Source organism: Cyprinodon tularosa, unplaced genomic scaffold, assembly GCF_016077235.1.
Source record: "Cyprinodon tularosa strain WSP-4 unplaced genomic scaffold, ASM1607723v1 ctg520, whole genome shotgun sequence".
Lineage (NCBI taxonomy): Eukaryota > Metazoa > Chordata > Actinopteri > Cyprinodontiformes > Cyprinodontidae > Cyprinodon > Cyprinodon tularosa.
The window spans coordinates 437183-501571 of record NW_024039253.1 but is presented as its reverse complement, the minus strand read 5'-3'; the positions used below and the strand labels follow the sequence as shown (position 1 = coordinate 501571).

General features: G+C 37.8%; 1 protein-coding gene across 5 annotated transcripts; it reads left to right on the top strand.

Annotated features, from left to right (window-relative positions):
• Window positions 1-8615: 8615 nt before the first annotated feature.
• On the top strand, window positions 8616-33108 carry tfec (transcription factor EC). 5 transcript variants are annotated; one of them, XM_038303931.1, is made up of 8 exons: window positions 8616-8832; window positions 25674-25925; window positions 26519-26620; window positions 28890-29010; window positions 29919-29975; window positions 30998-31073; window positions 31944-32091; window positions 32568-33108. In XM_038303931.1, the coding sequence occupies exons 1-8, from the start codon at window positions 8806-8808 to the stop codon at window positions 33039-33041; spliced, it is 1257 nt and encodes a 418-aa protein (XP_038159859.1). In that variant the 5' UTR covers window positions 8616-8805; the 3' UTR covers window positions 33042-33108. The 5 variants fall into 5 exon arrangements, with proteins under 5 accessions (XP_038159859.1, XP_038159858.1, XP_038159861.1 ...); XM_038303930.1 differs by lacking the exon at window positions 8616-8832 and adding an exon at window positions 21247-21449; XM_038303933.1 differs by lacking the exon at window positions 8616-8832 and adding an exon at window positions 21897-22082.
• Window positions 33109-64389: the final 31281 nt, after the last annotated feature.

Below are 64389 nucleotides of genomic sequence, written 5' to 3'. Positions count from 1 at the left end.
GACATTCTTGTGGCTATAATGCTTAGAAAATCAGGTAATAAAAAGATTTGATCAAGTTATGTGAACTCTTTGCAAATACAACCCATTGTTTAAATTTAATGTTATCCTAAAACACAACATTTTTAGAAAAAAAAGGAAAGTGCTTACTTTTTGTTTATTTTCACTCAAGGTTCTTGCCTCAACACAATCTGATAATCTCATGTTATCCGAGTCATAATAGGATTAGACAGAATAAACCCCTAAATACCTCACATTCAGGTTTTAAGTGCTGGATGTTACTCCTGGATAACAAAGGCCTCATACTCACATACACATCACCACCTGTTGAGCATACCCCTGTCCTCTACCTAAACCATTGGTTCTGGTCCAAAAGAGATTCAGACCAGAATTTAGACTATTTCTGATCGAAATGCATCATAATCCCTAAAGGTGGTGCAGTTTAGGGGTTGGGGGGTCGGGGACGGGAAGTCAAGCCCACCAAGAAAGCTATTCACAGCAGTCAGAATGAAGAGACCTCCGGGTAAGACATTATGAGGTGTTGGTATGGGAGAGGGTGCGACACCCCTGGGAAGAACACTGATTAGACATGAAAAAGGACTTTACTACTCTTGGGCAGCAGACGGTAAAACATTTATTGATGTTTCTCATGCCAAATAAAGAGTAAGATATAGACTTATGGGCTATAAGTACCACAGTTTCAGGATATTTAAATAAAATTTCTGAGAAAAATGTGAAATCTCATTGCTTTGAAGCAGCAATTCCTTTGTGTACTGCTTACAACCGTTATAACCATGCCATATATGGCATTTCTGAGTTATTTTGATTCTAAGAAAAAAGAAAATAATTAGTATTGGCTTTCAAGTTCAATGGTGGCACGGTATTGTGGTGGTTAGCACCATCTCCTCACATTAATAGGTGGGTTCGATTCCCGGGGGAACTAGGACCTTTCTGTGTGGAGTTAGCATGTTGTCCCTGTCTCTCCAGCTTCCTCCCACAGTCCAAAAAGCTGCATTTTAGGTTGTCTGGACATTCCAAATTGGCTTTAGGAGTTAATGTGAGTGTGTGGTTGTTTGTCTTCGCTTGTCTCCGTATGGCCCTGCAGTGCACTCGACCAGGATGTACTTACCCCACCTCTTCATTGGCAACTGGGATAGACTCCAGTCCCCACCGCGACCCCATTAGGAATAGGCTGTTACAATAATGGATGGATAGATGTCAAGATCTAAAAGGAAAGAATATTTTACAATTTTTTTTCATTTAACACTTTATATATTAATAGAAGTATTATATCAAGCTAATATCGAGCAACAGTTGGTGGTTTAACAGACAGACTACGGGTGGCTTGCCAATTATCTTTACAATTTATAGTTATAATCAACCCAAAATCAGGCAGGAGGTAAACATAATCATCGAGTGACAGAATATCAATAATACAGGAGCACAGGAAAGACATAGAGAAGGATAAAAAGACAAGGAGACAGAATCCAAGGAAGTGTGGTGTAAATTGGAAGCAAAAATACTGGGAGGACTCATTAAAACAAAGACCAGGTAAATTCGATTTACTAGATGGCATTTTGAGGGTGGAGAGTCAAAATTTGAAGAAGACCATAAGTGATCATCAGTGATAGACTTGCAAGTATACCTTTCTTTTTGTCATTTACTCTCTGGAGTTCAAACAATGAATGGATCGATAGCTACCCACAAGTAGCACTAAGAGAATACCAGGAGCATAAATAGCTGACAAACTACAGAAGCAACTTAATCAAATCAAAAGTCCTATAAATCATGTCATTATTACCATTTTAATAATGTTTCCCAATACCTCTTTGGTTTATATAGAATGACTAAGCTGATTTAGGAGAAATAACATTTGAAAGTTTTGTATGCTAACTGTAGGTGGTCAATAGGTTTTACAAAAAACGTCTGACATAGCGAATATTTATCTTACATTATTGAGCAGCTGTTTTATCATTAGGCACAGGTATAGTACCATCACTAGTACTAGCTGACATCATAAAGTAAGTATAATTTGCCTGATTGCAACACATTCATTAAAAGTTTCGTCCATTACTGATCTGTGATCTACATTCCTTCACTACCTCTGCTTATTGTTTATCTCACGTAAGCTTAATGTAAGTATATGACAACATTCACATTGCACCACCTGGTTAACTCCAATAAATGTTAAATTCACATTTTTTTATATTTTATAAATTTGCTGACATTCTGATAGAAACACAGCAACTGTTCTACATCTGTTTTAACATAAAGAGTTTGTTTTGCATACATATATAAAAGTAATCTTTAAAATGTGGTTTGCACTTACTTGTAGAGCTACATACATTTATTATGTGCATTTAGGTTACAGATGCATGTATAGCCAGAAATATTTTGTGTAGACTTGACTGAAGCTAATACACTAAATCCAGCCCTTCCCACTCAACTTTGGGCCCGTACATACTCTGTAACCTTTATAAGATTAATGCAATGGATTGAACCAGTGTCTGCCAAAATTCCATTCCCTTTTAAACCTGCAGGCCCATACCAGCACCCTAATCCTATTAGACCCAATTGAGTGAAGTCGACAGTCTTTTTCAGTTAAACCAAGTTCATTCACTAATAGGATTCAAAAGGGGGCAAGAAGGTACAATGTGAATAAGTAGAATTACGAAGGGCAGTGTGTATAAGAGAGCTTGTAAAGATGAACTGAACTAAGTGTTTGTACCATGACAGGCATCCTGCTGTTTTAGGGACACATGTTTAATGAGGGCAGTGAGGACTGCTGGAGGTCAGAGGGAAGATGGAAAAAAATGCCCAGATGGGGGAAGTAAAGCATAATCGCAAACTTTCTGTTTATCATCAAAAATTGACACTGAAGTATTCTTGTGTTTCATGCTTATTTATCGCATTAACTTTGTTATGGCAAATGGAAACTTAGGAAAGATAGAAAAAAAACCTTTAAAGGGCATCGGGTAAAAAAAAATATCTGTATGTAGTTGGAAATCTGATAAGGTAACAGATCGTAATTGATGTGCATGTGCTGAATATTAACATCTGCCATTTAATTTGTGGAAATGTATGGAATTATCAAAAAAAAGCAATTATCAACTTATCTATGTTTAATATTTTCCGTTAAAAACTCAAAAATAGAAAAACAAAGACATTCTTTATTTCTTAATGAATCAGTTGCACACAAGCACTTTTTAACTTAAAATCTTTGCCTATATCGCAAATGATCAATGCACACCTATTGCTCTACAATAAGCAGTATAATCAGTAAATAACTGTTAATGTCAGAATGAGTACGCATTCCTTGGAGTTCTAGCTCTGTGTTTTTAATTGTAAATAATGAAAGGCATTTATTTTGGAATAACTAATTTATATAGTGTTATATTTTTAGTCATCGTGTTCTGGGACAAGCTAACATATGTTTTTTAATCAGTCTGGCCTTTAATGGAGATAGCTAGAACAAACCTAGCTGCCAAACAAGGTTGATTGGCTTGTCATCTGCCATTTTCCTTGTTTTTTTTTTTTAATTAAGCGCTTATTTGAATCAAATAACTTCAGCCACCGATTCCAGATTTTATTCTTTAGTCTTTTATTCGGCACTTTTCACTATGACAACCACTCCTGAACTTCCAAGAGCTCAGTGCTTATATAACCAATTGGCAACACACCTGCACTTGAGTGGATCCAAGCCAAAATTAAACAGGTAAAACAGAGAAACAAGAATAAAATTATGAATCTAATTTACAAAGTCATCTACATAATAAAAGAGTCTGCAAAATAAACAATGTGATACAAGATAACTCAAAAAGTTACTTTAAAGAAAAACAAAGGAAATCCTCTAAATGGTAGAACACAAGGTAATCAATGACATCATTTAGCCAATTTAGCAGGAAATACTTGGACAAATAATGGTGAGTAAAAAGGAAAACAAATCTCATGAATATACTTTGAAACAAAATACACAATTTCAACCAATAATGCAGAAGTAAGAGCTTTAACCTAAACATGTAAATAGATGGAAACTGCTACATAATGCGAAAACAAACAAACCCGGGAAAATAAGTGAAGCAAAGTTGCAAACTAATCTTTAAATGTAAGCATTACAAATCTGAAAAAAAAAGAACAAGGAACAAGTGGTGAACACAAACTGAACCACTTTGTCACAGTGTAAAATAAAAATTTGAAGATTTATTCTTTCTTATAAATCTTATCAAAATCCAAATAGCATCTGATGGTTTGTTCAGATAGAAACCAGCTACCACTGTTTGGGGTCAGGCTTGGTTCATGCAATTTCCCCTTTTTCACAGAGGAATTTTTTTTAAAGACGCTTTTCTAATTTTTTCTAAAGAGGTTATGATTCATTTTTCTTCACAATGCAGCAGCAAAAAAATAAAATAATTTAAAAAGATTTGTGTAGATGTTGTTGCGGGAAACTTCCTGCAACAGTGACATGTTACTTTCACTGCAGCTGTCAAAAACAGAAGAAAACAAGAGAAATCTTTAACTCAACATTGTTCTAAAATATAAAACTTGATTATTTAGAAACTTTAATCCCAACATTATTCTTCCATGGGTTATTTTAAAAACAGGAAATGGAAAGAAATTTAAAACAGTGGAATCAAAAGAAACTTTCTCCGACTTATTATGGGACAAACAAAAAGAACACTGACACTTCCAGCTTTATCTACGTCATATTGACTTTAAAATAACCAAAAACATCCTGATAAGGGAGCAGAGATATGAACACTGAAAAGACCTGGAGCCAAGTTACTTCTGAGGATGTATAAAGCTTATCAGTTCATTGAATCCCTGACGTTTCTTTGGCTTGTGGCTACTGTTTTGTTAATGCCCTCTGTCCCTTTGTCCCTGTTTAAAGCAAGATGAGCAACCATGATAGGCAAAACTTCACACAACAAATTAAGGAGGTCAAAAAAGGACACGTTGTTTAGGCCCCAGAAATGGCCCCAGGATCTTTTCTTTCAAGGCTGACCATAGCCAGGGGTGCTGCGTGGGACTCCCTTTGAAGAAAGCACATCCAAAGAGACTGAAGACACGCGTTACTAGCACAGGCTTTCAGTTGTCTTACATGTCTGCATTTCTTGAAAAAACAAAAGCAGGCGATAAAGAATCAGAGGAGATCCCTGACCTCTAACTTGGTTAATATACAGGATATGTTTTCTAGATTAAAAACACTGTATTAGAATGAATATTGTTTATGCAAAGTTGTGCAATTAGGTTTAACATTTTGGTTTAATAATAAATGAACAACATATGAGTAATTAAACTGTTTAACAAGAGGCAAAATTAATCATGTCATTACTGATATTCCACTTAACTGCATAGCAGATTCAATCAAAAAGTTTAATACATATATGTAAACTGGCTAAATATATAATTCTTTGAAATTCAAATTCATCATTACAATTATGTGTTAATATTTTAAGAAAAAGGAAAAATACGATATAATGCTTGTGAAAACAATGATTTAGTCTAGTAGTCACTAATATGTTTTGTAATTATATCACTTAAAAAATAGATTATGGGAATTCTATGTACAGAAATTAATATTAATGAGGTGATTTATACTATATTCTGCTGTGCCTCCTTTAAGTAGATTATAAATGAACTAAAATAGGTTTTCATTTTTCTTACTGAAACTATAGGAAATTTAAATTTCTTTTGTCTTCTAGTTAGTTTCTTTGTAAAAATGTGTGCCTGATAAGATAATGAGCTGTATTCCCCTGTCTTCCACTTTTTTTTTTAAGATTGGAACACGTGTACAATATTTAGCAAACTTACATAATTCTTATTATACAGTCTCTCTAGATAAGGGCTGCTTAGATCCAGTCCTCGACAGCTGCTATCCCATCACCATCACACAATAAATGAATAAATACCGGTAGTCCATCACCAGGTCTCTTAAGAACTGAATGACTGAATGCTAATAAGGGAATCCATCCAATTGAATAAGGTATGTTGGACAAGTGATGCATTTAAAGGGTGTAAGCTAGTAGGTACCAGGGATTGGACTTTACCATCCCCATTATAGATCCTTAGGAGTTGATGGTTCTTTCCTATGATCACTTCCTTTATTTATTTATTTTTTTTAACATACTTTATGTCTAAGACTGACTTAGTTATGGTAGGCTTTTCTTTTCTTATTTTGCAATCTATTTTTATAACATTCTCTTAAAAGACCCTTATCTGATGTTCTAGCAGAAGAGAGATATGTAATTAAAATTGGACTTAGATAAACTTTGTCATTTTGTATACAAAGAGTGTATGCAAAACGAAATTTCGATGCATATAGCTTTTCAACAGTGAATGAGCAGCTTACAGCAGTGAAATGAACATTTCCATTTTTAAAGTGCAGCAGTGATCAGAAGAATATTTTGCCAATGCAGTGGAGACATTGAGCTGAGTTTTATTTAAAGGGATTTAAAAAATTCACCATGTAGTGCAAATGTAATGTTTACAGTGTGATGCAGTTTCGATTTGTGACTTGATTAGAGTTTTCAACAGTGACATGAGCGGGGAAAAAGCTGTTGCAGAAGCTGCTGGTCCTGCATCAAATGCTGCAAAGACTCTTTACAGAGGGCCGCAGGGAGAACAGTTCATGGTGGTACACGCAGCGTTGGGATGAAATATCTTTAATGGAGAGAAGAGGAGCCTCGATGATCCTCTCTGCTGTTCTCACCACTCTTCTCACGTTCTTCCAGTCTGAGGCGCTGCAGACTCTACACCAAACAGTGAGACAGCTGGTCAGAACACTCCCTATGGTGCTTCTGTAGATAGTCGTGAGGATGAGCGGGGTGCCCTGGTATTACATTCTATAGGACCAACCTAGGGATTTATTTGCCTTAAGAATGAATCCATGTTGCATCAGACATAGAGTTAAAGCCCCAGTAGGCAAACTCCACATACTGTTAATACAAAATGATTTTATTTTTTTTTTGCTATATAGGCAATGCTCATGACTCTTACTGATGATGAACTTAATTTGGTGTTCTAAAGCCTTATCTTATCACAGTGTTTCACACATTTTAATTAGAAATGAGTATATGCATAGCAAAACTTTAATGAAGTTACTATTTTTTGTAAATTTTTTCCATCTTAGGAAAACTTATCCAGACCTCACTCACTCGGTGTCTTATTCTATTTTGTAATTTTTAGAGGTGACAAGAGGAATGGACCCTTTGAATAATTTTTAAGATGGTATTTCTTTAAAATTGAATTAATGTTTAATTAAAGGTGAGATTTTTCTAAGACTTTTCTTAGTTTGTGGGATTAGTCTACAGCAAAAAAGATTATCTTAATAATTTATGCGCATTCTTTTTGGTTTTTTGAGGTTGTTACTGTACTAGTCACTCATTTTGTTATACAGTGGGCTGACAGGAAACGGGGTACGAGAGAGGGCGAGAGACATGTAGCAAACTGGTCGGATTCAACTCGACCAGTTTGCTATCGGGTTGGCCATGTCAAAGACTACGGCCTTCGTATATGGGTCGTACGTGCTAACCACTACGCCAGCGAAGCACACCCAGATTTATACACATTCTTGCTTGGTAATATGGTTATAGGTATCCAAATAAAACTGGTTTAATCACAAAATTATGAACAGATTATGTAAAATTATGAAATATCACTCATTCACAGAAATATTATCCGTAAATAATTTTTTTTTTTTTTTAGAAAAACCACTGTATGTTACAAGAATCCTTTCGGAGTCCTCCATCTTAGCAAATTTTCACTCCTACTCCTACCAATTGGCATAAGAAACAGCTCTGAGTGAATCTAATCAACCTATTAAAGAGAGAAAATAAAAGTTTGTTTTTGTCAAAGGGGTGTTTTTGACTTTTTTGGGAAAATTTTTAAATTCCCTCTCTCTCTTAAAGCTTAAGAAAAAAAGTTGAGATTCCTTCAGCCAAACCTGAGTGGTAAAACGGCAGAAAAACCCAAAAAGTGGAGAGACTATCCAATAATAATGTAATGAACATCTAGAGTTCAACTTGGCAAGACCTTTGCTGCCCAGCCAAAAAACAAAAACATACAAATACATCATATTTGTGAGCGTGTGGTTGAAATTGAGATGCACACTGAGCTCATAAGACAGGACCGATGAGAAATGAACAATGTAATGATATAACAGAGAGATGAGGGAGGGCAAAGAAAAAAAAATCAAAGAATTGGAATAATTGGCGTAATTCAAGGTGGCTGGGCACAGTCAGGGGGAGTGTCAGCATTTGGGCGAATCTTTTGCCATCCTCAAAGAGAGACGGTCTGCACAATTATCTACACGAACTCTGACCCTGCTCAAAATAATTAATGAATAACAGAGGGGATAAAGACAAAAGGCGTAGAGCCTGAGTGGTGAGCGAGGGTAATACATCAAAGAATGCTGTTAATTGGCCCTGTGGCTTTCATTCCTTGCCCTATTTCTTTCAATTCATTGACTCAAAATAATGGGTTCAGGTTCATTATCAACAGGTCGTAAGCCCCTGGGAGTGCCAAAATTCAACAGGAGAGTCAGAGGTGTGTGTGAGCAGTGGGTGCCAGCTCATGTGTACAAAATGTGTGTGTAATAGCTCAGCTTTTGCCTGCTGGACCCCCACCAAAAGTCCTGACAACAGCGATTCCAGCCGGGGAAAACTAACAGTTGTATAACTGTGCTGAGAGGGGAGCAACAGGCCGTGATTTAGTTTTTCCTTCCAGTTTTATTTCTTTATTTGCTGCTAAGGAGCCAATAATTGCAGTGCTTTTTGTGCGCATTTTGCAAGGGCTGCGGCTGCCGCTACAATGCTGGAATACACCTGGTACCGACAGGTGAGTGGAAGCAGCACACCCCATAGTCGCACATGTCAGAGTGTAAGTAGCTGGACTTTGAGCCTTTCTAACTTCACCGCATAACCCTTGGAGATGTCTCAATCAAATTATGATGCTGTAGCAAACCATGACAAATGAATCCATTGGCGTTGATCATGAAACCATCATTAGTGTGCTGAAATCACGAGCCATCCAAAATGTGATCAAATCGATATTGCAGATTATCACTTGACATTTCTGTTGCTTCCAATCAAATTAGCAAACAATTGTCTTGCTTGTTTTATTGTGACTGTCCGAATGCTTATAGCAAAAGGGTTATCATGTTTCAGATACTTCTGAAGAGAACTCAATAACTTTATTATGTGTTTGAGGCCGAAAAATGTGAATTTAAATGACATCAGATTCTATCTAATCCGGTGTGGTATTTAAGATCTTTAGAAAAAAGCTATATTTAAGACATAAATCAAAATGAAACCAAATCCCATTGTTTATTGATGTTTCAGAAAACTGTGAACATTATATTTTCCACTTAACCCTCGATACCTTAGCCTTAATAAGATCATACAACAATTTCTAGTCAAAATCCATTAAAAAAAATATCTTAATCTGTTTGAGAACCTGAGAAAATACTCCCACTCACATGCATAATGAGATAAAACATGAAAGAGGGCAGGAAAAAGTGGAGGGAGTTAACTCAATCACTTTGGTCTACTCGCAACACGTGATGCTTCCAGGACAGACATTTCATCTAGTTTAAACTCTGAAGCATTTCAGCCACATCCTCTTTTCACACCACAGTCTTCTTTCTTTAAAAAAAATCCCTTAAATGTTGCACAAAAAAATATTTCTAATACCTTTGCAAACCACTTCAGCAAAAAAATAAAAAATAAAATCTTAAATACTCCCTTCAAGGGTACATTTGGGCTCAAGGAATGTGATAGAAATCATTACTGTCAACCTTTAACATGTTCCTTGGAAATGGATCTATCCCATAGGAGTCAGAAAATAGGAAGTGAAAAAGGGATGAAAAGAAGATGTTTGGAAGGAAGTGAGAAGTACAAGTTAAGGGAGTAGGACAGCTATGACTATTGGATTTTTGTAACTCTTATGCTAATCTTAAAATTTGGAAATAACTCTGGTTATCTATCTTAGTCCACTTGCAAGTAACATTAAAGTAACATTAGTACCATCCAGTGTTCATATAACATGAAGCAGATATAACCTGTTATGTTACTAATTTCATCAACTTCTGCCATTAGAAGAGGCCAGTCAGAAAAAGGTTCCTCTGGAGTAGATGCCAGTGATCACTATCACTGCATAGAATGATCTCAGTGGCAACACCAAGCTGTGGACATGTTTATATTTTGCATGGGTATAAAGATGACATGGAGTCTGTTTAAAGATGTTAAAGGTTCTGGACTGTGAGAGTGGCTCATCTTACAGCAGGGCAAACTTAAATAGGCTTGTAATAGATTATTTATGGCTTAAATTGCACACTTAAGGTCAATACCTGAATCTTTCCAAATATTCGGCCAGACATGAAAACTTTAACTTTTGGATATTTTGAAAAGAACTTACAAAAATATAATTCTCTAGATATAGAGAGCTGGAAACGACACATCCCTAGACAACTTGATGTGGCTAAAAAACACTGAGGAAGGTTGGAGAAAAATGCAGTGCCCAATTTTTAAAGATGTTTATTTGTTAATAAATTTATATTCCAGTTAAAAGTTTTTTAGATTTCTTTATTATGTGAAGCATTTTTATAGATTAGAGGCAAATAAAATTCTATTGAGTTTATGGCAGTGACATCAAAGTGTGCAAATGCTTTGTCAAGGCACTGCAAATCACTTCACCCAAAAAAAATTCCTTTAAAAATAGAACAAAATGTTGTGAGAAAACATATCCTAGAGAAACACTGTCTTTCATCCACATAAATTGATTTTTGCGACAAAGTAATTAGGAAATATAGCAATGGCACACATTTAAATCAAGACAACAATGTTTCGTAAATGTTATGTATTGATTACTGTTTTCAAGGCTGCACTTTAAAAAATGAAATTGTCTAGAGCTGTTTTAAAGAAATTTCTTTTTGTTTACACTCGTTAATACAAAATAAATCTAAGTCAAAGTCAATGGGTCTGCATCCAACATTGGCCAGTTGTCGCTTTATGTGATGAGGTATTAAAAACCTCTTGTTTTCCTCACAAGTAAAAAGCTGTTTTAGTGAGTAACACTACGTTTTATTTCTTCATTCACATGAAAGCAATTCTAAAATGCTACATTCTCCACAGCAGCCCTGTATTTGAAGCTGTAGCTTTGCACAGGAAATACACAAACAACGCAAAACAAGCTGAATAGCACTTGCATAATTCTTGTGCCGTTAAGTACGACATTATTGTTACATTTATTAAAAAAATCTCTTGACTTAATTTCCTGAAAAATAAACACCTTAAACAACACTTTTGTGTCAATGAAAAGCTTAAGTGATAAAAAGAACTATTGTGTATTGATGAAATAATTTTCTCTGAATAATCATCCCTATACATAGTTTTGCTTCTGCCATTTCCCTCTTTGAAGTCTGTTTTGCATAACCTACTGATCTATGATATACACAGGCCTAACCACCTTTCTGTGAAGTTTCCACATTGATAGATCTCACTGAAGTACCAAAAGTGACCATGAAATATGGTCGTTAATGAATAATTTATAAACACTTTCATGTCAGTGTACCTCAGATAGATGGTACACAGCAATACACCTAGAAAGTAAAACAGAACAAAAAGGCATTACAGATGAAAGAGTCCTGCTGGTGCGTGCTTTAGTATGATGAATATAATATAAAACATGTAAAGTTTGCATGTTAAGTTTTATTTGGATGTATTGGTATCAGATAATTTTAGCATTATTAAAGCCTTATTTAACACAATTTTATATAGAAATCTTTAGTATGTAAATTGTGTCATCTTTATTTTCCATCAGTTTAATTCATCTTATTTAAACGAGCGAATCTGTCATGACATTTATCTTTATGAAGTTTTGATTTATGAGTTTGTATGCTTTTCTTATCTACTGTGAACATACGTTTAATATTTGAAAAGAAGTTCATGCTAAAATACATGTTAATGGATTCTGTCTCTAAACATTTATATTATGTCGTTAAAGTCATATAGTTTATCTGTGATTTTAGAAAAAAGATCACAAAACCTGTTGACATTTGTTGCTAATCCAACTACCATACTCAAGCTAATTTATATCTATATATAGTACATAACTGAGATTCAAATATTAGCAGAGCATATGGGGACACAGTCTATAAAAAAAAAAATCACAGCATGATTTTTCACTGTATCCCTCTGTAGTAATTAAGATTTTCAACTTGGGTCTCTTTAGTGTTTATGCTTTCTGATAGGTAGATTGCAGCATATATAGCTGTTGTTAGTAAGACTTTGGTTCTGAGCCAAATATATCTTGTTTGGTCCTTAAAGGTATTGAGGAGGATTTTCACAAATCTTTGGAAAGACCCGCCGTCTCTAATTAAAGAAAAAAAAAAAGCACATGCAAAACCCTGTACCCGCTCCTGATAGGGAACGCCTATTAAACACGTTCGAGTGCTTGCACAAGGCCTTGAAAACATGAGATGGAAGTGATTGCTGATTGCATCGCTCCTGCAAGCTTACTTTCCAAAATAAGATTTGCAATTTTTCCACTATGTTAGACTTACCACTGGTAAGTGAAAATGGGGACAAGCATCACCAGAATGATGGACAATTAGGAGGAAGACTTATTTTGATGATCCACCCGGAAAAAGAACATCCTCCACTATACTTTTAATTTAGAAAATCTAGTTAGATACAAACCAGGTTTTAAAGTAAAGTTACAAAATAATAATTGATACACCTGTTAGGTGGCTGAGGAAAAAAGGAGTCCTACAGCTTTATAAAAAAATTACAAGCACAAACCATAACATTTATCACATCCAGATCTAAATGAATGATCATTCTGAGTCGGGTAAGGCAGCTTTGTTGATTATGTGGTTTGAAATTACCTAACCCTCTTGGACTCATGTCACTACCTGGCAGCATGTGCTTCAGGGAAAGCATTTCATGTCATGTCAACCAATTCTAGCGATACTTGGAGAGGCCAAAGATTGACATAAATATTTGAACACTGCAGAGAATAAAAACATGTTTTACTACTAACTTATAAGTTGCAAACACATAATCGTTCTATTCAATAAAATGACAAATACTTATCATGTTTCTATTATCTTCCTAATGTTAGGTAAAAATGAATATACTGTACACATAAAAAAACACATGGTTTATTGGTATACATCTAAGCAAATTTTTTGGCTTATCATGGTCATAAAAACATTCATATTTTGCATATTATAGGACATCACCCACATGAATAAAAAGTTTTGGCCAAAATGTCCTTGGTTCAAATTGTCCTTGATCAAGAACATTTTTAACTCGTATGGAGAAAGAAAGTTGAAGTACTTGATGAATCGAATGATACTGTTTTTTATGGAAACGGCTGCCAAGACAACAAAATGCTGCAGTGGAGCTGACCAGAAAGTGATAAGATAGCAAGAATACTTAAAGCAAAATATTATTTTATGAATAATATTTAAATGCAGAAATACTGAAGCTTATGCTAAAATATCACTTATTTAAAATACCGGTAATTTCAGAGCGTTCCATCCTATGACACAAAAGTTAAGTAGCACATGGTTACATAATTACTTATTTGGCAAGCACAAGTGGCTAGTTTGGAATTCATTTGCAAAAGAAATTAATAAGATTTTTGTAACTTTTTCATTCATCGATTTTGATAACATCAAGAAATGTGGAAAATAATTAGTAGCACAAAGCTATGGAAATACAGGGAAGGGAAAAAATGCACCCAGATAACTACCCTGGTTCCTGGCAAAAAAACAAAAAAGGTTTCTCTAGTGGAAAGTTTGTAGCGGATTTGTAGGCGATTATCTTTGCTTGACAGTATCTGATGGAGTTCAGTTTAGTTACATGTGGGACTTTGAATAATTTCAGTCTCGTGTCTCAACTTTGTGAACTCTTGTATTAGTAAACCTTGTTTAGTAAATAGGGAGGCCTGGCATGCATGCTGAAGGTTTTGAACAGAAAAAGACTCGGTCTTTGTCACACTTGGAAGAGGCAGTGGCTAAATTAAGGAAACAACAAATTGAACTCAGGCGCAGCTAATTACTCTACTTAACCAATACTTGCAACTGGCACAATAAGTAATATTAACTGAAAAAACCAACAATGATTAAATGATGGTGATCAAATAGGAAAAGGGAAATATACAGAGGCATTAAAAATGTCAGCTAATTAAGTAAAAGAAAAGTGTGATTATCAACATGCTGTTTTATTCGCATTTTTAAGATAAGGAACCATTGTTTAATTTCTTTAAAAATAACAACAGGATCAGTTTTAGTTACAACTGTTTGAGTTTGGCCAAACTCATGACTTTTCCAGCAACTCCAGTCTCAGTCGGAATGCACCATATAGTTTGATTTACTAGTTTAGCATCTGATCTGAGCTGGATGTCGCTTCAATTTCCCCTTTCTTCTTCCTCACATGCTGGGAAAAGAAGCTCCATTACTCCTCCCCTCCATGACAGCAGCTTGCTCGTTCAAACGGCAGGGGCAAAAGAGCCAGACAAGTCAAACAAACACATCTTTGTCTTCAGCACAAACCATATAATATTAGCTCGGGTAAGGTCAGGGTTGATTTAATTTTCTGCTTAGCTCTTATTAAACAGCTATTGCATTATTTAATTTCCCGCAATCTAGTTAAGGAAAATGAGAAGGATGGGGGTGGGAGCAGTGGGGGTTTACTAATCATTATATATCCACCAAAAGCTTTTGAACAGAGCTCTGCAAAAATGCCCTTCATACTGGTGAGAGACAGTCGTTTTTTCCCTCTGATTCCATATTTGATTACGGAGCTATAAGGAACATCTTAAAGGCCCTCTCTACCAGGCACCCATCCATTTTAATATATAAAACAAACCCTGGATGTCTGGTAAGGAGAGCAAACAAAACTTCTGATCTGCAGAGATTTTTTACATTTACAAAGAAAAAGAGAAATTGTCCTTTGAACAGAAATTGTGTGAATGATAGTCTACAGACTAGGGGTGTAGGAAAAATAATTGATATGGCGAAATATTGACTTGGACTTTGACAAACTCTATTGTCATTTTGTATACACAGAACAAAATTGTGATTCGCCTGATATAATATTGATCTCTCAGTTACTAGTATCGATTTAAAAAAACGAAACATTTTTACCAAAAACAATTAGGGAAAACGGGCAACCTCTGTGCTGCCATTCTCTTAGATGGCGCTGTGGAGCCCTTTTTGCCGTGTGGTGCAGAGCCATATCTGTAGTTGAGGCAATCAAAGTTGGAGAAGTGGGCTGTGTCCGAAAATCCGCCCTAACCCATAAATCCCTAATCATTATATAGAGTGTGGACTGTATAGTGGACTTTATATTGAACTTGGTTAACTAATTGTTTGGAAAGATGATTACTTTTTGCTTCCCGTTGGTTACATGACTCCGCCTCCTCTCACATTGCCTGCAACATCGTTGTTATTCGCCGCTGTGACAGAAAATCCCATAATGCTTTGCAAGGAGAGCTCTCCATGCAAGGAGAGCTCTCTGTGCAAGGAATTCTGGCATATATCTGCTCATCTAGTAACCATGGATGATCAGTACTTTTCAAAGTGCATTGTGGGAAATTCTGAGTCCACTACTTTTTCATCCACTAGATGTTGGGGCACTCATCTAAATTGGCGTAACCACTATATAGTGCCCTATATAGTGATTAGGTCGGACATTCGGACACAGGCTCAGACTGACTCAAACCCCAAACAACATTGATACCAAAATAACTAAATGATCAATGTTTTCTAATGAACATATACAGGACTTGCTTTTTATCTATAGATTGTATTTGATAGCCAGGAAAAATATCACAATATTGTGATGATATTCTATCCTCACTCAAGTATCGTGACACGTATCGTATTCCAACATCCATGCAATACTCACCCCTACTACAGGGCAGAGTGAGGCTTTGGGAAAAAAAAACTGTTGAGGCTAAATTATGCTTTGATTTCAGCTGCAACAGATTTGGCATTTGGCATAAACAACACGAAAGCAAAAATCCATTCTGCCATTTCAGTGGTTCAGGCCCATGGCAGTGGGGGTGGTTATCTGGGACAATTTATGCTCCTAAGTGCCAACTGCAAATTTTTCAAAAACCATAGCATAACTGTGCATTGTTGTTGATTATAGCCATGTCTCAATGATGACAGTGTTCCCATCTTTTAATGGCTATTTCAACCATAGGAAAGTACCATATCACAAAGCTCAACTCTTTGAAACAGTTTTTCCTGAGCACGATCCTGAGCATAAAGGTATGAAAAATGGCCTCTCCAGGTACCAAATCAGGAGTTTGTACCACCAGAATGCCAATGACAATTTATGCTTTGTGATGCTATTGGGTTAATATGACCAAAATCAATAGGAAATGTTTTTGTTTTTTTTAAATATTGATTCTAGACAAAAATTTGTGGCAGCTTCACTCTAGAAACGTGTAAAATAGCTGGTGAGTGTTGCTTGAGTCATCTGCGCTAGCATTTCATGTATGTACATGTAACTATGCACATGTTACTAATCTACAACCTTTTTTTGTCAACGATGTGTTGTGAATGCAAGGTGACAGGAGGTTTGCATATTTTTGTATAAATTTTTTTTATTGGGAAAAATTGTGATTTGGAAAAATAGATTTTAAATAATGATTATCAACTTTACTTTTTTTGGTAAATTGTGAAAGGTTTCTTTATCCTAGGCTTTATAAATGCTTTCACTTGTTGGGAAGTAACTGTCCTGGAATCAATCATGTGCATAGTTTTAATAAGATTCAATTGAAAAAGGTAATAATTGCAGCTCTCTGTGACTCCTTTTCACTGCCTGCCAAAGTGAGAGATTAAAGATAGTCCTTAGAGCAGCTTTTGGGCATCATTTGACAAAGCAGTACAAAACACTGGTCTATCCTGTCTCGACTTACTGGACAGTGGGTGTCAAGGCTGTTCTTCGTATTTCAGTAGTACAACAAGATGAAACTTCATGATTATGTAGTTTAACTTGTCTTTGAGACAATCTTAAATGTGCTAAATATAGTAAATGCACAAGAAATACAGTTTCCTTTACATCCTTGTTTACTTACTATGTGCATACTCAGTATCATCCTACTGATCATGTGGTCTTGTTATTGTAAATACAGAAAATTAGTATGTTTACAAACAAACAGAGCAAAAGCAAAGCGTAAAACAGAAATGAAATATAATAAAACAGAGAACCATCATTTCCTCTGAAAGCCTTTGTATACAATTACTATGCCCCTTTAAGGCTTGCAAAGCCTAAGCATATGTTAGTTGGTAATGGAGGCCAAAGAATTTAAACGTACATACTTCTTGGAGATTCATGGTCTCCAAAAAAGATTGCGTGCATCTGCATAGAAAATGCAGCGTCTCAGGTGTTCTTGTGAACAAGTTCCTTTTCAGAGCTTGGGGAAAGAATAATGGGCTCTAACCGATTTAGCAGCAAAAATCATATTATACCATTTTGACTAATTGCATCTCCTCTTTACTGACTGAGAGGGGTGGAGTGTATCACATCCCTCTCTTTCTCTTCTCTTAACTTTCTCATCTTATGTAGCAGAAGTCATGAGAAAAAATGCAAGTGAGCATGAAGGTAATATAAATTATTACAGTAAAATGTATTTAAAGATCGGTACAATTAAAGACTACTCTACTTCACCACCACGTGTTTTACTGTTCCAAAACTGTAAAATTCAACATTGGTACAAATTATTTTTACCAAAATACATTGATCCAAAATCCCTGATAAAACTCCCAGTAAAAACAAACAACAGACAGGGATCGGTAAATTCACGGAAGGAGCAAAACGGAAAGAATTATTTTGATCAGCTGTGAGGGAGATTGAATGAATCATTCAGAGACTACAGCAAAACAATTTCAAATGTTCAAATTGAGGAGGAGAAACCATTGAAATTCTTCTGTTTTCGGGGGCTGTTTATGGTATTTGTGTGTAAATTTACACATATGTAACAATATCCTGCTGTAAGACTCTTTTCTATTTTAAAAATACAGTTCCCTAGACTTTCATCAATGATGTGATTTTTATCTGGAGCTATTTACAATGCCATGTACTCCAACATCCATCAAGTGTCTGAATCACCCTTGAAAACCTATTTACACCACAAACATGGCAGATTTTATCATAATCCCTTTAAGATCCAATACAGCTCAATGTTCTAATGTATTTTGCACCATATTTATTTATTTTACACTGCATTAAACCTTTCCATATCAATCGCTTTTGCACCATGACTTTAAACTGTTTTTCCTTTTCTATTACACCGTTTACATTCTTGACCACTGCTGCACTTTATAAATGGTAATGTTCATTTCACTGTTTTAAGCTGTTCATTCACTGCTGAAAAGCTTCATGCATTAAAATTTTGTTTTCTAAACACTGTGCATACAAATTGACAATAGTCAAAGTCTAACATGGTCCTCATAGATACTGAAAAATACTTAACATGGGCAGGGTGTACTTTTCTAGCTTATCATTCCTTGAATAATGCCTGCCCAACATGGAATATTTGAAATTTTCGCCAACAAAGCTTAGATCCACTGACTTAAAGCACAGGTTGTGTCAAATACACATCCCAGTAAACTGGTTGTCATGAAGATGCTTTATATTGTTTCTATGGAGACTGGAGATGATGCAATTTCCACCATGGTTTGGGACAATTCTACTTGCTTAAACTTATTTATCTCTTTTAGTAGATTTAAAATATTAAATCAAGCTAGTTTGATACTTCCTTGTATGTCCTCCCCACAACCCCATATATATACAAAAGTATTATGGGGTTATATTTCTACAATTAATAATAATAATCATAGTAATCATCATCTATAATGGTAACAATATAATAATGTTTTGCCTGGATGCACAGGAAAAGGGTAGATATTTAAACACAAACACCTCCCTAACTTTCCTACTGATGTCTAATTAATAACAAAAACATTACATGAAATATCAGACTTATTGTCTTTTAGTAAGTATTTTTTTGGACAATAAAAGTGTACCTGCTAATAAAGGAGAGGACGGGATCACTACTGAATGAGAATAGCTTCAAGTCAAATTATTGCATGCACGCTGATTCCGAATCAAAATTTTCATTAATTCAATATTTCATCAAGGTAACAGGAACACACCGACTTACGCTCCAACACACTCAATCCATGCGTAATCCACTTAAAATAGCAGTTATATTTAATTTATATGAGGAATCATTAAAAGTGCAGTGGAGCTGTGTCCATTATGCATTCCTTTTCTAGCAGGATAAAACAGCCCTCAGATGTTGGAGCTGCACTTTGAAGTGTTGTCTCAGAAGCAGGCCAGCTCTTACAGGAAGTCCCTGATGTTTGAAACATGCTGAGCAGGGGGACTAACAAAGGTGAGCAACTTGTGCTTACCCCCTAAGATGGGCCCAAACTGGCCAGCCAGGAATTTGGATAGATCTACCAGACTGTACACAAAGAGGATATCAAATAAACAAAAAAGTGGACAAATACACACAGGGGCAATGGTGAGGGGAATAGAGAGTAACGCTATACAGCCTTCGTTTGTGGGCATCAACAGAGCTGATTTAACTAGAACATGAAAAATTGAAAAACAGGACAACAAAGTGTGTTTAGAATTATAGGGAAACAATTTAGACACAGGAGCATAAATAATGTTTTAGTATTTGACCCTCACAATATACAGTTGTATCAAGGCTGGCATTCTCTATGTAATCAAATCACCCGCTGTAAGACAAGGATAAACTGCAATTTAAGAGCAGAAAAAAAGACTTCCTCTTAAAACACCATCAGTCAAATCATTTTGATTCAGTTTGCTCTTACTGCCCATAATGTCCTCAATTTAACTCTTGTGTCTTTATAATAGCTGTTAAAAATGCCCACATTCTATTTTCTTTTTACTAATACCTGACCCTGCAATGCCCATCAAGGTGTGAGATCAATTTATTAATGCAAAAGCCTAAAAACTTGATATATATTAGAGCCAAATGATCAAATGTGCATCCACAGGGTTTTGAGATTTATTTTTGGACATTATTTTTCTTTGCATTGAGAAAGTATTCACATACTTTTTTTAACACAATTATAAATTCAGTGTAGTTTATTACAAATGTATATGACAGAATGATTAAGTAGCACATCACTGTACTGTTAGTGGCAAGAGATAAGACAGCCCACGGCTGCATATCCTCCTGAACACCCCATGGTGGTAGTAGCACCATGTTGTGGGAGTAAATTTCCTTAAGTGACTTGTAAAAGACAACATGGAAATGACCTTGAACACCTTAAGATATATGGATTAAAATGACTCAAATGATACATAGATTTTTATTGCTGCATAATACTGACTTGTGAATTGATGGGATTATATAAGAATATCTACATGGCTATGTGTAATTTGAAACAATTTTGGCTGAGGGAAGGCCACAAAAACTTGGGTGATGATGTGTTAACAGATTAAATGAAACATGCAAAACCTAGGCTCAAAACAGAAGGTAATAAAGTCCTGCATTGAATCATAAAAAAAGCAGTTTATGCAGATTTACATATTCTGTACTGTCCCCATTCAAATAGCTTATGTAACAAGAAATTGTTAGATTAAAAACTGAATAAGAGAATGCAGATGATCTAGTGTTATTCTTCAAATGTGACATAAAGTGATTCATGAAACATTTTATGTCTTTTTGGTGAATGGAGGCCTGAAATGCCAGGACTTATGTATCGCCACAATCAGACATGCATACAGTTTTCAGGCTTGCGAGACATAAGGCCATAAGATCTTATGGGTCTTTTAGGAAACATAGTTATTGGATAAGATCGTTTCACATGCAACAAAATTCACTTTACACCCTGCAGGATATTTGCACACACTGACATTTTGTAATGAGCTTTTGTAGTTTGAACTGTAGCTGTTGTGGTTAGATGGACTTCCAAAGGAAGTCAGTGTCATGAAGATAACCTGGGAAAAAGTGCTGAGCCGGACTTGATGTTCTGCAGGCCGGAAAGCAGAGCTATACACAAGCACAAACCCACATTCTGTCAACTCACTTTGCTTCCACACATGCACATTCTCCAAGCCACAAACTGCAATCAGTATTTTTCTGCCTCTGTCAGGGCTTTTTAAGACCAAAAACATACAGACATACTAACGCACACACAGGAAGAGCCTCCCAAATAAGCTGATGTGTCATGCCTTCCTTTCCGATATTTTTGCAAAAGCTCAGGAAGGAGGCCGCTGCACCTCTCTTTTTCTTCCTCTTCTGGTCCACATGTCTCTGTGTGAAACAGAGCTGTGGCATTGACAGTTGCTCCTCTGCAGACCCTGTAGTGGAAAGCGTCACCACGCTCGACAGCCATGAGCCGTTGTTGCGTGGTCCAAGTGATCACCTTGACAGAAATCCAACTTCTACAGGTAGGGGCATATGACTTTGATACCCTCGAAGTTATAAAAAAAAAAACAGATCACAAGTAAATTTTAGGTAGGCTTGTGAATTTGAGAGGGATTATCTGCCTTTTTTGATGGTTCATATTTATAAGAATACTTAAAAATCAATGTAAAAATGCAGGTTTTGTGATCAGTTCCCTTTCCCAGTCTTATCTCCCCTTGCATTTCACAATATGGTGAAGTGGTTACAGATTTTTACTGAGTAGCAAGGTCAGCAAAAACACAGAGCATGACTGACAAGTTTTTTTGTTCCACTTTCATCTGATCTTCATTCATGTTATTTGAGAAGCTGATAATTGCACAGCACCGATATGTATTGTGTGAAATACTGTAAATCTACCCTTTTTTGATGGAGAAACGAATCCAAACCTCCTACTCAGTTTGTCCACAATTTGTACAGAAAACTAATGTCCGCATCGCCCGGAGTTTCATAAGGCGTTCGAGTTTTCCGAAGTGAAAGGAGAACTTGGGCAAGACTGAAACTGAGTTTGGCAAGAGCATTTCGATTAGAAGGGAAGGTTTGAGCATGGCTGTTGGGAATGCTGTTTTAACTGCACGATTTCTGAGCGGACTTTGAAAAAAGCAACCATTAACTTTGAGGTAAATCATGAAACAATCAATTGTATATCTTCAGATATTGCATTATATTTATTTATTTTAAAGGTGCTGTTATGGATACTTTACTGCTGTTGTGATTTACCCCTAGTCTTGGACTTGATTAGTTAGATGAATTGATTCGGAACTTCTTATGGAATGATGGTTAAAGATTAAAATGGATCTTGGTGAGAAATAAATTATAAATTAGACATTTTTTAAATATCTTTAAAATAAAAACTATCTCCTATTGTTAAGGCAAACTGGCAAAAAGACTTTGATGGATCTCAACAAAATAAGTCAATACTTTACATTTTGTTTAGAAATTAAACTATTTCAGGTTGATATAGTGCAAATGCATAAAAATAGTGAACCTGCAACCTTTTCCCTCTGAATAGTCTGAAACACAACAACAGTCCCCCAACTTAAACCTTGATTGATTAGATTCTTATTTCTCTCCTTCTCCCATGTGTATGGCAGCCACTGATAACCTTTTCTAGCTTTTCCAGCTTCACACTTGCACAGGCCCGCCATTGTCATGGCTAGCCTTGGTGACTTAACGGCCATTGCATCTCGGATCTAATCAGATTCCCCTCCTTAAGTGGATAACAAGCGTGTCTCCGGAATGTACAGTAGTGCGAGGGCCGAAGTGAAACCAGGACAATCCGCTGTCAAACACAGCAGATGCGGTGTGTAGGGACTCTGGCATCTCTCCTGCAGTGGAAAAAAAACAAAAACGAAGTTGATTGGCCAACAACTAGCATCTTGTTTGACCAGGAGAAGACATATAAGGGCTCTCAGTTACTACTGACAAGTTCAGTATTGTGATGAGTTTGTTCTTAGTATGTGGATAAGGGGTGAATAAGGCCAGGGAGTCCAGCTGACAAGGGGAATTAAATGTGTTGGTGTGGATTTAATGTAGAGGCTCAAAACAGATATGTTGCTGGAAAATATTTTAACATGAAGGGATAGTACAGTGGTTTGAGTGAGCTTCTGTATAGAATGTTATGTCTTTTACTTTGATTTAGAATACTACGGTAGATTAGTTTATCCTATTGTAATTAGATACTGTGCATTAATAAAATGTGAAAACTGCAAAAATCTTTAGCTGTTGTGATTAGCTTTACTTTTATGTCCAAAGCCAGCACAAGGCATGAACAGACTATGCTTCTGCTTAAAATCCAAAATCCTAAAAGGCTGTTATGTTGAAAAGCTTATGTCAAAGTATTTTAAACTCAATGACATTTTTACTTTTTCAGGCTTTACAAAACTTGCAGAATGTTTAAGAGTAAGTGTAAGAGTTTTAAATTCTTAAAAGTGTAAAACTTTAGATTTGATAGTTTCAAGAATTAGATATTGTATCATTCAGAGGTACACATTCATAGCTGTTTTAAATTTTACTACATGTATTCCTTTGTTTAATCTTCCTATTAATTTACCAACAAACTGTAACTATAAAATAGTAAAAAAATGGAAACTTTATATTGAATTGGGACTGACTTGCTCAAAATAGAACACTGCAGACCAAATAAAAAGTCCTGAATTTACTTTGTCTGTGCAACATTTGCAATGTTAGTCATTTCCTAAAACATATAAATAGAAATTCTGCTTAAAGTCCCTGTATTGTGTGTGTTTGAGATAGAAATAATCATTCCTGAACTGTCTTTTCTATTCACTATTCCAAGTCCTAATATAAAAAGATAATTGGTACTTCTCCTACCTCCAAATCAATCAATTACCTTCTAAACAACAGTTTAAAGGTACAGTATGTGAACTAACATTAGCTTAAACTGCAATTTGAGAATAAAGTTTTAGTTTTCAACTTATTCAATCAGGGTCGCGGTGGGGCCGATGATATGTACAGTACCCTGAACATGTCGCCAGTCTATCGCACACAGAGACACAACAATGCACACACACCTAAGGACAATTTAGAGAAACCGATTAACCTAACAGTCATGTTTTGGACTGTGGGAGGAAGACGGAGTACCCGGAGAGAACCCCCACATGCACAGGGAGAGCATGCAAACTACATGCAGAAAGATCTTGGGCTGGGAATTTAACCCAGAGACGCCTTGTAGCAATGTAAGAACGCAACCCACTTATCCAGCCCTCAAAACATGACTATTTTAACTCAAACCTGAGCCAAAATAGCTGTTTTTTATGGTAACTAATTATTTTTTCAATGTAAAGAAACATAAAAAGTTGCGAGTGTATCACAATTTCATAACAGATTTTTAAAATCTTTTTTATTGCTGAACTATACCTTTATAAAAAAATAAGGAAAGTAAAAAAAAAGGCAAATTTACTAGTAATTGCAATTCACCAGGACAATATTAATTTCATCCAAACTTACTGAAATACATATTTTTAAAATAAAAAAAATAATAATCTGATGTTATGAAAGTAAAAATAGCACCTTTGTACAATGCAATGATATGACTCCATCCTAAGTGTTATATCCATGTGCCACAGTGTCACCGAAGCCATTTCAACCAAACTGAGGCTCCTTTCTTCTTTTATTCATGTTAGTTGGGCTTCCTCAACGTTTTTCAAAACTAATAACATCCTTTTTAACAGTCGGTTCTCTGTCAGAACAAGAGAAGTCAGAATATTAGCCATTTACAGTATGAAATTCAGAAGATAGGCCTTGCTTGGCAGTAACAAAGATTTAAAAACAGCCTTACTGACTTTATTTTATTAGAAGTTGATAAAGCATAGCTATCTACATTTAAAAGAGTGAATGAATGAAAAGACTTGGTTAAAATGGCATTAGAGAAGTTATTTAAAACCTCCACTGGGAAACAAGGGTCAATTGTCCTGCCACAACCCCTGAAGCAGACAGCAGAAGACTTTGGGAACTGCCGATTGGTCAGCCAAACAGAAAAAGGGTTGGTCTAGATGAAATAGTGATATATGCTTAAAGGCAGACATCCTGCAGTGATCAAACCCTTGGTGATGTAACAGTCTGCTGTTTGAAGTGATTATCATGCTTCGCAACATAAAGGCTTACACCCAGCTGTGGGGCTAATTAGTTCACTTAGGGCCCTTTATAAAAATCTGCTAGGGGACTGGAAGGACAGCAAGTCACTAAGAAGTCAGCAGCCTAACAGGATAGCAGCAGACCTGGATCCTCAAAGCTGACCTGCTGAATCATCTGCTTTTCTAAGAATGCCACATTTAAGTGACTGCAGCTACTACAAAATGCGGGATGCAACCAGAGCTTCAAAAGTAAGAATATGAATATTTAAAAAAAGTTACTCAGCAAAGTTTTGGTAAAGTTGTTGGGCTAGTTTCTTAAACTTGATTCTAAAGTTTCAAAACTATTTAACCTATTGCATAAGAGCACTGAATGTTTTGCAGATTTAGATCAGGTTATAGAAAAGTAGACCTCAAAGTTTTGATAAGAGTTGTTCTTTATTCAAACATGACATATTCTAAAAAATGTTTCAGCACCTGAGTGAGAAATGAGACGACAGCTTTGAAAAATTGCTGTGAACGTATTTCTTCATCCTTTGCAGTATATGAAAAAACTGTTTCTCTTTACCAAACATAGCTAATGCATTGCTTTTTTATTTTATTTGTGTGTTTAAACAGGTACAAAGCCACCTGGAGAATTCAAAGTTCCACCTCCAAAGCCAAAACCAGCCAGTGAAGCAATACCTGACCCTGGGCTCCAAGCTTGCCTCTTCGGCCGGACCCAATCACACACTGCCGCATCCACACGCACCCGGCCAGCCGCTGGCCACAGTGCCGATCATGAGGAATGGACACATGGCAACTGTCAGTGATGGGAGCAACCCCAACAGCCCTGTCACCCTGCTGACGATGGCGAACCACGACAGTGAGGTAAGTGGAAACAGAAACAGAAAAATAATAAGGAATACATGGAACTGAAATCGTGCTTGGATTAAAAGAGAAACCAGTACACAAGGAATGTTGGTTTGCATGCTGATCAACAGTAAGGTCATAATTTTCAAAGATTTCACAATATCCCTGAGACATTTCCTGTCATCGGCCCCCTTTCCTGACAAATTGCATGCCGGCTATGTTGATGTAAGACCTGTTAACTGTAAATCAGTTTGGATGAATATTTAGAAGGCATCAGGGACTGCAGTTATATTGTGATTGGTTTTGGACAAACCAAACTAATCTACTAAACAAAGTTTTGCCACTACTGATCCCCTTTCCCCCTATGATGAGCTCATCAATAACTTTAGACATGCGGGCTGTGATGAGAGTACCCCTATTGAGGGAGGAAAGTAGCTTACTTATAGATAACCAGAATTTCCCACCAACACTGCCTAACTACTGGTTATTAAATGACCCTCCCTGTTTTAACAGTGACGCATGTTTTAATGATCAGATCTCTAAAGAGGTGGACGGTACACCAACGTCCCCACATTGTCCCTTAATACACTGAAATGACTGTTTTCTTTTAGTTTCCAATGGATGAAGTTATTGATGACCTCATTAGTCTAGAATCCGGCTTCAATGAAGGAGGCTTGGATTGCATGGAGCCTAACATCATAATGCAAAGCAATGTAAGTATAAATCACCTTGCTCTTACAACCAGGAACAAAATATATTTTTTTAAAGCTTGAGTCAACTTGCATGCCTTTTCTGTCAATTCAAATCTCCCTCCGTTTTGTTTCTAGTGATGTAGTTGGGTCAACAAATAACTTTCCTCTTTTAAGGCTTGAACAGGACTTGAAAGCAAAATCTATGAACCCAAACACTGATTCATTCCGGCCAGACGAGCTTGGGAAATGGGGGACCTGACTTGCTTTCAGGTCAGATTAAGACATGAGATGAGTCAAAGTTCACAAAGGCTTAGGAACATTTACCATTTTACAAAAAAAAGAAACTGAGCAAAGCAGATTAGGTTCTTATTAAACCAAAGTAAAATCTTGGGAAGACATGAAAAAAGAAATGTCACCAAATGAGGGTAAATAGATAGTGACAGGGAGACTCAGATTCTGATTGAGATTAAAGAGGAGATGCATACAAAGAGAGATAAAGTATTTCAATAGGAGGAATTAGAGTGGAGGTAAAGATAAGGGGACAGAGGAGGAGATGGAGTGAAGAAAAGGAAGACTTGGTTTGTTTGAGCGAGGGAATTTGTCGGAAGGAGTTACTGAGCCATCGGATTGGGCTAATGCATACACTCCCAGAGGGCTTGCTCAGAAATGATACCATGCTTAAATGGATCAATTCATCCTAATTAGTCATACAGCATGATGCATCACTTCGCTTCGCCTTGTCAACACATTGTGGGACACAGACAGGAGAGGGATTGAAGTGATTACAATAGAGGCAGGAGGGGGGATTGTTGCAATCTTTCATTTTCCTAAGCATATTTGTCCCATCCTCCCTTTCTTCCTCCCTTTACTTCTAAATCTCCAATATTTACAAGAAGATACAATGGAAGAACTATTCCTAAACCTTGAGCAGATTTGTCAAATTACTACCACAAAGCTTATAGTATTTTGCTGATATTCGTTTGTAACAGACCAACATAAAGTAGTCCCTAATTCTAAAGTTCTAAAGTAGAAGGATTTTGCAAAAAAAAAAAAAAAAAACACGTGGCATTGCATTTGTATTCAGCTCCTTGTTTTAACTATTTCATAGCCTCTAACAGACTTCCTTTCAGGACCTTCCTGTATTTACACTTTAACTCTATGCCATCAACCATGGATGGGTCGTCTATTTTCACTGGTCCACAAAGCAAAACTTACAAACCAGATCGGATTGGTTAGTTTAATGCCCTCTCCCCCCTTCCTTCAATAATTTGTAGCCCATCATAGACTTAACAGCCTACGGCATTCACCTCACTGGTAGTTACATTTGACACACGTGCCATTGCTAAAATTGGTTGTGCACTTTTTTTTTTTTTTTTTTAGAATCAGTGGTGACCCTATGTAAGTTTTTTTTTTAGGATGCGGTATATTGTGGCGTGCCTGGACACAGTGAAAAGGCGTTATTATTTTAGAGGTTAAGAGGTCCCTATGGGAAAACAGTTTTGCCTCTGTTCATGTGGTTGACCTAGAGAGTCCTTTCATCTCATGGCATGCAGCTTTTGAATATAGAGCATTTAATTATTCAGAGGCCGTTTAAAGAATTGAAATATATAGTGCTTTTAGTGAATTGCATTGAGCAGGTTAAGAAAAAAATCGTTTGGAAAAATATTTGTGTTACTTTATTTCCTAATCCATTGCCTTAGAGTTGGACTCTGTCTTATGTGCGTTGTTCCTCCCTCCTTTTCTCCTTCCTTCCTTCCTTCCTTCTTTCCTTCCAACCACATCTACTCCTATGTATTTTCTTTCAGTTTTGTCTTTCAGGTCTCTTCTTTATATTTCTCCTGTCTTGCTTGTGTCATTCTTTCCTTCCTCTTGGAAACAAGATGAGAATATATGAAAAGTCAGGATGTTTTAAACTTAAGTTTGGGTCAAAAGTTGGGTTTATGTGAGCAGGTTCCTTTTGAAGGATGTTACTCTTTGTCATGCAAGACAAACAGTGTGTCTGAACACTACCTCAACTGGAGGGGGGATATGTAGTTTGTCCTGCCATGCTGTGACAGACAAGGGACAGCAATCCCCTGCTGGCAGTAAAAATCAAATGCTCTGGGGGTGTGACAGTCTTCTCTGATCATTCCTCTCCCCTCTTGTTGTTACTGCCATTGCAAGACAAAGCCATGCAGCAGCTAAAACAACTATTTGTCTTGTAGCTTTTGATGAGGTGTGAAAGCAGAGTGCATAAATGTGAAATGCGTTTCCCCTTAACTGACCCTTTGCATCTTCCTTCTTCCTCTAGGTTTCCCTTAGCAGAAGCATGCTGGATGTCTATGGGGGTGAACAAGGTATGAACCCCCCTAATGGTGGAATGAGTCCCACATCTAATCCCCCAAAGCTCACTGTTAAAAGGGAATTCACAGGTATGGACTCATACCATGGGAATGAGCAAGCGACTAATTGAGATAAGGGAAAAGCTACAAATTCCTGATGAAGCTTTTCAGAGAGGGACAGATTGTACCAGTGTTTGCTAAACAGACTTTCTGGCAAATGTTTTTAAAAGTCAGCCCAGTATGTCAGGCTTATTTCCGTCCGTTACTTGAGTAGACTTTCCACATTATCTGAATAAGAACTCGTTCTTATTACAACCATTCAAAACGAGGACAAAATTATACAGAGGACCCTTTAGAAATGTCATATTAATCTCAAGAAAAAGCCAAAAAAATCCTAATTGATTTAGGAAATAGAAAAGATGCCTGGGGAGTGCTTCACTCAGAACGAGAAAATAAGTAAATTAGAGTCTGCTTCATTTGAAGGGAGGACAATGGAATGTTACACAGTCGCTAAATTGTCCTGATTGAATCAACAGAGACAAATTGGGAAATCCAATCTCAGGTTCCTAATTATGTCATTTGGGTAGAACGTGAATACAAATATGGCCCCTGTCGCATTTTTTTCTCGTCCTTCTCCAGGACAGATTATGGAATTGGCTAAAGTATCCTAATTGTGGAATGGTTACTCTAAAAGCGCTCCCAGTTATAGTTTCTTTTTTCTTTTACAATGAGCTTCATGGTATCTCAGAGGGGATAAATGGGTCTCTCTGTGTATGTTTGTGAGTGTAAGAAGGTCAAATGTATGTCTGCAGAAGAGGCTTTAGATCCCCACTCTGACCCCAGCACTAAAGTTCTTCAGAACAATCCAGTTGATTGTCTTCATGACTGGACCTTTTGTGGACTTCTTTTGATTGTTGTCTCGGTTTCTAAATCAGTGTGCATTGCTAATCTAATTTCTCTCCTTTGTGATTTATATTTGTATTTTTATTTTTTGACAGAGCATGACACCAGGGTTATGGCCAAAGAGAGGCAGAAAAAGGACAACCATAATCTGAGTAAGTATCTGACCTTGTCTAATCCCAAGGTCTTCAGCTGATAACTTTGTAATCCATAGGTTCTCAACTTTAATTGTTCCAACTGCCACAGCTCTTTAAACAACTGATCCAAATTTTGCTCTATAAATATTAACATTACCTGGTAATTTTACTCTAATTTAAACAATCCAAGTTAGAATATGGAAAAATTTAAAGTAAGCTCCCTAGATGTTGACATTTTAATTGGTACAGATGAGAGTTTTGCACCCTTTCATATAAAAAAAACTCCTCTCTGAAGCAATCAAAACATATCTACTTACACCTTAAATTAAAAATTAGATGTAATAAACCGACATAGCAAATCAATCTAAAGTGGTAGAAATATGATTCAGAAATTTATAAATGAATGAAATTATCTGTGCTCAGATATAAACTCAATTAAAGTGTAATGCAATCTGTGGTTGTAATGAACAAGAAGGAAATGGACTGGATTTTTTATGACTTTTTGCTGTCATGACAGTCGCAATGAGAAACAAAGGAAAAAAACATATGGAATGCATTATTGTTTACTTAAGGAAATTGAGAAAATTCTTAGAGGTTTGAATTATTATAATAGTTTGAATTATTATGTCAATGTTAATTAAATTGATATGGACTGATTGCATAGACTTACACATTATTAATGGTATGTATCCCAAAAGTCCCTTGCTGCATCGATTATACCTCTAGTGGGAGTGGCGGCTGAGTGCTTAGGGCATTGCACTTGGAATCCTGAAGTTCTCAGTTCAAGTCCCACTCCCACAGACTGCCACTTTGGCCCTCTGAGCAAAGACCCTTAACCCCACACTGCTCCCTGGGTGCCACACATTGGCAGCCCAGTGCTCCCCATGGGGCATGGGTTCAATGCAGGCTGTTAATTTCATTTCTTTGAACTTGTGACAGTGCAATGACAAACTTATATTCTTCTATTCTTCTTCTATTTATTAAATTCTACTATTGAATAACAACATTTCTAATCAACTCTTCTCTTCTTGCTTTGCCAGTTGAAAGAAGGCGAAGATACAACATAAACTATAGAATTAAGGAGCTGGGAACGCTCATTCCAAAGTCGAATGACCCGTAAGTACACAATGCCCTTTCAAAATCTATATGTGGCAGTGTTTAACTTATAGCAAAGACAATTGAAATGTTGTCAAATTCAAATGAGTCCCTAAGTATATTTCAGTCGTCTTTCAAGGATTCACGTGAACTTCCATCTGCAGTCTCTGCACTTTGAGATGTACAACCCCTCCTCTCTATGAGAATCTCTGCTGTTTCGGCTTAAAGCCTGAGCGATGAGGGAGAAGGTCAAATGTAAAGACCTTTTCACGTCATTCGAATCAAAGTCTGAGGCTCAATTTGCGCATGCAGATGGAGCATAGCATGCTGGCCATCTATTCGCAGTTGAACTTTTGCCTCAAATATAAATGGGAGGTTAGCATTGTTACCAGGCCATTAACAAAGGGATAAAGGAGATTATTAACGCTGATCAGAACAGCGACTCAGTCGTGTGCAGAAGGACAATTTTACTGAGGTCCCTTGTCCTTTTAAAAAAAGTAATAATACCTGCAAAAGAATGACTTGCACTCTTAGCACCTTAAGTCCAATGCTCCATTTTCCTCATTGCCTTCACACTTTAGCTCATTTTCCCTCAACTATTTTTACTCGAGGATTAATTTTTACTGAACAAGGAGGTACAAGAATGGACTTTCCAAAGAGCTTCTTAACTATTCTATTAAAAATCCCCATTCCAAGTCCTTGTGTAATGTCCAAGTATGAATAATCACCCCTTCTAAGTCTCCGTTTCTAATTCATATCATAAAAATGAGGGGAAAAAAATCTAGTTAAAAACTTTTCCTTTTTTGCGGAAAAAAAAGGTAGTCTAACGACAGAGATTTCTGTTTAAAAACGTGTCGTTCATGTTGTTTTTTTTGTTTTTTTTCACTGTAGTGATATGCGGTGGAACAAAGGCACCATTCTGAAGGCCTCAGTGGAGTACATAAAGTGGCTGCAAAAGGAGCAGCAACATTCTCGGGAGCTCGAGAGCCGCCAGAAGAAGCTGGAGCAAGCCAATAGAAGACTGCTACTGAGGATCCAGGTAATCAAAATCAAGAAACCATGGTTTATATATTTCAGTGGTATGGCTGCCTTTTATGTTTTAGATATTTTTCTGTGCAACATACATATATTAAATGACCAGTGCATGTAGAGCTAGGTGACATTTTTAGAACAATACTATATCAATAAAATGGGCTGGAACAGCACATCCAATGGTTTTGGATGTTTTTCTAGGGTTCATTTCAATAGCAGAAGGTACATAATCTGTAATCTTCCTAAAATATTTATATAGATATTTTCTCTTGTCTATATCAAGAAAACTGTATCAAAAGCCAAACAGGACAAGGAGATAACACAAGAAGTTGATAAGTGCTGATAACCTCCTTGTTCAGTATGAGAAAGGAGAGGCAAGGAAGGTGTGGCTGGGTTGTTTCACTGCTACTCCCTCCTGTCTGTTGAAGAATGTGGTCAAAATAGATTACATTTAAAACCCTGTTTGATGTCTTTGTTTCCCAGGAGCTTGAAATCCAGGCCCGAGCACATGGACTCCCGAACATGGCCACTTCCTTGGGGACAGTCGAATTATCCTCCCACCTCCTTAAACAGCAACAGCAGCAGCAATCCCCACCTCAGGCACAACAGCAGCAGCAGCCACCACAGCCACCCCTTTACCAAGAAGACCCCAACAGCGATTACCTCCAGAGGCTAGCCGTGGTAACAGGCGTGCCGTCCATCACCACCGCCAGCGGCCCGCAGGACCACATCCAGAGGACCGACGCCTGCACCACATTCTCCGACCCGCTGTCCCATTTCACAGACTTCTTCACTGCCACACTCAAGGAGGAGAACCAGTTGGATGAAATCCTGATGGATGACCCACTCTCGCCTTTCAGCACCGATCCACTTCTGTCAGCCGGATCCCCAGGGGCTGCTTCCAAAGACAGCAGCAGAAGGAGCAGCTTCAGCTCCGCTGAGGGAGACGACCTATAAGGGTCCTAGATCTTTGCTATAACCCAATAACTGCACAGGTCAAACTCCTGCTGGTAAAGGGCTAAAACAGGCCCTTGAAGATTGACTGAAGGATCCCAATCTGGTTCTGACAACTCCAGGGGGGCAAGTAATTTTAATATCAGCTGACAAAATAAGCAAAACCCCTGAAAATGTAATTTCTTTAGGAAATTGTTGACAATTTTAGAAGCTGACATTGTATGATTCTTACAAAGAACAGTCACATTTAATGATCCAAACGGATTTAACTTTATTACCAGCAACCACTGTGTTTCTCTGCATCCTGTGGGAGGCAGAAACAGACTTGTATTAAAAAGGGAGACATTTATAAGTAAAAATGTTCATTACTACTGGTTGTTTTTAAAGTCAGACACTGTGGTGGTTACACACTGTAACATATGCAAAATAATAACTGAAGATTTGCCTAAAGTGTACTTTTTTTCTACCACTTTGTTATAGAATCATAGAAACGTAAGCATTTTGTGATGGCGGCCTTAAATGACGTCCTAAAACCTGTAACTAATGTACTCACTCTATTGCTTAACATGTCTTCGGCTTTGTTTGTCTCTTTTATGTGTTTGTTACAATTCTTTTGTATTTATGTATTTTTTTTAAATCCATGTATTCATATAAAATCTATATCTATACACATAGCTTGTTTCATTCTTAGAGGTAGTGCAAGAGTCCAATAATAATTCATGTCATGTGTTGGAAGGTGAAGAGCAGGCTTGCAAGGTGGTTGATTGGAAATGAGTGGTGGAGGAGCAGGAGAGAGAGGAGGGAAATTAGATAATAAAGACAAGGAGATAAGGAGTGATAAGTTTGATGAGCCTACTGTGAGTTGATGAGCCCTTAAGGGTGAATAACAGTACCAGAAAAGGAGTTGCCATGAGTGCTTTTAGCAGGAAACGACAAAAGTTTCCTTAGAGGTAAGAAAGATGACGAGATGAGTCAAGTTTTTCCAAGTATAGAATGATATAACAAGGGTTTCTGTTATTTTTTCTTAATTATAATCCATGCCTTTCCAGGTACACATATTCAGATTACTTAATACATCTTTCAAATTCTAAAATATAGGTACTAATATGGAGGGATTAATCCATATGGAACAATCACATTTTTTACTTTTCCAGCCTGCAGAGGAGTCTGGAATCCTATGCCTTTAGGCATAGGATTTCCTTTTTCCACCTCAGCCAGAATATGAAGTCTGAAAACAACATGCCAATAACCTCCTTAATGGATTTCTCATCAAAGCCTTTCTGAATTAATGCTGCAGAGTGTTGTTAGAGCGTACTTCTCTGAGAAATCGAAACACCCACCCACTCGCATCCCCTCTTGAGCGGCAAATAAGACTAAACCGATCAATCATTATGGAGCACAGCCAGTCCAACTAGAAAGTAGGGAGCAATGTTTATGGGTAATTGACTAAAGCAGTTATGGAAGGTTAACATTGATTTTCATTAGTGCATGAGATAGACTACTGTATGTAGGATCTAAAGAGCAATTCACAGAGTTTATTTTATATTTTAATTTTCTGTTGTCTTTTTTTAGTTTGTTTAACCACCTCAAATCAATCCATTCATTATTAAAGAAATATTTTGATTGGTATAAATTATGACTTTACTTGATAGATTAAAACTAATTTAACCTGTAGCCATGATTTGAATAGAGAAAAAGAAGAACTTTACTTGAGATATTAGGGACTTCATTTGCATGCATTAGGTAAAAGTATATCTTCATTTTGTTTATACAAAACATCCAAAGTTAATACAAGGAGTTATTTTCTGAGTTATCCCACAAAATACACTCCGCATGTTTAGTAAAACAATTTATGCTAAATTCCGACTTTCTAACAAGCAGTCGTTGCCAAATATTTAGATTTTAATCAAAATGTAAAGCTCACTTAAGCTTAAATTCTCACAAATTAAGGGGAGTGTTCACCTAGTGGTTAGAGCAGTGTGTTTGTGCTCTGAGAAGTTTGGATATACCCGGTTCGGTCCCTACAGCCTGCACCAGAGACCCTGAGCAAGACCCTTAACCATAGACTGCTTCCCAGGCGCCGCACAATGGCAGCCCATTGCTCCCCAAGGGGATGAGTTAAATGTAGAGATAGATATCTTCAGAGTGAGATCAATAAAGTTTCATTATATTTAAAGCTAATGTAGAAACAAATTCCATGTACCGTAAACATGTTGTTTATGGTCTAGATAAAGATGTTGATTATAAAAATGACTCATCGTTGTCTCTGTCCAGCAGAGAAAACAAGGGTTGATCTGATTTTACAGATTATATCATCAATAAATGTCAACTTTATAAGCAGTGCTTCTCTGGTATACAGTTTATAAACCATTTAGCTACATTAGAAATAAAATGTTTAAGATCCCAGTAACACTTCAGCCTGCATAAGAAAGCAGCTGCCTATTTTATTTTTATTTAAATGGTTGACAACCAAGTGATTTAACAACATAATAATTAACTTTATTTTGATTAAGGGTAATAATTGGACTCATTTGTCCTGTTGTGTGTCATGGGTCAGCAAGAGATTTTTGTGAGTAAATCATATGAATACAGCATTTAGGAAAGAACAAGTTAAAAGTTTTTGTATTTATTCAAAGCAGATAATACTGAGGCACATGTAACATTGTCTAATAATCCTAATTATAGAAATAAATAAGAATAATTCAAAAGCCAGAGAAAATCTCTCTTTGTCTGCATTTTAATAGAAACACTGTCAACCAAATAAATGCTATAACATAAAATTTTAGAGGTTTACCAGCTGTAGCTATTTTTTTTTTTAAGTCGGTCTGATTTGATTTTAAGAAGATCATCCCATGCCTATTTATTTATTAAATATAAATCAGTACAAAATAAAAAGTTCTAACCTTTCTGATTTATTTGAGTAACCTGCTTCTGTCAGTGAGCCCCAGGGCAGCTGCTGCTACAGCATACTTTGCCCCCATCAGTGTGTGAATAAAAGTGTGAATGGGTGAAAAACTGAAAGTAGTGTAAAACTTGAAAAGCACCTTATAAGTATGGGCTTTTTACAATTTAACTCAATCAGAGTAAAAATGAAAGATCATATTTATAATCAACTCAAAGATCTCTTTATAAGTTTGTGTAGAAATAACATGTTGAGAAATCTTTACCCAAATTTTAACCGTTACATTCTCAGAATTTTATCAGCATGAGAAGAATATCAACATTTGTATTTTATTTTTTTTAGATTAGATCACTCTCAAACAGTGATGTTTCTGAACTGGATGGAGACAACATGGAGTGAACCTATACAGTATGTCAACAGAAGGTGTCAAACACATTTGTGAAAAAAAAAACCTCCCTCATACTTCCTTTACTTGCTTACCTAACCTCATTCATAAGAAACAGACTGGCTTATTACAGTCTGCCTAAGACTGTTAAGTTGTAAAATAATTTTTCCATGTCCCTTTGTATCCGCGTTGAGTAGAGGATTGTGGTTTCCCTAATAAAAGATGACCTCACTCACAGTATAAAGAAAAAATATGTTGCTGTGTCAGACTTTCAGCAGCAGATGGCAGTAATAGGCTGTGTTTTATGTCTAAAGTCTACTAAATTTAAATTAAGCTGAAGCAAGGCTTTGTAAAGAATTCCCTTTAAGATAGCCCTTAAAATTGAAGCTCTTTGAGTGAAGCTCAGTGCTGTGTTGGTAAACAGAACCTCCATATGACAATGCACCCTGGCAGTAGTTTATGAGCTAAAGTTCATGACTATACCTCCCAGTAAGAACTGACAAATCTGAAGAAGCCAAGTGATGTCGTGAACCTCACAGCAGAGTCGTTCTGTCACCAAAACAACATTGTCAGACCTCCTGCCACCCACCAACACTGACACCGCCACTGAGCAGGGAGAAGCTGTCACCTGTGCAGATGCCACGGCTGCCGGCGTGCTACAATACACTCACCTGTCGAGCCTGCCATTGGCAACTCTTAATCACCTCCCGCTGAGGTGAAATACACAAGCACACACGCCCACACACATGGTGGGTGATGCACATGCCCACACACACATTCCCGAACACAAACAATTCTAATCAAATGTGCTTGTGTGCAAACACAAAAGTGCACATGCAAGCAGAAACTGCAAATGCTGCAAACACATGCACGCACCTCAAATGCATGCACTTGTGTGTGTGTGTGTGTGTGTGGGGGTCTCATTGCACTTCATTGCCACATATACCTGGGTGAGCAGAGGGGGAGTATAAAAAAATAATACCCACCTAAAAGCCCTTATCAGGATCTGGACTGTGACAAGACTTGTGCACAAATTAGGTGAAATTTGAGTGGGAATAACAATATGACAGCCAGCAGAAAGGCACCAAACATCAAGTGTCATATCTATTTTCAGCAGTGACTCAGAGCTGTGTGACAAACAACACCATGCTGCTTCTCAATCAGTCAGTCCGTCTGCTGGCAATGTGGCAAACTAAGCCCAGGATGAGCTTTCCCTTTACAAAATAAAGGATATGAAGCTGTGGTCAAAGTTAAAGGTGAAGTTATGAAACTTGGCCAAAGTCAGAGGATTCCATTTTAATGCTGGGGGAACTTATCAATATTTTCTCTCTCGGTGAGCTGTGGTAATCTGTTCCATGATTCTTTGGGGGGGCCCTGTTTCAGCTTTTATGAGGGACCACACCCTGACCAGCTCTAAAAAGTACTCCCCCGTCACTCAGCCGAGCGAGGCCCTGCGTGCATTGCTGCGGAACACAGGAGAAACAAAGAGAGACGCTATAAAATTAATGCCATTTCCAGGGTTTTTATGAATCGAGCCAGATGCCAAAGACATAACATCAAACAAATTGACTTCCAATTACTTGGTGCCGCACACCACTTCCAGATGTGCAACAGATGGGAAGCTGGAGGCGACCGAAAGGTGTCTCAGTCCGTGCTTTGTGTTATTTTGCAGTAAAACAGCGGTACAGTTGTATGTGTTTTAAATCAGAGTGGGCTGTGGGCTGGAGGTGAAAGGAAGGACAAGGGGATGGCGGAGGAAAAGAAAAAAACAAAAAAAATCCAAAAGCACTTCATTAGAAAAATGTAAATTCACTCTGAACAGACAGTAAAAGCAATATGAAGCTTTAATACAGCTTGATATCATGTAAAAGCAGATGAGATGCCAAGCCTTAAAGCTGGAGTCATATCAAGGATGGGAATGCTAATGTGATCTCTGCTGTGTCTCCCTGAGTTGGGATTAATAGGGGGAAAAAATTGAACAATTATGGGTCTTGCTTTTTTTTAACATATGTTAATGGTCTATAGTATTCCTGCAAGAGGAAAGAACATCAGATGTGATTTGAAGATCTTAATACTGTACGTTTAGACAAAGTCTCCTCTTGGAAACATTAAATTCCTTGATTAAATACGTACTGTAAAAGCTCCATAAAAGTAAAACAAATGTGATTTCAAGTAGCTGAACATGAACTTCTTTTCAATTCAGCTCATAGACTATCCAACAATACTATGGTGTCCTGGGAGGGTCATGGGTCTGATCCCATTATTACCACAGAGCTGGGTCTTTGGGGAAGTGAAACGGGTGTGTATTTTTTCCCAGAGCCTATAGTAGAAGCTGCCAGGCCGACTTCACTAACAGTCGGCTTGAGCACCACAGGTTCGTCCCCTCTGATTTGCAGGGGGCAAGAAAACAAGGTCTCTTAGCTCCCCTTTTTCATTTTTCTCCCTGTATCTCATTCTGCCTATTCAAATAGAGCAAAGAGTGGCGGTTTCTCTCCTTGGCTATCCTTCCTCTGTGCTGCCAGAAATTCCCTTGCTGTATCAAGATTGTATGCTAATTGAACTGGCGACCCAACTGTCCCCAACCCTTACCCCCACCACCGCTGGAAACACCTCTCCAGCACCACTTTAACCTTGTGTAATTTGGGTAACCTTGGACTGAGGAAGATGCTGCTTAAAAAAGGTCCCAAGTTGCTTTGGAATTTGAATAAAGTACCTTTCAGGAATATTTTACCCATTTTTTATGTTTTGGTCATAAACCACAGTGAGATTTTATGTGGCACACCAACACCAATGCCTGAATAATCATTAAATAAAATGGCAATTTATTGGATTATTTTTTTTAAATATACTAGCATAACATTTTTATGTAGCATCTACTAAGAATATTTATAACAGTTACAACAGCAGCTTTTTAGAGGAATTTTCTGACCTTTCTACAGATAGAGACAGATTTTTTTTTGGCAATTCATTTTTTGCCAAATACACTGCAAAACCTTCTAAAAAAAAAAAAAAAAAAGAAAGAGTAAACATTTCTAAAAAGGAGTGTATTCACCCTTAATTTGAGTAGGAAAATAAGACGATCTTTCAATGGAATGAGCATGTTTACCCTTAAAATAAGATAATTAGATAATATGTGCTTGAATTAAGGCAATGCAATTGTTTTTCTCTTATTTTACATGTAAATTGTCTTATTTCATTTGCAAAGTGTCACAATTACCTGATCAATTCAAGAAAAAAATGCAGTTAGTTTAAGAAAAATTGACTTTTTTTGCAGTGTAGTCAGGATTAAACCTGTCTGAGCAACACTTTCAGGCTTTTTCAACTTAATCTATGCAAAGACTTTAACTTTGTCATTCCAACCAATAAATATGCTATGATGTAAACCACTGCAGTGCCGCTCTGCTGGACATTAAGTTGGCCAAAGTCTGGCTGTTTGCTGACTCTATGTTTCCATCACCTATGTTCAAGCTGAAGAAAAACATATGATGTTGTCCTTACTGCCTTCAATCACGATGATAGCGTATTACTTGAAACAGAGTGCTAGTTTCTGCTAAGTAACATTTCAGCCAAAGAAGTACCTTTTCCTTTTTCCTTTTGTTTCCTCCCCTGCATGGGTTTTGAAAACTGTAAAACCAATTTCCTTTAGGCCAGGGGTCACAAACATTTTTAAGGCTGAGGGCTACTTCATGGGCACCGAATCATAGGAAGGGCTACCAATGCTGACCTATGAACTGGAGGGGTAAGCGTTCGCCGAAATGTCACACATAATGAGCATATATATATATTTTTTTATTTCTAACCTTCTTTTAGATATTGTCATTTCGAAACTCTATAAACACTTAAATTCTCTATGTGATTAATATGATGAAATGTTTCATAAATCCTAAAAAAGTACAATAAACTGAACCCAATTTGTTCTATTTTCAGAAGACACTAAGGGCACCCCATGTGTTCTTTTAGGGCCCCTTGGTGTCCATGGCATCACGTTGGTGACCACTGCTCTTGGCTGTCTTGCTGCAGCTCTTGTAGCACAACATTACTGTGAATCACCAAATATCCTGCGCAGTTACTCCTTGTTTCTTTATCTGATTAGTGTTATCATGTTAGAAAACACTTGCCCACAGGAGACTAGCATCATCGTGATTCACATTAAAGGTGAATTAACAGAATGATTTGCGTTTTCAAAGGAAACATTGAATTCAAATGCATGCCATTGTTTTCCACTTGTTCTTTGCAAAGACTTTCAAAGCAATGGATCATTGTTCTTCTGCTTCATAGTTATGCATTAGTTGATCTTGTTGCTTGGCATAACACCCCAAAAAGATCTGTTAAAGTTTGTAAGTGCAGCTTGATAAAAGAAAAGCAAAAGAAAATCAAGGTATGAAATCAGATTTTTAATACTTTTTAATACTATTTTTGCTACTTATTAACACACAATCAAACAAACAACCTAAATAGGTGCACAATGTGTGGCGGTTTCACTTTCATCTTTTCTTTCCTGTTTCCTCATGTTGTGCAGATTCACAGGGCATTGCAGGAGCAGCTGGGTAAATGTCAGATTTCAGCATTGGGGGAGAGCATCAAGACGTTCATCATTAGACAAAGATAATTGGCGTTGCTTTTTTGGATGCTCTGATGGGCATCTTAGCTGCATTATTCATTCACCTTCCCTCTCTCACCTAGTCTCCCTTTCCTGGCCCCCCTCCTCATCTCAATAGGACCTTAGGAGCTGGACTCATTTATTATAGATGGGTAATTGTTTATTAAATGCAGGCCTGACCCTATTAGGCCTATTACCCATGTGCGGCGCACCAGTGTGCCTGGCAAGTGTCTGTCTTTTTCCATATTTCAGGAGATCTAACAATCCCCTGTCGAGGACGTGAGGCCACTCTGGCATGAGTAAGTGTCAGCAAGGTTGAGGATATAGCATAGAAAAAGAAATTGATGTAACCAGGAAAGAAAGAGGAAGTTGGCAGCAATAGGAGTTGATGATTATAAAAAATAAAAAGTTAAAGCTTGTGTGTTTGCTACTGGCCAGAGAAGTTATCTCTTTCTCCTTTAAGGCTCGGTGAAAAGACAAAGCAGCAGGCTAAAGAGACGCTTTGCCTCTCATTACATGGACTCCTAATCTACCTATGCCCTATCCCTGGCAATCCCTGCTGCAGGCGTTTCAGGCTAAAGCTTCAAACCAGGCAGTTTGTCCAAAGCAGATTCATTACCTTAAATAGGACTACCAATGAGACTGCTAAAACATCAGGTTATCACCAACCTTAGAGCTTAGCTAAACTTACACCAGAGGTCAGTATTGTCACAGATTTCACAAACAGTGGGTTCCACGCTGACTACAATGAGGAAAAAGGGGCAAGAGAGTTGCAAAAATAACTCAGGTAGTAGTAATGAATTGAAATTAAATGATTAAGTTTGGTTAATTACTCAGCAGCTTAGGCAAATCAGCTTAAGTTATATCAAAATCATTATTTCTGCCACAGTGGCAGACTCGCCCACACGATATTTAGCCAACATGCCCTTAAAGAAGTCTTGGCATAGTAAGATAGTGATTGGATTATATTTAATGAATGACTAAATAAATATAAATAAATGTTTTAAGGCTTTGTATTTTCTGATATATAGCAATAGGCAATTTAACGCAAAGGAGGGGTTGTTGTGACATTTTGTTGACTATTAGGGCTACTTCAGTACCAGTTGGTGCGATACATCTCAGCTAAAAAAACAACAACTCACTATTCCAGGAAAACTCAGTCAAAATACCAACCGAGACGTCTGCACAATATGGCAGCAGGAGGAAAAAGGGGAGTACCGTTTTGCTGTGTTACCATCAAGTGATCTGGATGATGGCATGTCACCAGTTATTGGCTGGGTTGGGAGTGATTAACATGGGGTGTTAATTAGTGGGTCGTCAGGAGTGGGTGTGTGTGGCTATAACGACGTAACTCAGAACAGCTCAGTCACACAGATGCGTGGCTCCACTCTGGCCTTCCTCTTCGGCAATTAAAATGGATTCCACAAATAGCACCCAGTTAAATAATTCAATAACATGTTGACATATGCTACTTTTAATTATAAAGAAAAGGGAAATAAGAGCTGCGTTCTATTTAGGCTCTTGAACAATGGACATTGATTCTGATCTAATTTTAATTATTAGGTATTATAGCTTTGCATTAGCAAATCAATACAAATGTTTTGCCAATAATTCTGTTAAACACTTTTTCTGCACTTAAAAAAAGAAACAAAAACAGAGTAAAGGACTTTATTTTGTACAAAATTAATTAATTACAGTATTTATGTGTTTAAAGACAGCAAACCAACAAATATTTGCATACTTATATTGGTAATAGTAAACAAATAATGCCCCAAAAACGAATTTAAAATCAAAGAAGAATTTTAAAATTTGAAAAAAGGGTCAGTGCTGAAATGTTACTTTAAATCATTTAAGTGTTCTTTGTTAAGCAAAAAACATTAAGAGCAAATTATGTGCACATGGTAAAACACTCTGTTATGCATATTAATTTTGGTTAAAATTGTATAAAATCTGCTAATTTCACCACCTCCCCTTTGACGCATTAGAAGTATTTGTATAGAAACAGAACAGCCAAGTATGAATCTCAGCTGCAGATATTCCTGTAATGTTACTGAGTTGATTAAAGGACCCTGAGGAGAGAGACGAAGAGTCTGGGAGAGTCGGGAACATAGCAAGTCGAGCTGCCTCCCCTTCCCAAAGCCTGTTTAGCCCTCCGCTAGTGTCGAGCTTGCTGATTAGGCCACCACACTCTCTCCTAATGCTCCATCACAATGAAGAGGCATGTGCGACTTCTATGAGCTTATCTGTTGTGCTGTGTATGGGGAATATGAGGCGTGTTGGGATTAGCTCCTGTCGAATGAGAACTTGGCATGGAGCAAATGAAAGCTCTGCAGAGCTACAAACACTTCATATCACCCATTCGGCCCCCAAAGTGAAACAAATACATTGCAATTAGAGACAAATGTACTCTTGCTTTCATATTTACCAATGCAAATTCTTCTTTGTTAGTTGCTCTGCCTTTTAATACCCAGCGAAAGTAAAATACCTTTTTTCCCCCATATTACAGAATTTGTCATGTTCAGTTGGAGCTGTCACAGCTAGAACAGTGTGCGCTAATGTGTGTAATCTGCTTTGCGACACATCAATTATGATGGATATTGCTCCGCCGCCATGCTTCTAGGGTTTTTTTTTCTATTTTTTTTTCTTTTATACACAAGCCGGCAGGGGAATCCGTCTTTTCTAGTTAGGCAACCTGTTTAGTAAATAATGATACACTTGAAGCCTGGCTGGTGTCTTGTAATTTGATGGATGCAGAAGTGCATGCCTATGCAGATTACCGTGCAAGTGTCAGAGCTCGGTGCAAAAAGATCAGGCCCTACAGAAAAACAAAAACAAAAAAAAAACATTTACAGTATGAGCAGAAGGGAATTCTATGCACATGCATATGCAGTGTTAAACCCACAAAAACCTCAGAAATCTATATATAGGGGTAATAAATATTACCAATGACTGGTTAAATAACTTGCAGGACAGTTTTAATTAACAAAGGTATATATTAAGATTTTAATCTGGGTCTCATTTTTTTTTCGTTTTTTTTCTCCTGGGAAGGATAACTTGCCATCAAGCTCTGATTCCTTTTCCGATTCTGTACTCCCACTTTAGCATCTTTGGTCTGATGAACAAACCAGTAAGGCAGGTTAGAGCTGTGGTGATGTTTAAAGTTTGGTTACAAAACTATACTCCCATCTTTGCACATCTGACAGAGGTCTTTTCAATCCATCATCTAAATTCAAGCCAAAAAGGACTTGGGGTGATTCCAAATAGTGCAAATCAGTAAAGACACTTAATCCAGGGCGTCAGCAGACACCATTATAGGTTTCTGTCAGAATAGGGCTGGTAGTAAGAAAAGAGGTGAAGTTGCATGACGGGTGGGGGGGCCGCCCCCCCTCACAGAGTTTAACAAAAGTCATTTTCCACATGTACTTTGTGTGACACATCGACACATGCAAATTTAGACAATTTCAAAGGATTTTGGTTTTATTAAGGAGAGTTTCAGCTGTTCCCTTTAGTTGTGTAACTTTTGCTTTTGTTGACTTGCCTTATTAATGTGCGTTTCCCTCCCATAATCCCATCAGGAAGGCTAAAAGCTGTCCAGATTTGGCACAACAATCCAAAATTCCTTTTCTACCAGGATAGTGCTCTACAGTTCGTGCAATTCTGAATCAGCCATGGCTATTCACCAAAACCAAAAGCAGCCCAGTAGAAAACAGAGCCTCTAGAGAAACTGTAGAAGCACACAATTTTGTGAGCAGAAAAATAAAACTTGCGCATTTAAAAAAGCTACAGCTTATGGAAAAATTTTGAAGAAGGGAACCGGGCTGGTCTCATGGATGAGGCTTAGTTTTAACCCATTTAGGCCGGGAAAGCATTACCGCATTTCTACCATTCAAGCCGGGGGCGCTGTTGCGTAATTCTACCATTGACGCCGGGAGAGCATATAAGTCTAGCAAGAAGAAATAAGTTTTTTGAAGCAAACATGGAGGAGTTTGACAGAGAAGAGTTGTCGGAAGGCAGTGATTTTGAGGAGTGTGTCGGCTTTGATGACGGTATAGATGAAAATGATGACTTTGAACGCGCTGAACCAATCGAACTACCACCGCAATGCACGGAGTGTTTTCAACCGCACACCTGGAGTGAAAGTTGATTTGCCTGCAGACGCCACACCGCTGCAGGCATTTGAGCATATTTTTAATGAAGAACTTTGGATGCATCTTGTTACCGAGACGAATAGGTACAGTGACCAAACAAACCAAACTCCAACAAGAGCAAAGATGGCAAAGTGGTCACCCGTGACTGTGACGGAGATGAAGACATTTATTGGGCTGTGTATGGGCATGGGACTTCTTGTGTTGCCAGTACGAAGAGATTATTGGCGACAGAGTAAACCTCTCTTCAGGACGCAGTTCCCCCAAAATATGTCCCGGGACAGATTTGTGGCCATCTGGAGGTAAGTTGTATGCAATTTATAACAGACATATGCATTATTATGCATAATAATACTGTTAATAAGTAATTATCAGATAGTTATTTATGTAATGTTTGTTCTTTATTTTAAAAACGTTTTATATTGCACATTCTCAATGAAGACTTGATCACATATGGAAAAAATAAAAGGTTGAATTTTTTTATTTTTTGATTACTGCTTTTCACTTTTTTTTGTGAAGAATTTCAAAGATAAAATATATTTTGAGTTCTATCTGCTACAGAAGCTGAGATATCAATAATTTACTAGGAGTTGACACAGTTGCTGAATTTACAGGGAAAACTTCAGGTTTTAGGGGTATTTTTTAAAATCGGCCATAGGTTTTTAAGGTGTTTTTTCCAGGCGTTTTAGGCCTAAATGGGTTAAACATTATTACAGTAATCAGGGACTGCTGTCACTAAATCTGTTCAGAGAAAAGAGGGACATTCAGAAGAACCTTTCCAGCTGATTGGAGGAAGCAACACCGTGCTCACCTACTAAACTTTGGATTTAGCCAACTATATATATATATATATATATACAAATATATATATTGCCCTAAATTCCTGATGACCCACTAATTAACACCCCAAGTTAATCACTCTCAACCCAGCCAATAACCGGTGACATGCCGTCATCACGATCACTTGATGGTAACACAGAAAAATGATACTCCCCATTGCAAGTGCAATGTGATTCGCCAACCTATTTTTGGTCAGACTTAAACGATTTAAGCTGCAGCGGTACAAGATAGATCATTTTGTGTTTATGAACTAATAAAGTCATTTAGCTTTTAAGCAAGGTTAGGAAGATGGTGCACCTAATATATCAAATCTGAACTTATTTACATGGTTGCCGAGAGGGCATCTTTCCTAGCAGCAACAGGTGAGCTGTTTAGAAATGAGGATAAGAAGGATAGAGCTAAACACAGGTCAATTCTAAGAGAAAATATGTGAAAAGCTCTACTGTATGGACTTAATTGGGATACTCATGTATTGGAATGGCCAAGTCAAAGTTCAGAGCTAAATCTACTTTTGAATCTGTTGCAACATATAAAACAAGCTAAGTAAGCTTGAGCTTTATTGAAGAAGAATTGGCTAAAGCTAGATGCTTCTAAAAAGCCATGGACCAACTAATGGAACACTTCACTGATATTTTGTTTGTCATTTTCAAAAAATAGAATAGAATAGATATACCTTAATTGTCGCATGGTGAGGAAATTTAAGTCTGTCATAAATACATTAAGAGAAGAAAGCCCAGAAGTTCATGCAAAACTAGATAAAAATGCTGAATGTAAAAGTTAAATTAATATGGCTCCCTCTGTATATATATAGGACTTAAACCTTTTGCAAGGTATTGTATTTTTCATGCAACATCACCACACAAACTCCCCTGTACTGCCTTTTACATTATTTACATATAATGTGAGACCAAAGAGTAAGAACTAATGTATGGTTCTCTGAAACCACTTGCTGCCCTGTGTTACCCGTTTTCTTTGAAATTGAGTTCACTATGAACAATTCTCATCTTTTGCTTGGTATTTAATCATTTAACATACAGTGTCGAGCAGCAAAGTTACAGTTAACCTTGCGTCATCCAGTAATCACAGGTATAACTCTTTTTGCTCCTTCCTAAGTTGAGAAAGGAGGCTGCCTTAAACTCGAGGCTACCCTGCAAGCTGGCTCTCCTCAACTGGGGTGTTTTGCCACTATGCCTTAAACTAAAAGTAAAGGCTTTGGCTCTGCATCCTTCGGGAGCCCCAGCGGATCACATTAAAATCCCTGTCAGATGGCCACCACACTCCACTTCCTTCAGACAGTCGGTAAAGTAACTAAGAGACAGGCAGAGTGAGGTCCTTCACTCCAAGATGAACACACTCTTTTAGTGTCAGACATCAAACCCTTACCTGCACCGGGACCCACCGCTCTCTGTAAGAGCTTCCATATTTTTTCTGTTTTTGTTGTCCTTTCTGTGTTCATGTGTCCTCTGTGTGTGTCAAAAAGAAAACCTGTAGAGATTTGGAAGCTTTATCTGAGCCTGGGACAGATATCACTGGATATTCTATTTACTCTCTGTGAGCTGCTCCCCAATGTCCAATAAAGCCTCTGCATCTCTGAGCTAAGCTGGACAGGGTTTTCAGGGTTAAAGCTCCCATGTGACGGCAGTCTGAGTACCTGCATGTCAGCCTGTTTATGTGTGCCTGCCTGTGTGAATGCACAGTCCTCCACTGTAATAGCTTTATTTATGGAGTGGTGGGGGTTCTAACAGGCGATAAGGGAAGAGATAGATCAACCATAATTTCTTTACGGCTTTTAAAACCTAGATACGGTTTGGTGTTGCATGCTCAACCTATGAAAAATGAGACAAGAATAATACTTCAGTTAGAGTGCTTAAAGGAGCAAAAAAAAAATAAATAAATAAAAAAGGCAGCCTACAGCAGAAAATATATTGCCATTTGATCTACTTTGCTTATTTTCAATTTATTTTTTAAATTTGATGAAAAGCAGAGAGGGCAAGGTCCGTACTATACATTTGTAAGGATACTAAGGTATAGTATAACATACATTTTTTATTATTACAGTCATATGAGTAATATCCATTCCATAAAGATGTATTGGTATTACTCCATCAATCTAAACAAAAAACAAAAACAAAAAATGGATAAATATTTAGTGATTCATGTCAGTTCAGGTGTAACTAGCCTGCAGTAAGCAGTTCCCCACATATACTGCTGCTAGCTGGACTTGACCAAAGAAACATTTTGAGGTCTTTAAACTGTAACTCATTAAAGGAAAAGTTCGGTCATATTCAGAATTCAAACTTGTGAAAGTACTTTAAGTATGAAATTATTACATGTTTTTAATTAAGAGTAATTTCATTTGAAGGTGCACAGTGGGTAGAACTACTGCCTCGCAGCACGAAGGTTGCGAGTTCGATACCTGGCCCGGTGTCTTTCTGCAGGCAGTTTGCACGTTCTTCCTGAGGATGTGGGTTCTCTCCGGGTACTCCGGCTTCCTCCCACAGTCCAAAAACATGACTGTTAGGTTAAATGGCCCGTTTGTCTCCGTGTTGCCCTGCTATTGACTGGTGACCTGTCAAAGGATTACCCTGCCTCTCGCCTGTAGACAGCTAGAGATCCACCAGCACCCCTCGTAACCCCGCTTGGGATAAAGCATGTACAAAAATGGAAGAGTTGCATCCTTCCTTGAGGTAGCTGCAGGGAGCAACACATTAAGGAGAGGAGCACTGAGCTAATAAAACCATAGAATAAACTTTACTCCCTTTGCATCTGAATGACAGAATAAGCAGGAGAAGACAGATGATTGGGTAATTGGCCAATACTTACAGAGAAAACAGTTCTCAGTGTTTTTTGCTTCATACCAAAAAAAAAAAAAAAAAACTTTCAATAGCTTATTATTTAGTAAAAACCATGCATTTAGTAAAACATTTTATGAAAACTAAAACATGAATTCCTTAACAAAGCAAGTCTATAGCCTGACTATGACAAATAAGATAGCCCAACACATCCATACACTTAAAGTATTTAATTTTTTTTTTTTTTTTTTTTGTATTTGATGAATTACTAAATGCTCATCAGTAAATATTAATTGTGGTTCTAAACAGGATAACATGAAGAAAGTTTTGAACACCTGCCAAAACCATTGAAAAAATAAAACCCTTTAAACCATTCCTTCAGCGTTTTTTCTGGCTACTTTACCTCTTTAAGATGTTGCTTTATACAGTAACACCTGTGCTCCAGGTGAACCTGCCATTAATGTATACAAATGACCTATTCAAAGTTCCTATGTGCTTGTGTTTCTCCTTTTAGCTGCTCCAAACCAGCTACTCAGCAGACCTGAACACATTCTCATGGACGCCATTCTAAGATGTTTACCTGAATAACAGTGATTTACAAGGTATTTTAGACTGATATGCATTGTAATAATGTTGTCTGACTGAGATCAATAGTGCATGTCAGGAAAAACAATAGCATAAAAATAAACACTATAAAATAAAGCCTGAAAAAAAAAAAAAAAAAAAAAGTTGCATACCAAGTGCCTATGTAATGCTTTCTCTATACATTTGCTGTTACTGAACACTTGAATGTAGATTTGTGAGGCCAGGCTGCTGTCATCAAACACCTGGGGTTTGTATCGGCAGAGACAGACAAAGTACAGAAAAGGGGTAAAAAGATTTTTCTCTCATAACTAAATATAGCATCTGACTTTTGTTGCCTCTGTTTGAGCCCATATTTCAGTCTGACCCCGATCTGAAGACAAAGCAGGTTCTCCACTGTTTCTTCTCAACTCTAATTTTGTGATCTCAGCTTCCTCTCAGCTTAAATTTACAACTAAGGCGAATTTAGTGTGTAGACTTTTCAGATGCGTCATCTCAGTAAACAGCTCGTTTGTTAGTGGAGATGTAACACTGGCCTGTCATGTTGGGGTCCTGTTCTGTTTTGCCAGCTGGCCGCTCTGGCTGCCGGTTTTGATCCAGTCCAGCTGGTAGGGGACGATACCCGTTTAGTCTGGGAAATCAGCTTGTGCAAACAAACACCTTGTCTGCACCGAGGCTGATCCACCAAATATTATAGCCTTTTCCTATCTGCTTCATATCAATGAGAAAAAACATATCCAGTTTTACAAATAAACAAAACAGACATCAAGCATCATTATTAACAAAGATAGAGATGGGAAATACAGCTGGGATACTAGAAGTCCAGACTGAGCCAGTCAAAGTACACTTGAAAAAAGTAATGTGCCTATCACAAATATAGCAGGCTAACAGTGCTACACTTGAAATTAAGTTGTAGATATATTTCTGCCATCCAAAGTCTATTGCGAAATAATCACAATTAAAATCTGTAGCATTCAGCTGTATTTAACTCCATTGAGTCCTCATCTACATATACTGAAATCTGAGCACATAATTCCTTGAAAACAGCAACATCCACAGCAGTTTTGCAGGCTGATCTTAAACTGAGCCATTCTTGTATTAAGATAAACTTTTACCAAAGACACTGTCGGATAACATATGAGTATTTAAAATTGGGTCCAGACTGGAAGGCAAGTTGGTCCAGGTTCGGGTTGCCAACTGTCCTTTGAAAAACGGAATCATTCCGTATTTAGAAATAGAAGTACCTGTCCTGTATTTAGTGGAAAAGGAATGCACTTTGTCCTGTATTACTGTAAGAGTAAAAGAAATAGTCAGTAAAAAGCTAATGGAAAATGAAGAACAAGGGCACGTTAGATACAAAATTTACGGTAAACTTGTTCCCGGGCCCTGTCCTGCGTTGTGTCAAGCTGACAACATATATGTATGTAACGATCCAGAATACCCTAATCCCATTGGTCGAGCCAAGTGTTGCTCATGGAGAAGATAGCGGGAAACAACAGAGCAGTATGGGGGACGAACGGAGTAATTTAAATGCTTTTGGAAAAAAAAAAGGTTGCAGAAATATACAGAGGAATGGGAAAAAACAAATACCTGGGTAGTAAAAGTCTGCGATAATGAATATAAAGCACACTGCAAATATGCATCTAATTCAATGCAGATTTGAGACATTTACCTAAAAAAATCATTTCACACAAAAAGGGGGGCTGAAAAATAAAATTACCAGGAGGGGTAAAGGCAGGTCAGCTGTTTTTTTTTTTCAGGGAGTTGCCAATGCTAGTCCTAAACCCAGACCCCCTTCCGCTTATCCGTGACTTTGGAGCTAAACCATTCTAATGTACTGAAAAGAATGAGTGTGATTAAAGAAAGGTAAATTTACTCTCCATTTTTGACAAAAAAAAAAAAAAAAAAAAAAAAAAAAAAATATATATATATATATATATCTATATCTATATATATAAGATTGCAGTTATAAGCTCTTACTAAAAACATCTTTAAAATAGCCTTTTTATTTTACCCTTTATGACTAAAACATTGTTTGATTAGCAGACTGACACCTCAGTAGTTAAAGCCTATTTCCTTAATGTGCTTCAGGGCAGAAGTTTCCGCTGTTCGGCAGTTGTGACGGCAAGTGCATCCATATTAAATTGATCCAACCTGGCAAACAATGGAAGCATTACCTTATATTTAAGATGGATTTTGTGGATTCTCAAATGTGACCAGCATCCAGCTCAACTCAGACACCAATGGCAACTCCAGGTAAGGTGAAACATTTTTATTCACCCTCTTTTAAGAAGAACTGACTAAGATTTCTTTTCTTTTTTTTTTTTTTTTTGCAGTGTTGACAAATATAATATTCCAAGGGCATACCTTTCCAGGGCACTGCATGTCACTTCCTTATATGGAATTAATTTATTTTGATTCATTTATACAACTTCCCCCAGAATTTCACCCAAAATTATTGACTAATTAAATGAGTGGAAGCTCAAGCTTTAAGGAGACGCTTGTAGTATTCCTTACCCAGACAAGGAACAAACCTACACCTGAATGCTGTATGTTGTCAGTCATTCCAATACAAAACTGTCAAGCTGATGTGAAAAAGTGCTGGGTTAAGCAACTTTGGAGTGTCACCACAGTTGAAGTTAACTTGCAGGCCTATACAGAGCAAATCTCCCCAGAGTACAAAATTGTTACAAAGCAAAGAAATGCTTTTGTGTTGATGGAGTGAAACTGTAGCTTGAAGAGACCTTGCAGCTGAGCCAGACACAGACGGGAAGAACGAGAGCATTGAAGACAGAGCTGGAAGATAAAGCCAAGCAAAAATTTAGGAGGGTAAGGTATGTCATTTGAAATGGGATGTGTTCGCAAATGAATGTGAATGAGTTTGAAAGGAAAATAGGGTAATTTCGACGTGTTTTGCTTGGCAAAGTTGCCCAGAGAAGAAGACATGAACACAAAGGTCTAAAAGTTAATTACATCAGTTGTCCAAGCCGAAATAAATGTCCGACAGATGTGCAAATCTCGTCTTCCTCTCAGCAGGAATCTAACCCGCTTTGAACTAGAAATAGCAGTTGAACATTGATGACAAGGACACAGTTAAAGCTGTTGTGGCTGTGTCATATTCTTGAGTAGAAAGCAGAAGGTTAAAGTAGCTCACAGGTGTGCTTTCAGAAATTTACATAACTTGAGAAATTACACTTCTTCCAGTTATTCACTAAGTCTTAAAATTAAAAGCTAAAACATATAAGGCATGTTTTTCAAAGAAGATTTTAAATTTGTAAATGTCACAATACTGTATGAACATATTAAGTTGTTAGGGTTCAGGGAACGTTCTCCAAAATGGACCAAAGGTGGTACAGAATGCTGTATTCGAGCACTTCAGTGGAAAGTTACCTGGAAGGAAAACTGTGATAGAAAAACATGCAGAAGCAAAAATGATCATCTAAGTTAGCCATTCTTAAAATTCTGATATGTCTTTGCACATATTAACTTTATACAGGAAATGAGACTAACATCTCCTAAATCAATACAAAGCTAGTTTTCTTACATTATTTACATAGAATAATTACATGCATTACAGCATACAGTTACTGTAGTACTTACTAAGCAGCTTGTCTCATTTTTTTCCCCACCTTAGGTTATACTTTAGGTATCTAAACAGGTTCAAATCAGAACTCTTTAAAACGTCATTATTACTTTCAGTCAGGAGACACGTGGGTTAAATTAAACGGTTGCAATAAATCTAAATCGGCCAGGTTTTGAACAAATATTGTAAAATTACTTACTCATTCCTTTTCCCCCCAAAGTATTCATTTAAAGTGCAACCATTAAAATTGCAGAGACTTTAATGCTTGCTTAAAAAGAAAAAGGAATATTTTTTCCCTAAACTGTACAGACTTAGTCACACTAAATAAGGAAAAAGTTTGGATATGATTCACCAATCTCAACTTTTTTAAAGTGTTAAAAACCTAGAATATATACACACAACCCCCCAAAACTGTCTTGCTTTTTAATCATTCTTAATTTCAGAAAGCCCCTGAAGGTGCTGCTCATTTGTCACTGATTTTACCTATCCAGCGCCTCTGGACTTGCCCACAACCACTTGTATCATCAAACTTTGATTCCTCACAAGCCTCAAAAGACCTAGTAGTGTTAATCCAACCACAGCTCCAAGCACTGAGCACTTACTATCACCTTGCACACCCTGACTGATGGATTCACATTAACAAATCTTAACCCAGCACCTCTGGTCAGCCCTTATGGTGGATTTTCACATAGGAAACATTATGCTAAGATAACGCTTCCAAAATAAAGCTATTAATCATCTATGTGCTGTTATTAGCAGATTCACGAGTGCTTAAAAGTTAGTCAAATTTTCTATTGCTTATTTGCATGTCAGATCAAAAGGTTGTCAGCACCCTGTCTGTTTTGCATGGCTGTAAAGAAAACGTGCAATGCAGTCTACCAAGGAATTTGACAGCAATTTTTACAGATTTACATTGCCAAATTGATTTGAACATTGTTTTAATGACAATATTATATCATATATTCTGGGTGTCCCTGGGACAAGAGTAACCTGGCAGTTGCCAGATAGATATATGTAACTAGAGTTGAGTTCTACGTCGTCAATCTCAGATGGCTGCGTTCATGCTGTCCATGAAAAGGCGGGACGTTTGGTACAATACTTCGAGCTGATTGGGTGACATGTCAGCTAGTACCTGCCTTCCATAATATGCTTTCAGTCAGTCGTAGCAGCGAATCGTGGCGTTTCAAACGTGCGCCAGGAATGACAGGTAGGACATGTTTACAGAAATGTTATATCGTTGTTGGATGTTTAAAAAATTTGCTTCTCTTTGGTCCTTTTTAAATGGGAAAATGTCAGTATTTTAGCTAAAACCAGGTCAATTGTGGTATCGACAGGTGAGTCCTCCAGTGCAGCCATGTTTGTTGTACCCCAGCAAGGTCTCTCTGACTTTGGTCATTGTTGCATATCCCACCCCAAAAAACACTGCTGGCATGTCATTGGTCAGACTCGCTGGTTGTTACAAGATGGACGCATTAGCGGGAGTCTTTCAAGAATGATTTGTAGTGAGACAGGAGTCTTAGATCTTGCGACAATCAGCTTGCAGCGCAAGGTCAGGACAAGAGTACTTTTGGATAAATTGCCAAAAAAAAAATAAAAAAGGCAAAGTCAGAGTCTGATTGATACCATGTAGTTCAATCTGAATTCGATCTGGAAAGCATCTTTTAGAACGCATTTGCAAAAGGGATGGATATTCAGTACAATTCTACCAGCTGATTAGGTACCTGCCTCCCATGTCAAGCTATTAGCCAAACACAGCAGCAGTATCAGCTAAGATATATCACATTGTTGGTTGTTTCATGGACCTAACTGATAAATCAAAACTCTTACCAACTTCGGTTGGGGGGAACGAGCAAACATCTTCCCATCCATAAATGCAAAAATCACATCCTTTTGCTCATTTATAAATACAGGGTATTCCAGCTGAAGCCGCCGCAGCTTTGTGTGTTGACATGCGGACGTTATATACGTCACAACATTTCAATGGTCCAAAACATTTAGCTGTTGAGGATAAAGCACCCGTTGGCTTCTGGCGAAATGTATTTTCGGAAGTATATTCACAAATCTCCTGACATTTCAAATTACTTGCAAAGTAACAAAAATTGTCTAACAGAAAGAAAATCTTTTACTTTACCAATCCAACCATCTTTTTAAGGATGTTTTTTTCAAACCTGGTGGCTTGTTAACCACGATGGAGTGTCAGCAGACTGGATTAGGGATCCAATACAGTGGAACTCTGTTTGCTAAATTTCTTAAAGTTAACTCTTATTGTATCTCTCTGCAATCCCTTGTCTCAACTAAGACCTCTACTGTCACAGTTCTATTAGCCTTCTTTTTCTTGCTTATAGCCTCTTCTTGAGCAAACAGTGACCTTCCTTCAACCTGGATTATGTTGCACAAAAGGCCTGGGAAACTCTCCAAGCCTGATCCTTTGACTTTTGATGGTGCCACAAACCTATGAAATAGCCTTGCTTTTGCCGAGCAAAGGTTTTAATTGTCTAAAATTTTCCAACCGGCACTTAGTAAAGTGTTGTTCAACAATGTAGGAAAATCTAATGTTTAGATTTTAAAGGTATATCAACAGAAGCCAAAAAATAAGAACATCTAGGGGAGTGAAAGTCCTAAATAGGGTAGAGGGTCATTTATTACTTTGATCAAACACTTTTGCACATTGTCTTCTAAGACCCTCTAGTAGAAGAGTGGGTGGGCAGATGGTGGAGGGCGTCACATCTCACGTCTCCCTGGTGCTGTCACTTCTGGCATCTCCTCTCAAGTCTTCTTTCCTCCGCCTCTTCTTGTCCCACTCGTGGCAGGAGCAGTGCGTGGGAGTTGCTCAGGAGACATCATCACGAGCCACTTCACTTGAGTGCTGCCTTCAATCAGCCCTCGAATTAATATTAATCTTTCCTCTGTCCTCCCAGAAAAACAAGCCGTTCGTCTTGCCGCTGCCAATAAACATCGGCGTGAAGAAAGAAGTGTTAACAAAAAAGGATCTCCCATCATAGATCCAAGCCGTGCTGAAAAGCGCTTCTTCTGAAAGACCTTCTGTGTCAGTGGCTTTATGGTTCAAACTGCAGTTCAAGCTGTAATTGTCCCCAATCACAGTGGAAGGTCACTGCTACTCAGCGATTCATCTCCTATCCATTTCCAAACGCCTACATCTACAACCACACTTTAAACCCGAACACAAGCTGTTTCATTAGAACAAATGATTAAAAATGCTACTATGAACTTTTTCTTCCCTTCCTATAGCAGAAAAAACTACCAACTTAGTATAATAGACAGCGATGAAGATGGAATGAGAGGCTTGGTGAAAATATGAGGCCTAAAATCAGAAGTAATCCTCCAGAGGAATGTTTGCATGCATGTGTGTGTTGGAGAGGTTGAGAGTGCTGAAGATGGCTGAAGGTCAGGGAGACATTGAGGCAATCACACTAATGAAAACAAACGAGGGATAGACTTGGAGGGAAGACACAGGAAGAGAAGAGGGATGGAGGGAGAGACAGACAAAGAGAAAAGAGGAACAGAAAGTGCTCTGTGTGTGAAGAGAGATAGCCTGCGCTAGCTCAGACTAATCAAACACAACACAGCCCTATAAAAAACACGGCTGGAGAGAATGTACAGATGTACATAGGCAAACTCACCAAGTACAGTTCTTCTATTTACATGCCCTCCTAACCTTTAGTGAGGCTCATACATACATACTGTATGTACAAACACACAAGCACATGGCAGCGGTGATATGTGAAGGTTATTCCTGCAGAGGGATGACAGTGTTTATTTAGGGCTAGCAGGCAGACTCTGTGACATTCAGCTTGGTGAAAATGATTAATGCTACAATATACATAGGCACATGGAAAAAGAAGTGGGGGGGGGGGTTGTTAATATTTTCCACAGTTGCACTCCACATTTCAAAAGAAATTTGAAATGTGAAATATTATCTTAAGAGTTTGTTAAAAACAAAATACAAAAACTCTTTCAGCTCCATGCACAATGATTTGTAAGTTTGTTAAACATTTAGAAAAACGTTTTAGAACAGATAACGTTTATATATATGGTTTAATCAGAAGGCCTCACATGAAATTTCATCCATCCATCCATCCATCCATCCATCCATCCATCCATCCATCCATCCATCCATCCATCCATCCATCCATCCATCCATCCATCCATCCATCCATCCATCCATCCATCCAATCGAGACAACAACATTCTGACAGCATTCACCAGAAATCTATTTATTCTGGTATCTCATTTTCCTCAAATAATCAGCCCATATGTTACTAATGAGGATAAAAACAGACTGGAGCAATGTAGCTGTCAGAATGTTATTACTAGGATACCACCTGTCATGTCCACCTGCCTTTAGTTTCAGCATTGCATTCTATCATGTCATACCGATTCGACATAGTTGATGGAAGATAGAGCACGGATGGACAATAATAGGGAAACTGCCGTTAATGTTCGCTCAATTTTGCACAGGCAGGGCGAAACGCACAACTATGTCCTGCTTGTAAATATTGAAGACAAATGTTCAGGAGAAATATTTGTAGAGAGAGATTATTAATTAAGTCTGATCTGTGAACGCCAGCAGACATATTGTAGTGATATTTTCCTAACTAATGAATGTATTCTTACAAACAATCCTCGCAGCACCCTGGCTGTGGTTTCCTTATCCCTGCGGTTTGGGTTTTTCCTTCCCTGCTTCATAAGCTTGAGAAAGTTTTTGAAGAAGTCGATTCTCTGACTTCGACAGAGCTAACATTTATGATCTTTTTTGCAAAATTGTCACCCATATTAATCCAACACAAGCCCATTATTTTTTTTCATCTTCTGATGATAAAATTCCTTCTTTTTCTACACCATTATTGGTTAAAAGTCTTCAAGATGGCACTTTTGTTGATTTTAATATCATCTAATAACAACGTCTCCTGATTTAGGACATGATTGTGTGTTTTACATCTACTTATCCTTGGAAAAAATCAAAAGGTAATTGGGATTAATTTAGGTTTAGGAAAAAAAAACATTTTTCATTTTACCAGCGAGGTAAAGGTATGGAAGCAAGATACACTATATTGCCAAAAGTATTTGCTCACCTGCCTTGACTCACATATGAGCTTAAGTGACATCCCGTTCCTAATCCATAGGGTTCAATATGACGTCGGTCCACCCTTTGCAGCTAGAACAGCTTCAAGTCTTCTGGGAAGGCTGTCCACAAGGTTTAGGAGTGTGTTTATGGGAATTTTTGACCATTCTTCCAGAAGCGCATTTGTGAGGTCGCACACTGATGTTGGACGAGAAGGCCTGGCTCTCAGTCTCCGCTCTAATTCATCCCAAAGGTGTTCTATCGGGTTGAGGTCAGGACTCTGTGCAGGCCAGTCAAGTTCATCCACACCAGACTCTGTCATCCATGTCTTTATGGACCTTGCTTTGTGCACTGGTGCACAGTCATGTTGGAAGAGGAAGGGGCCAGCTCCAAACTGTTCCCACAAAGTTGGGAGCATGGAATTGTCCAAAATGTCTTGGTATGCTGAAGCATTCAGAGTTCCTTTCACTGGAACTAAGGGGCCAAGCCCAGCTCCTGAAAAACAACCCCACACCATAATCCCCCCTCCACCAAACTTTACACTTGGCACAATGCAGTCAGACAAGTACCGTTCTCCTGGCAACCGCCAAACCCAGACCCGTCCATCAGATTGCCAGATGGAGAAGCGCGATTCGTCACTCCAGAGAACGCGTCTCCACTGCTCTAGAGTCCAGTGGCGGCGTGCTTTACACCACCGCATCCGACGCTTTGCATTGCACTTGGTGATGTATGGCTTGGATGCAGCTGCTCGACCATGGAAACCCATTCCATGAAGCTCTCTGCGCACTGTTCTTGAGCTAATCTGAAGGCCACATGAAGTTTGGAGGTCTGTAGTGATTGACTCTGCAGAAAGTTGGCGACCTCTTCGCACTATGCGCGTCAGCATCCGCTGACCCCGCTCCGTCAGTTTACGTGGCCTACCACTTCGTGGCTGAGTTGCTGTCATTCCCAAACACTTCCATTTTCTTATAATACAGCTGACAGTTGACTGTGGAATATTTAGGAGCGAGGAAATTTCACGACTGGATTTGGTGCACAGGTGGCATCCTATCACAGTTCCACGCTGGAATTCACTGAGCTCCTGAGAGCGACCCATTCTTTCACAAATGTTTGTAAAAACAGTCTGCATGCCTAGGTGCTTGAATTTATACACCTGTGGCCATGGAAGTGATTGGAACACCTGATTCCAATAATTTGGATGGGTGAGCAAATACTTTTGGCAATATAGTGTATCTGTTTGTGCATTAAGCAAACATCCAATGCACTGACTCAGCATTTTTTTCACTGCATCATGGCACAACACAAAACTACTCCCGAGGCTTTTTCTGCTTGGTTGAAATATATGTATATTTCTTTTGTCAAAGCGGGATTTGGGTGCCATCAAGTGCAAGCAGCCCAATATCAAACACATGTCTGGATAGTAAACAGGCAGCTGGCAGGCCTCCAAGCTCCCCACAGTGTGCAGCGAGGCTGAGCTGAGCCGAGAGGAGCTGTGACACTGATCCCACCCCTATCACTCCCCGACAGCCCGCGCTAATAGACCCTTCAAACACTCTTACCTCTATCTATATTTTATTTGAGACCTGCCAAGCCTGTTCTGTGTACATGTATTCATATGTATGTGTGTGTGTATATAATGGCTAAGCATTGGCCGTTATGTGTTTGCGTCTCCAGCGCATCTCTCTGGAAGAGGCATCTTCTTTATTGCTTGTTGTTGACACGGATCCCTTTAGCCCTTAACAGGAGTCAGCGGGAGGGTTAAGCTGCTAACCACCCACTCTGAGGGACACACACAAACACAAACACATGCTTGCACTGTGCAGTGCTTTAGCAGTCTAAAAGCATTATTCAGCAGGTCAACAGCCACTCTCACTGCATCTGAGTGTGAGCCTGTGTGTACAGTATGTGTGCACGCGTTTGTGTTCAGCGCTTCAGGCTAAGGCACTCAAAGTGAAATTATGTTCTCAGACAGGCTCCGTGTTGCCCTCTTTATCCTGACAGGCGAGGAAACAGCCACAAATAAATAAGCAGAGAGCTCTCTCCCCAGACGTGACCACCATGGCATACTAACACTCCAGAAAGGCAGCGTGAAGAAAACAGAATTGTGTTTTATTGTACAGGGTAGCAGGGGACTTTGACTCGATAAGCATGGTGTATTTGTCGTATTTGTGCCACTTAGAGCAGAGCCGATTCTGCGGGGAAAGATGTTAAAGGATTTGTGTGATGACACAACAACCATGCACAAACTTGTCACAGGGGCGAAGGAGGTGAGGGTTAATAGCTGCAGGCAGTTCTCTAATGTAATGAAACAACCACTTATTTTTTCAATAAAAATAATATCTTAAATGACTGATGATTACATTTTAAAATTAATAAAACTTTAAGTTTTTAATATTCTGATCTGCCCTTCACATTTATTAGCAATCCTGATAAGGATGTGTAACCTTATTTTTTAATATAGCACCAGATATGTGCAAATAGACAAAAAGAGCTTTATATTTGTTGCTATTGTTTAGCTAAGCGTAGAATGCAGAAGACACCTCTGCCCAAGTTGAATGATATTTTCTTTTGACTTTCCCGTGTTAAAGAGCGGCTAGATATTTATTGACCTCCATATTCTATTATTGTGGCTGAGTTTAAAACTTTATATTTAGATAAGTAAAACAAACCTACAGTAAGCCTTACATAATCGCTTAAATTTTTTTCTTCATTATTTCTTTTGGTTATTCTGGGTTTATTTTGTAATTTAGTAGATTTTTGTATTTTTTCATGTTTTCTTTGATATTTTTCTGTGTTTTTCCCAACTATCTTATTTCAGTATTTGTTCCATTTTACTCCCCTTTTGTCACATTAGGATTTCAAGTTGGATAAAGTATCTCTTCAAGTTTTTACTTCTGATGAATCCCGCTTTTTCTTTCTCTTTCTTTTTTCTTTTTATATTGTGATACGTTTTTTATTGAACAAAATAACTTTGGCCCACTGGAAACAGAAAATAATCCCAACATATGTACAATCATGATGACTATTTTTCAAAAGAACCCTGGTTTAAAGAGATAATAAGCTACTTCCCCCATCACTTCCAAGAATAATTTTGTATATAAAAAAAAAGCTATTCCAAAGGAAAAAAAAGTTGTTTATATTTTTTTAACCTGAATTCTTCATAGTATCAGCAAGTGTAGGAATTCCCAACGAGATATTAAAATCTGTGATGCTCAAACAGAAATGAAAAAAAAAAAAAAAAATCTACCACAAGGTTTTCAAAGTTTTAATAAAAAGGTGAAATGCTAATATGGTTCCTGCTCTTAGTAACTGTTCATTTTTTTTTACAAAAAGTCTTGAGCACAACCAGGCGAAGGCCAGGTTCTGGATTTTTATAATGAGGAGTCGTTTTGTTTTGCTAGAGGATATCTAATTGATTTTTGTCTGTCTGTGTCTTTGTGTGTTGACAGTGGTGTTATTTAAATGTCCACAGTTATGGCGAGAGGAAAAAAAATGTTCAAATGGGGGCTGATGATAATGAAAAGAAAACCCCTCCCCAGCTGGCCTATAAAAGACTTGCAGAGAGGCATCTTTGAAGGTTCTCCTTCAAAGCCCCGGCCTGCCTCCATAGCTGCATCAGGGGATTTCTGTTATTAATTGAAGTTAATTTTCTGGGATATCAGTTTGCTGGGCACGTGGGAAGGATTGATAGCCCCCGCGCATCTCTGGAGTGTTGGGACGTGGAGGAAGAGGGGGGTGACAGGCGAGAGGACAGAAAAATGACACTATTCCCTCACCATCCCAGAACCAGGCTTTCACTTTTATCATCCGCAAATCAAATTACAAATATCGGAGGCCAACCTTGGCTGGAGGAGATTTCCATAAGATTAATTAGGCCGGCAAGCCAAAGACAGAGTGGGCAGGGCAAATATAAAGTAATAAATATAGGAAGTGTGGTGGTGGGGGGGTTTGGTAGAGGAACAGAGGGTGAAACGTAGAATGGGCAAGTCAATTGGACAATGGGTAATTAGTGCAAGAAGCAGCATCTCAAAGGCACGAAAAGGACAGCCTAGCTAGGCTCTCTGTTTGCCCTATGATGTGGAGGGCGGTGCAGCGGGACCCACATTTAATTAGCACCACTTTGATACCCACAGGAGTGCCAGGGGCCCCAGGGCAACTCAAACAGTGACTGACAACCCCACACCTCCGGACGCTCCCTTCTCTCCAATTATAGATGTACCAAGCTGAGACGGCCGAGTATAAAACCCCTCGTAGTGAAAAACTCACATTTACGTATGCACACACTCATCCAGATTGTCCCACATCTTTATACCGGGAGCACAAAATGCCCAAACAAGTCAGCCGCCCAGACTCCATCCTCTTCCTATTTGTGTGCTACAAATTGGCATTTGGATTAAATGGAGCTCAAGATGCCCTAAAGGCGAGAAGAGAAGACTATCTCTCACCTGGTCCTGATCTTCTACCGGAGCAGACGTTTAAAATGAGGATTAATTTTGTGGGTGCTGGGGCAAGAGGGGGGGTGTGGGTGCCTGAAGCAGGGATGTAAGGCAAGAAGTAAAAAAATCCTTGGCTTCCTCTGTTTTCTAACAAAAACAGCCAGATGCAAGCATGCGCACACATATATTCACACACACAAGCAAAGCTTTGTCATTCCAGTCTTCCAATCTGCAATATTAATGGGTGCAAGCCAGAGTGAGTAAGTGACTATAAAGCAGGAGCCCTGCCGTGTGTATTTTTGATGTGCAGGGATGTATATATGACACCGCAACATTTCGCAAAGCAGTGGTTTGTGCGAACAAACAACTCATGACTCCATGAATTATGCAACTGCAAGTGTTTTCATTCTCAAAACGCATATTAAGTAAACACACTGCTTACTTTGTAGCCGACAAGATGTTTGTGTAAATAATAGATATTCCAATTGAGTTTCCTGACAGAGCCAGAGCAAGATGCGATGTAATTTGGCAGATTATTTACCACATTTCTTTGACTCGCTCACTGTTGAGTTTTAGCACGACACTCAAACATGAATGAAATGAAAACATCAATACGAATCTTGTTTTTCTTCTTCAGCACACTAAGAGAAATAACTATTTATTTTCTGTAAAACAATAACATACTTTGATGAATGAATAATCTGAGCTTTAAATTTTAATCTACATCTTCAAGATATATACATCACATAGTATGGATGTGTAAAGATTTTTGTGTTGAAAAGCGAGTGCTCTCTGCTCAGAGTAATAAAATAAAAATAAATAAATAAATAAAAAACAATAAATATTCTACTCAGTCCAAAAGATGGCAACACACAATTTCAGTGGTGATTAAACCTTTCCACATCTGATTGGTTTCACTGTTTCAAAACAATGGCTGTTAGGTGTGTCGTGTTTATCCAGGGAACAGTGGCCTCTGTTGTTCCATCAATAAACCTTATTTGATTGGGGATTTCCTTTAATCAATAGAGGAAATCAAACAGACACCGTTAATTGCTGGATAATCAGTGACGGATATCTAGAATCCACCAAAATCTCAGGGGTTTTATCTGCCTAAGGTCATGCAGAGAGCCACAAACAATTCGTAGCTGGCTACAATAGAAATGCATAACTATATCGATCAGTCAATAGGCATGAAAAACTTTGTTATAGCTGGAAGAAAAACACTGAAGCACTTAAATATTAGCAGAATTTTTATGTTAGCAGGATTTTTATGTTAGCAGGATTTTTATGTTAAATCAGTTCAGATCACGAAAATCCTAATTTATAAGATACTTAAAGGTGATGCAAATATTATTAGAAAAAAAATGTGAGATGTGTATTGGTACCATTCCTAAAACCGCATTAGAATCTTAACAATATGACATGCTGCAATAACCAATTCGCATGATGGAGAGAAAATGAAAAACTGTATTGCCCTACTCATTTAAATGTCATATTATGACAACATTTGTCTTGTGCAGTTAATCCATTACCGTAATAGACCAGAAAGCAATTAGGAGCCAAGGGTCTCAGAAACTCAGAGTGGCAGGCTTTGGGGTTCAAGCCAGGTACTAGCTGCCCTTTCAGAACACAAGCTAACCACCAGGCAACTACTCCTCCCCCATAAAAGGTTTGAATGGGCAGGACTTGTACCCAGGAGCACATGCATCCCAGCAAATAGTTTCTCAATTTTCAGTTTCTTCTTGCAACATTAAAACACACCAGTTGCATTGGCAACTTCTATCTATGCCTACTTGTTACATTAAGTATGTAACAACGCAACCTTTATTTGGATCAGACGTTTTGATGCGTCAGAAGGTATAATTAATATGACAAATAATGTCTGTGTTGCTTTCTGTCAAGTTAATTGGAGTTTCTTTGTGCATCTTTAGGAATAGAATACCCTGCCCAAGTGACTTAATATACCAATGTTACTGTAATCAATTTCATGTGTGGCATTTGTG

What these genes read in the sequence shown, in the direction of transcription:
- tfec (XM_038303928.1), top strand. Translation starts at nt 25,248, where the DNA reads ATGCCACATTTAAGTGACTGCAGCTACTACAAAATGCGGGATGCAACC. An exon ending in ACATCATAATGCAAAGCAAT is followed by an intron (nt 26,621 to 28,889) that starts GTAAGTATAAAT and finishes TTCTTCCTCTAG; the next exon opens with GTTTCCCTTAGCAGAAGCAT. An exon ending in TGTTAAAAGGGAATTCACAG is followed by an intron (nt 29,011 to 29,918) that starts GTATGGACTCAT and finishes ATTTTTTGACAG; the next exon opens with AGCATGACACCAGGGTTATG.